The sequence below is a fragment of the Bos grunniens genome, chromosome 29 (genome assembly GCF_055505025.1).
Source record: "Bos grunniens cultivar Pamir isolate PY7600 chromosome 29, Bosgru_T2T1.0, whole genome shotgun sequence".
Classification (NCBI taxonomy): domain Eukaryota; kingdom Metazoa; phylum Chordata; class Mammalia; order Artiodactyla; family Bovidae; genus Bos; species Bos grunniens.
In genome coordinates, this window is record NC_141193.1 from 23,117,513 (window position 1) to 23,189,601 (window position 72,089).

Below are 72,089 nucleotides of genomic sequence, written 5' to 3' on the forward strand. Positions count from 1 at the left end.
CAACAAAGGTTCGTCTAGTCAAGGCTATGGTTTTTCCAGTGGTCATGTATGGATGTGAGAGTTGGACTGTGAAGAAGGCTGAGTGCTGAAGAATTGATGCTTTTGAACTGTGGTGTTGGAGAAGACTCTTGAGAGTCCCTTGGACTGCAAGGAGATCCAACCAGTCCATTCTGAAGGAGATCAGCCCTGGGATTTCTTTGGAAGGAATGATGCTAAAGCTGAAACTCCAGTACTTTGGCCACCTCATGCGAAGAGTTGACTCATTGGAAAAGACTCTGATGCTGGGAGGCATTGGGGGCAGGAGGAGAAGGGGACGGCAGAGGATGAGATGGCTGGATGGCATCACTGACTTGATGGACGTGAGTCTGAGTGAACTCCAGGAGTTGGTGATGGACAGGGAGGCCTGGCGTGCTGTGATTCATGGGGTCACAAAGAGTCAGACACGACTGAGCGACTGAAATGAACTGAACTGAACTGAATTTTTAAATGTATTTTTTGGTGAGATTTGAAAGGTGGGAGTGAGGTGGTTCTCACTCTTTAGTTTATATTGGAATCTATTACAACACAGATTACTGGGCACCACTCAGTAACTTTGTAGATGTGAAACAGGGATCCCAAATTTGCATACTAACAATGTTCCAGGTGATGTTTGATCCCAGGGTTTAGTTGTTTACTGATTTTTGAGTGGCTTTTATGAGAGTCTTTATTTGTAGTGGCAGTGGTCACAATAGCAGTTGGGAGTCACATCAATTTTGAAGTCTCTTTGCGGGCATCCTCACACTTTCTTTAGTCATTAAATCAACTCTAACCAAGTCTTTCACTGTATTTATTCCTTTTTGCTGCAGAAAAGTAGAGTTATATGTTTATCATTATAAATCACTGATTGATAAAACAGAATACCAAAAAATAGCTAGACATGAGAAAATGTTATACATCCACTGCACTGTGTCAGGCTGCTGAGTCTGAAACACGTATCCTTGATATTGTTACAAAGAAAGGGGCATAGGGGGAAAGTTTGTCCTATTGCTACTGGATTTACTGAGCAACGTTGGCAGTAGATCTCGGTGTTAATTAAGCAGAAAGTGATTTGGCAGCAATTTATAATCTGAATGACCAATCATCCTGGTTTGTCTAGGTCTGAGTGGTTTCCCCAGGTGGGGCTTCTAGTGTGAAACATGGTGAAGTGCCAGGAAACCTGGTGAGCTGGTCACTCTGTTTCTTTATTTATTCTGAAAAAGTTGCCTATAAATGTGAGGAGACTAGGGCAGATGATAAACGGTGGAGATCTGAGGAACTGATTTTAGGAGGCATTTGAAATTGGAAGAGCACAATTCGGGCAGGTGTGATTGACTGTTCAAAGGAGGTGCCAGGTTAAAACAAAGGGGACATTTGAGAGACAAGTGTGTGGGCTCCAAAGTCACTTAGATGTGGGCTTGATTCCCAGTGTCTTTGTTCACCAGATGTGTGACCTTCAGCAAGTGACTAAACTGCGTTTCCATAGTGAAATGGGGAAAACAGTAGTACCTAACTGTTGTGAGGTGTAATTGAAATAATGCATATAAAGTATTAGAAGAGTTTAAGGACTCAGGTAAACGTTGAAAAACATGTTAGTGGCTGATATCATTATTATTGTTACTCAGTTACATGAAGGGATCAAGTAGGAGTCCTTATATAGAGACCATTAGAGAGGAGTGAAGGAGAGAAGATGAAGATGTCTAGATGAGGAAGTTTCTGGACATCACTTGCTGGAGACTTTCATTCCACCTGTCTTTGGCTTGTGTATCCCCAAGTGCAAAAAGTAGATTGTAAATTAAGTAATATTTTATACATCAGATCAGATCAGATCAGTCTCTCAGTCGTGTCCGACTCTTTGTGATCCCATGAATCACAGCACGCCAGGCCTCCCTGTCCATCACCAACTCCCGGAGTTCACTCAGACTCACGTCCATTGAGTCAGTGATGCCATCCAGCCATCTCATCCTCTGTCGTCCCCTTCTCCTCATGCCCCCAATGCCTCCCAGCATCAGAGTCTTTTCCAATGAGTCAACTCTTCGCATGAGGTGGCCAAAGTACTGGGGTTTCAGCTTTAGCGTCATTTCTTCCAAAGAACACCCAGGACTGATCTCCTTCAGAATGGACTGGTTGGATCTCCTTGCAGTCCAAGGGACTCTCAAGAGTCTTCTCCAACACCACAGTTCAAAAGCATCAATTCTTCGGTGCTCAGACTTCTTCACAGTCCAACTCTCACATCCATACATGACCACTGGAAAAACCATAGCCTTGACTAGATGAACCTTTGTTGGCAAAGTAATGTCTCTGCTTTTGAATATGCTATCTAGGTTGGTCATAACTTTCCTTCCAAGGAGTAAGCGTCTTTTAATTCCATGGCTTCAGTCACCATCTGCAGTGATTTTGGAGCCCAGAAAAATAAAGTCAGCCACTGTTTCCACTGTTTCCCCATCTATTTCCCATGAAGTGATGGGACCAGATGCCATGATCTTCGTTTTCTGAATGGTGAGCTTTAAGCCAACTTTTTCACTCTCCACTTTCACTTTCATCAAGAGACTCATTCTTCTTCACTTTCTGCCATAAGGGTGGTGTCATCTGTATATCTGAGGTTATTGATATTTCTCCCGGCAGCCTTGATTCCAGTTTGTGTTTCTTCCAGCCCAGCGTTTCTCATGATGTACTCTGCATATAGGTTAAATAAGCAGGGTGACAATATGCAGCCTTGACGTACTCCTTTTCCTATTTGGAACCAGTCTGTTGTTCCATGTCCAGTTCTAACTGTTGCTTCCTGACCTGCATACAAATTTCTCAAGAGGCAGATCAGGTGGTCTGGTATTCCCATCTCTTTCAGAATTTTCCACAGTTTATTGTGATCCACACAGTCAAAGGCTTTGGCATAGTCAATAAAGCAGAAATAGATGTTTTTATACATAGAAATTAATAAAAAGGTGAATTTCAAACTCACTGTTGAAAGTTTAATGTTTTATTGAGGTGTAATTGATATACAATATTATATTAGTTTTGGATATAGAACATACTTATTCGATGTTTTTTGTAGCATACTCCACCTACAGTTAGCGAACTGTAACTCCACTCACAGTAAAAGAAGTGACTCATTGGAAAAGACCCTGATGCTGGGAAAGACTGAAGACAGGAGAAGAAGGGGATGACAGAGGATAAGATGGTTGGATGGCATCACCAACTCAACGGACTTGAGTTTGAGCAAGTTCCAGGAGTTGGTGATGGACAGGGAAGCCTGGAATGCTGTAGTCCTTGGGGTCTCAGAGAGTCGGACATGACTGAGCGACTGAACTAAACTTACAGTTAAGGATACATAAGACTTGTCTATTTGATCCCTGCATCAGGAAGATCCTCTGGAGGAGGAAATCGCAACCACTCTAGTATTCTTTTATATTTATTTATTTTTTTATTGATGGATAATTGCTTTACAGAATTTTGTTGTTTTCTGTCAAATCTCAACATGAATCATCCATAGTTATACATATAACCTCTCCGTTTTGAACCTTCTTCCCATCTCCCTCCCCATCCCACCCCTTTAGAGCCCCTGTTTGAGTTTCCTCAGCCATACAGCAAATTCCCATTGGCTATCTATTTACATATGGTAATATAACTTTCCATGTTACTCTCTCCATGCATCTCACCCCTCTCCTCCCCTCTCCGCATGTCCATGAGTCTATTCTCCATGTCTTTTTCTCCCTGCTTCCCTAGTTCTTCAGTACCATTCTTATAGATTCCATATATATGTGTTAGAATATGATATTTATCTTTCTCTTCCTGACTCACTTCACTCTGTATAATAGGTTCTAGGTTCATCCATCTCATCAAAACTGACTCAAATGCATTCCTTTTCATGGCTGAGTATTATTCCACCGTGCATATGTACAACAACTTCTTTATCCATTCATCTGTCAATGGACATCTAGGTTGCTTCCATTTTCTAGCTATTATAAATTGTGCTGCAATGAACAATGGGATACATGTATCTGTTTCAAGTTTGGTTTCCTCAGAGTAGATGCCTAGGAGTGGGATTGCTGGGTCGTGTAGTGGTTTTATTCCTATTTTTTTAAGGAATCTCCATACCATCTTCCATAGTGGCTGTATCAATTTACATTCCCTCCAACAGTTCAAGAGCATTGCCTTTTCTCCCTGCCCTCTCTGGCATTTATTGTTCGTAGACTTTTTGATGATGGCCATTCTGACTGGTGTGAGGTGATATCTCATTGCAGTTTTAATTTGCATTTCTTTAAATTGCCAACATCCACTGGATCATCGAAAAAGCAGGAGAGTTTCAGAAAAAACATCTATTTCTGCTTTATTGACTATGCTAAAGCCTTTGACTGTGTGGATTACAATAAACTGTGGAAAATTCTGAAAGAGGTGGGAATACCAGACCACCTGACCTGTCTCTTGAGAAACCTGTATGCAGGTCAGGAAGCAACAGTTAGAACTGGACATGGAACAACAGACTGGTTCCAAATAGGAAAAGGAGTACGTCAAGGCTGTATATTGTCACCCTGCTTATTTAACTTATATGCAGAGTACATCATGAGAAATTCTGGTCTGGAAGAAGCACAAGCTGGAATCAAGATTGCTGGGAGAAATATCAATCACCTCAGATATGCAGATGACGCCATCCTTACGGCAGAAAGTGAAGAAGAATGAAAGAATCTCTTGATGAAAGTGAAAGTGGAGAGTGAAAAAGTTGGCTTAAAGCTCAACATTCAGAAAACTAAGATCATGGCATCTGGTCCCATCACTTCATGGGAAATAGATGGGGAAACAGTGGAAACAGTGGCTGACTTTATTTTTCTGGGCTCCAAAATCACTGTAGATGGTGATTGCAGCCATGAAATTAAAAGACGCTTACTCCTTGGAAGGAAAGCTATGACCAACCTAGATAGCATATTAAAAAAGCAGAGACATTACTTTGCCATCAAAGGTTCATCTAGTCAAGGCTATGGTTTTTCCAGTGGTCATGTATGGATGTGAGAGTTGGACTGTGAAGAAAGCTGAGTACAGAAGAATTGATGCTTTTGAACTGTGGTGTTGGAGAAGACTCTTGCGAGCCCCGTGGACTACAAGGAGATCCAACAAGTCCATTCTAAAGGAGATCAGTCCTGGGTGTTCAGTGGAAGGCCTGATGTTGAAGCTGAAACTCCAATACTTTGGCCACCTGATACGAAGAGCTGACTCCTTTGAAAAGACCCTGATTTTGGGAAAGATTGAAGGCAAGGGGAGAAGGGGAGGACAGAGGATGAGATGGTTGGATGGCATCACCGACTCAATGGACATGAGTTTGGGTAAACTCTGGGAGTTAGTGATGGACAGGGAGGCCTGGCGTGCTGTAGTTCTTGGGGTCGCAAAGAACTGACATGACTGAGCGACTGAACTGAACTGAGTGTGTATATGTCAATCCCAATCTCCCAATTTATACCTTCTTCCACCACCCACTGATAACCATTTTGTTTTCTATATCTGTAACTCTATTTCTGTTTTATAGATAAGTTCATTTGTACTCTTTTCTAAGATTCCACATATGAGTGATAACATGTTATTTGTCTTTCTCCGTCTCACCTACTTAACTTAGTATGATAATCTCTAGTCTATCCATGTTGCTGCAAATGGTACTATTTAATTCTTTCTGATGACTGAGTAAGATTCCATTGTATATATGTACCACATCTTCTTTATCCATTCCTCTATTGATGGATATTTGGATTGCTTCCATGTCCTGGCTGTTGTAAATAGTGTTACAATGAACACTGGAGTGCATGTATCTTTTCAAATTATGTTTTTCTCCAGCTATATACTCAAAAATGGGATTGTTGGTTTTGCCATACATTAACATGAATCCGCCACAGGTATACAAAACCAATACAATATTGTAAAGTAATTAATCTCCAATTAAAATGAATAAATTTATATTAAAAAAATGGGATTGTTGGGCAATATGGTAACTCTATTTTTAGTTTTTTAAGGAATCTCCATACTGTTTTCCATAGTGGTTGCACCAATTTACATTCCCATCAACAGTGTAGAAGGGTACCCTTGTCTCCACACCATCTCCAGCATTTATTGTTTGTAGATTGTTTTTGATGATGGCCATTCTCCCTGGATAAGGAAATGGAAGTCCACTCCAATATTCTTGCTTGGAGACTCCCATGGACAGAGGAGCCTGACAGGTTACAGCCCATAGGGGTCGCAGAGTCAGACATGACTGAAGTGACTTAGCACACACACACGCAACAGGAGGTTAGACATTGAAGAAGAAAAGATTATTGAAAGAGCAACTATTAAACTAAACCACACAGAAAAACAGCAAACAACCTCAGTAACATGTAGAACAATTTCAAGTGGTCTAAACAACTGTGTCATTAGAGTCCAGGAAGGAAGAGAATAAACAAAAAATATTTGAAGATGCAATGGTTAAAATATACTATATTTGGTGGGTGGACATAGAGATAATCAAAGAAGAACAAAATGTTGAGCTGGCTGTTGGGTATATGGATGTTTAGACAACTCTTCTCTTTACTCTGTATATATTAAATTTTTTTCATATTAAAAGGTTATAATTAAATAGATAATTGATTTAAGGGTAAAAGCAAACATTTTAAAACTTCTGAAGAAAAATGAAAAACTTCATGATGTTGGTATAGGCTAAGGGATTTTAGAATAAGCACCAAAGTACCCACCATAAAAGACCAGAAATGACAACTGGGCTTAAGAATGAAAGCTTCTATTCTTGGAAATAGACTATTGAAGAAGTGAAAAGACAAGACACAGAGAGGGGAAGATGTTCAATATCAAAGGACTTGTATTCAGGTCGTATAAGAACTTTTATAATTCACTAGGTCTCTTCCCTGGAGAAGGCAATGGCACCCCACTCCAGTACACTTGCCTGGAAAATCCCATGGATGGAGGAGCCTGGTGGGCTGCCAGTCCATGGGGTCGCTAAGAGTTGGACACGACTGAGCGACTTCACTTTCACTTTTCACTTTCATGCACTGGAGAAGGAAATGGCAACCCACTCCAGTGTTCTTGCCTGGAGAATCCCAGGGATGGGGGAGCCTGGTGGGCTGCCATCTCTGGGGTCGCACAGAGTCGGACACGACTGAAGCGACTTAGCAGCAGCAGCAGCAGCAGCAGCAGCAGCAGCAGGTCTCTTCCCAAGTCCCATCCCCTAGAGGCAGACCACACAGCTGGCTGTTCACCCCCAGAGCAAAGGATGGCCAGGGAATGGCTGTGTGTCAAGGTATGGATGGAGTGCTTGTGGAGTGGGACAGAAGAGGTGTGAGGTGGATGGGGCAAGCTGTGACTGTGGACGGGGGCTTCTTTATGTATTGAGTACTGGCAGCAGAAACCTCAAATTTGCATCTTTAACAAGTTTCCAGGTGATTCTGTATCCCAGAGCTCAGTTATTTATTAGCAATTTTGTGAGTATGAGGGCCATTTTACATGATGGCAGTGGTCATAGTGGCAGCTTTGGGTCAGATCTAACATGAAGTCACTTAGGAGGGAGCCTCACCCTTTGTTTAGTCATTAGTTAAGCTGTAAGCAAGTTATTCCTTTATTCACTGCCTTTCTGCTTGAGAATACTGGAGGTCCATTTCTGATAATAAATCACTGATAGATACAAGAGAATACCAGAATTAGCTAGAAATAACAAGAAGTATCTATTAATCTTATGCATCATATCAGGCTGCTAAGTCTAAAACGTATCCTTGATATTGGAATAAAGCAAGAGGAGTGGGGAGAAACTTTGTCTCAAGGCCACTGCATTTACTGGCTGAGGTAGATGGTAGATCTCTGAGTTAATTAAGCAGGGGAAGAGAGTTGTAACAGCATGTAATCTGGTGACCAGTCATCCTGGTTTTTTGGAACAGAAGGGTTTCCCAGTGTGGAGGCTTCCAGAGTTAAAACTGGTAAGGTGACTGGTAAACTGCTGAGCTGGTCACTCTAGTGTAAACTTTCCTTAGTTATAAAAAGAAGTTGCTGATAAATGTGAAGAAATTAGGGAAGATGAAAGGTGAGAATCTGAGGAAGTGATTATAGGAGACATTTGAGATTGGAAGAGCACAATTAGGGCAGGGTTAATTGCTGTTCAGAGGGAACAACAGCATAAAGCAAAGGGCAAGATGACTGAGAGCCAAGAGTGTGGGTTACAGAGTCACTTAGACTTGGATTTGAGTTCTCAAGTCTTTGTTTATCAGCTGTGTGACCTTGAGCAATTTACCACATCAAATTCCACAGTGAAATGGGGAAAACAGTGGTACTTAACTATTGTGAAGTGTAATTGAAATAAGGCATACAAAGCATTTAGAAGAGCTGTGTGGCTCAGAGTAGATGCCCCCAAACATGGTAGTTGGTGGCATTATTATTATCATGACTAAAAAGTCATAAAAGGATGAGGCAGAAGTTCTTGGGCGGAAAAAAAGTAGGGAGAAGTCAAAGAAAACGGACGAGGAAGTCTAGATGAGAAAGCTCTAAATATTACTTCTTGGTGCCTCTCAATTTCATTGCTCTCTGCTTTGTGTACTCCCCAAGTGCAAATATGGCCTCCCAGGTGAAGCCAGTGATAAAGAACCCACCTACCAACGCAGGAGACCTAAAAAGACATGGGTTCTATAGCAGGGCTGGGAAGATTCCCTGGAGGAGGGCATGGCAACCCATTTCAGTATTCTTGCCATGGACAAAGGAGCCCAGTAGGCTATGCTCCATAGGGTCACACCGAGTTGGACACCACTGAATCATCTTAGCACACACCCATGCAAACGCAAATAAGTAGGAACTGGGTTGAGCAATGTTTTCTACACAGAAGGTAATTAAACAGTGAATGACTCTAAAATTCAATGATAAAAGTTTAATTTTTAATTGAAAGGTAGTTGATTTACAATATTCTATTACTTTCAGACATGCAACAAAGTTATTCAGTATTTTTATAGTTAATACACTTTTTTTTTTCTCTTTCTTTGTGGCCACTTTTTTTTGTTTAATTTAAATTTATTTATTTTAACTGGAGGCTAATTTCTTTACAATATTGTATTGGCTCTGCCACACATCAAGATGAATCCGCCATGGGTGTACACGTGTTCCCCATCCTGAACCCTCCTCCCACCTCCCTCCCCGTACCATCCCTCCTGGTCATCCCAGTGCACCAGCCCCAAGGATCCTGTATTGAACCTGGACTGGTGATTCATTTCTTATATGATATTATACATGTTTCCATGACATTCCCCCAAATCATCCCCCCCCCCATCCACAGAGTCCAAAAGACTGTTCTATACATCTGTGTCTCTTTTGCTGTCTCGCATACAGGGTTGTCGTTACCATCTTTCTAAATTCCATATATATGCGTTAATATACTGTATTTGGTGTTTTTATTTCTGGCTTACTTCACTCTGTATAATAGGCTCCAGTTTAATCCACCTCATTAGAACTGATTCAAATGTATTCTTTTTAATGGCTGAGTAATACTCCATTGTGTATATGTACCACAGCTTTCTTATCCATTCATCTGCTGATGGACATCTAGGTTGCTTCCAAGTCACCATAAACTAATTGGTTTATTTCCCTGTGCTGTACCATACATCCTTATTCCTTCTTTATTTTATATATAATAGTTGTGAGCTTAATTCCCTGGCTGTCATGTCCACCCCCCATCCCAGTAGCCACTGTTGGTTCTCTGATTCTGTGAAATTTTAAAACATATATTAAATTACAATTAAGAGAATAGAGTTTGCCAAAGGGTCAGAATAGAGAAAATGCTTCTCAATGAGAGAAAAGATGAACTTAACATCAGTCAGTAGTTCAGTCACTTAATCATGTCCGACTCTTGGTGACCCCACGGACTGCAGCATGCCAGGCTTCCCTGTCCATCACCAACTCCCAAAGCTTGCTCAAACTCATGTCCATCAAGTCAGTGATGACATCCAATCATCTCATCCTCTGTCATCCCCATCTCCTCCTGCCTGCAATCTCTTCCAGCATCAGAATCTGTTCCAAGGAGTCGGTTCTTCACATCAGGTGGCCAAAGTATTGGAGTTTCAGCTTCAGCATCAGTCCTTCCAATGAATATTCAGAACTGTTTTTTTTGAGGATTGACTGGTTTGATCTCCTTGCAGTTCAAGGGAATATCAAGAGTCTTCTCCAACACCCCAGTTCAAAAGCATGAATTCTTTGGCGCTCAGCTTTCTTCATAGTCTAACTCTCACATCCATACATGACCACTGGAAAACCCATAGCTTTGACTGGATGGACCTTTTTTGGCAAAGTAATGTCTCTGCTTTTTAATATGCTGTCTAGGTTGGTTATAGCTTTTCTTCTAAGGAGCAAGCATCTTTTAACTTCATGGCTGCAGTCACCATCTGCAGTGATTTTGGAGCCCCCCACCCCTCAAATAAAATCTGTTACTGTTTCCATTGTTTCCTCATCGATTTGCCATGAAGTGATGGGACTGGTTGCCATGATCTCAGTTTTTTGCATGTAGAGTTTTAAGCCAGCTTTTTCACTCTCCTCTTTCACTTTCATCAAGAGGCTTTTTAGTTTCTCTTCACTTTCTGCCATAAGGGTGGTTTCATCTGCATATCTGAGGTTATTGATATTTCTCCCAGCAATCTTGATTCCAGCTTATGCTTCATCCAACTTAACACCAGCTGGCTTCAAACAGAAGTGGGAGGAAACAGAAGGTGGGAAGGAAGAGGGAAGGAGGCAAGAGCAGTTACCCAGTCATGCAGAGAAGGGACTGTTTCCAAACCCAAGTAGGTGAGCATTTGGAGTGCTCCCCTCTGGGATTCATAACAAGTTATTTTTAAAACTGAGAAAGAATCATAACATTTGTATCAAAAGGATTTTACCCTCAGAGTTTTCTGGATGGCCACCTTTACCTCCTTATTCCTCAAGCTGTAGATCAGGGGGTTCAGCATGGGGATCACTGTGGTGTAGAACACAGAGGCCACATTCTCCTGGGCCAGGGAACTGGCCGTGGAGGGTTTCAAGTACATGAAGGCAGTTGTTCCATAGAAAATCCCCATGGCTGCAAAGTGTGAGCTGCATGTGCTGAAGGCTTTGGACCTTCCCTCTGTGGTACTGATGTGGAGGATACTGGACAGGATGAAGGCATAGGAAATTAGGACTGTTGAACTGGTGACTATGAAGTTGAATACAGCAAAAATGAAGACTGTCATCTCAACATGGTAGGTGCTAGAGCATGTTAGCTTCATGAGGGGGAGGATTTCACAGAAGTAATAACTGATGAGGCGTTCACAGTAGGACTGTTTCAACATGAGGCCAGTCTCTATAGTTGAACCAATGAACCCTATGGCATAGACCCCAGCTACCAGAAGGGAGCAGACTTGATGAGACATGTTGATGTTGTAAAGCAAAGGTCTGCAGATGGCAACATAGCGGTCATAGGCCATCACTGTCAGCATGTAACACTCAGCAATGACAAACACCAGGAAGAAGTAGAGCTGGGCCATGCACCCTGCATAGGAGATGATGTTCTTCCCTGACACAAAGTTCACCAGCATCTTAGGGGTAATGACAGAGGAGTAGCAGAGATCCACAAAGGACAGGTTGCTGAGGAAGTAGTACATGGGGGTGTGAAGGTGGGCATTTAGACAAATCAGTGTTATCACGCCCAGGTTCCCTATCATGGTGACCAAGTAGATCCCAAGGAAGAGGAAGAAAAGTGGGAGCTGAAGCTCTGGCCGATCTGTCAAACCCTGAAGAATGAACTCTGTCACTGTAGAGTGATTTTCTGTAGCCATTCTCCTCTGGGTGGGGGCCCTGCGGGGATGGGAGAGAAGAACTACCTGAAAGGCTGCTTCTTGCACTGCTTGGTGAAGCTAGTTTTGAGCATTTGGGACCAGCAGAGGGATCCTGATATCCTTTCTGATGAATGTTCCCTCATCCTACTCTTTGTTTTGGGAGGAAGACTAGACCTTGGGTATTTCAAAGGTCATAGAGATGAGAAGAAAAATGGAACAAGATCCAGAACTTTTACCGTATTCATGTCTCTGAAATATCCTAGAGCAGTGGGTCTTAAAGTCTAGTCCCTTACCAGCATTGCTTGCATCGCCTGAAGACATTGGAGATGCAGATTCTCTGGCCTCACCCCAGACCTCCCAAGTCAAGAACTCTGGGTTGGGGTCCATTGATCTGTGTACCACACTGTCTCCAGGTGAGGCTGATGCAGGTTCAAGTCTGAGAAGCTCAATCCGGTAGATAACAAGCAGTAGAATTCATATTTTGTAGTTGGAGACGTAGTTTGCTTCTGAAATGAAACTTCCCTGTGGTCTATGGAAGTCCTAAATATTCACCAATTGTGAACAGATGAAAACTTGTCTCAAACAGATTTAGTGTCAGGGTGATATGGTAGTTACAACAGTATCACTGAATTACAAGTCAGTTTCTGCATCTGAAATGTGAAATTAGTGATATCGATTCCTAAGGTGTTTGTAAAAATAATATTGGATAATACATAGTTAGAAAATATTTTTCAAAAAGCCAGCTCCATAAAAATGTGATGTGTCAATAGGTGTCTGGAATTCTTTGTGGTCTACAGAGGTTCTCAATTAATCCATCTGTGCTGAGGCCTCAGTCCTGGCATGTAGCATCGTCTAGAGCAAGGGACCTCAGCCTCTGGGATCTAATGCCTCATGATCTGAGGTGGACCTGATGTAATAATATTAAAGTGCACAATAAAGGTAACGTCCTTGAATTATCCTGAAACCATACCCCTGCTGCTCGGGTCCGTGGAAAAATTGTCTTCCACAGAACTATTCCCTGATATCAGAAAGATTGGGGACCGCAGGTCTAGAGTAGGGCTCAACAGTTACTCTTACTATTGTTGTTGTTTTTATTTTCAGATCATAATAAGCCATTATCTCCTTATTGACAAAGTACACGCATTGTACACATGGCTATAAGAATCATGGATCATCATTGCTATAGATATCCCTTTTCTGAAATAAATATTTCTTAAGCTAAAACCCTAAATTTGCACTATTTTCTTTGCTCACTTTTACAGCTACTAACTTTTATGTAATGCTAGTCAAAAGTCAATCTCATTAACTCCTCCCACAAGTTTTGTGTATAAGGAAAAATATGTCTAGAGTTGAATTTTCATTCCTATGTTCATATGGAGGAAACTGAAATGCCAGACAGAAGTGATTTTCCTGAGGCTTCCTAATTATCAAGGACTTGGAACTGAAACTGCTTTCTTCTGATCATGAGCTCTTCCCTTGGCCCAAGCGTGGAGCCTTATAAACCTGCACACCTAGAGCTCTAAGCAATGATGTGGTTGAACATGCTTGATCCTTGGTGTGTTAGATTGTGCGTAGCTAATAAAAAAGAATATTGCATTATTTTCCTATTTTCTAGGAAACTTAGCCTTTAAAAGTTAAATTTACAAGCATAAAACTGGTTATGAAACTTTGGACTTCTGACTGCTAGTCTATTTTGTTTTCAGTAAACTATGTTGCTTGTGTGCAGCACTTTGTTATTATTTAGTAAACTTAATCTATTGAATTTCTGGACATACATGACAAATTTTATTAATAATTTCAGATTTTTAAATAAATTATCAAGGCATTAAATGTGCATTGTAAGAAATCAGAAACACTAAGAAGCAAAAATACAATGCTATTTTCCTGTTCCTTGGAGACTAACAACAGTCTAGACTGTCTTTTTACATCTTATCAGTGTATATATACTTACATATGTATCGGCATATAGTATTTAAAAAATTTTGTAACCTAGTTTCTAACTGTAGCACTTCAAAATGTGTGGTGTCATTTGATTCCTATAAGAATAATAACATTATTAATAAATGATTTCTATAAGAATAGTAATTCTGGCACTAAATATATTTCTTATCTAAATGTAAGAGTCTTTGAATCTTTAGGATGTGGTGTGAAGACAAGAAAATCTGCATTGCCTTTGTAAACTTTATATGTTAAATTATTGGTGGTTAAATTGTTTGCTTCATAATAATTACTATCAGAAATAGCTAAGATTTTTTGAATATTTTTCAATTTATTAAAAAGGAGAAAAAGTAGGTAGCAACAATAGATTGAAAATATCTTGCATATCCCCTTCTACTCAATTTCTACCTCTTGAAATGTGGAAAAATCCACCTGGAATATACCATTACCATAAATCAAAGGGCTTTACAGAACAGTACAAAGTGAACATAATTTACTTAGTGCAGGGCTGATTGGAAAACCCTAGACAGCACTGAAAATTATTTTCTCCCACAATCATCTAATAACATAAAACAGGAAAACATGACCCCATACTTGATATCAGTCACTACAATTATTACCTCCAGTTCTAGCAGACCATCAGAGGTTCAGGATTACTGCCCATAAGAAAATAACACACAAAGAAAAAACACTTTGAGATGAAGTAAACATATGGTTGAAAATCTTCTGCATTATAAACAAGAGTTCATGGAAGATATATGTTCTTTGTACAATTGCTTTAAATCATGATTAAGTACTTGTACTGAGGAAAAATGGATCAGTTTCCCAGAAATTACAGAGGATGCCTAGATTTCAAATGTCAGGAAATAAATATCAGGGAGTGAGAGGACCTTATAGATTTATATCTAATTCTGTTTACTCAAAGGGACCAGCACTGTCATGAAAAATAGATCTCATAGATTGGGGACTTGGAGGTCAGCCTATTTATATAAGTACGGTCACAGCTTCTCCTGGGATGCAGTCACTTAAGGAGCAATTAGAGTCTTGGTTTACCCCTTTGCTGTGAATCATGTCTTTTGTCTCCCAGGTGTGTTAATTTTCCTTTTATTGGTAGACTCACTTTGCTGTTTGGGAAACTATAGTCTAATGCCCTCCTTTAAAACATTTTACAACCAATAACCGTATCATCATCGTCTTTGTCGTCATCACCACCAACACCACCTTGGTCATTACCATTAACATCGTCATCAGTCACTTCCATTATGGTTGTTACTCATCATTAGCTATCCACTATTAGGCATTATCAACTAGGCTTAAAATGTTTATTCTAAAGTATTCAAACATAAATAAGGGATTCAAAACATACTTGAATTTTTCAATAAAACAAACCGTATACTTTCCATAAGGAATATGGATTTATAAGGAATGCTAAATTTGTCACCTTGTTGCTGCAACTGTAGACCAACAGTGGTAGAATGGCAGGAAATCGAGGGGCATAAGAAGGTAGACATAAGAAGTCTTCACTAATACATTCTCATTCTTAAGGGAAATACATTTATAAGACTATGCAGTTGTCAAGAATATATTCAGCAATATATCATTGATGAAAATGTTGTGAAGATTAGCTAATGAAGATTTTTAAGCTAAATTTTATCTTCTGAGATAATTGTAGATTCATATGTAGGTATAAGAAATAATATAGAGAGATCCTGTGTACCTTATGCAGTTTCCCCTAATGGGAATATTTTGCAAAATTACAATACAGTATCATACGTAGGATTCTGCATGTTACGACAGACAATCTACTGATCTTATTCAGCTTTCCCTATTTTTATTTATACTCATTTCTGTGTGTATACATTTACTTTGATGCAATTTATCACATGCACAGATTTAAGTATCCATCACTACAGTTCATATAAATACACATCACTTTCATTTTCTAATTTTAAAACAGTACCTTGATTTCTTATTATCCTCCAAAGATTATTATTTTTATTTAGTATCTTTATAGTCTCACTAATTTAATCATACTTTTTTTGTGTTTTACTCTATTACAACTACTATCCTTTTGTTGCTCAAAATTTTCTGTCTTTGGCCTGTGGAATTCTCTTTATTTTGTCTCTTGAGTCTTTTGGATATGGTTCTATTAGTCTCTAATATTAAATATTGTCTGATATGACAAGGTCTAATATTAAATATTGTCTGATCTCCTCTCATATATTCCATTCTTCAGACCAGAAACCAACACTTTCTTCAAGCTATTTGTATTCTTTTAGTGGTGAAAAGGTGTTTCAAGGCTACAAACTAAGTTTTACAGGGGCTCTTTGTTTCTGGGTTAGTAATTGTTTCTAGGTCTTTCAAAAAGAACTCAAAAATTTGTACTAAGTGGTTTTCAATAATTTTATAAGGATATGTTTTGATATTCACTCTTCAGCGTTTTTATTAGGTGTGATGTTTCTTTTTAATATGTCACTTCAGATATCTAAATTATTATCTATTTAATACTGGGAAAAGTTCCTTGAATTACATTTTTTACTTTTGCTTTGGTTTTGTCCTTGTGGCTCTTGCTCACTATAGACTAAATCTTCTTGACCTGGTATCTACATTTGTTGCTTCCCATAAATTTCTTCATTTTTTTCTTTTCTTCATTTCCTTCTTTCAGGTTCTGTTTTTCTTGAAGTATTATCTGTTGTATTTATTTGCTCTTCTATTACTTTTAATTTCTTAAATTATTTTTTCTTTCATTTCTAGGAATTTCTTGAATTATTATATCATTACTGAATTTGTCCTAATTCTGAATTTTGTTGCTTTTTCATTCCCCGAATCAGTTTCAAAATGTGTCTTAGCTCATTTTGATAGAGTGTATTGTATTCATCCATTTGAAGGGACTTGCTTTGGATTGTTCTCTCTATTAGTCACACACCATATGCAATTAAAAACTGGACAACATATATAAAATAATTGTTTTTAAACACTGGACACCAAGTAATGCTGACTTATGACCTAAGACAGAAGAGGAACAGATGAGGTGAACCCTATGTCCACCCTGACTCTTGGTCTGGTGATCCTTTTGAGATCATGGCTGAAGGAAGGTATATGGCAACAGAGCACAGCATTTCTGGTAAACTAAGAGAGACCGATGTTGGGAGGCTGAAGTAGCTGGAGTGGCAAGTGAAGCATGAAAAGCCACAGAGAAAGAAATCTAGAAATCTCCATATAGATATCCTTGTGTCTTGTCTGAGCTTTGTCTAGGGTGTGCATTTTTAAGATAAAACTCCACAAAGCTGGACATGGAAGAAATAGCAAGAAAATTTAAGCTAAATAATTGATTATCAGAGCTACACAGGTCTGTGGGATGGTTGTCTACCAATCACTCAGTAAGGAACGCTCCATGAAAACCTACCTGTAGCATTCCCCAGAAAGCCAAGAAGTTTGTGTCTTAGAATCAGTTCTGAATTAGCTCTTGAATAAATGCTGCACTAACAAAACCCATTAGATACAGTCTCAAAAACAGCAAGACAGTCTGCACAAAGTTTAACTGACTGCTGAAAATAAACTTTAAGACACTGTGAAAAACAAAAAACAAGACATTTAACCAGTCTCCAGCATCCTGTCAAAAATTAGATATTCTGATAAGCAGAAAAATGTATAAGAAAAGCAAGAGACCTTTTTGATCACAATGCAGTAAGATTAGTTGTCAACTACAGGAAAAGAACTATTAAAATACAAACATATGGAGGCTAAACAACGTGCTTCTGAATAACCAACAAATCACAGAAGAAATCAAAAAAGAAATCAAAATATGCATAGAAACAAATGAAAACGAAAACACAACCACCCAAAACTTATGGGATTCAGTAAAAGCAGTGCATAGCAATACAAGCTTACCTCAAGAAACAAGAGAAAAATCAAATAAATGACCTAACTTTACACCTAAAGCAACTAGAAAAAGAAGAAATGAAGGACCCCAGGGTTAGTAGAGGAAAAGAAATTATAAAACTTAGGACAGAAATAAGTGAAAAAGAAAGGAGACGATAGCAAAAATCAACAAAACTAAAAGCTGGTTCTTCAAGAAGATAAATAAAATAGACAAACTATTAGCCAGAGTCATCAAGAAAAAAAGGGAGAAGAATCAAATAAACAGAATTAGAAATTAAAATGGAGAAATCACAACAGACAACAGAGAAGTAACTTTTTATTTCATAAGAGACTATTATAAGCAACTATATGCCAATAAAATAAACAACTTGGAAAAAAATGGATGAATTCTTAGAAAAGTATAACCTTCCAAAACGGAACCACGAAGAAACAGAAAATCTTAATAGACCCATCACAAGCACAGAACTTGAAACTGTAATAAAAAATCTTCCAACAAACAAAAGCCCAGGACCAGATAGCTTCACAGGTGTATTCTACCAAAAATTTAGAGAAGAGCTAATGCCTATGCTACTCAAACTCTTCCAGAAAATTGCAGAGGAAGGTAAACTGCCAAACTCATTCTATGAGGCCACCATCACCCTAATACCAAAACCAGACAAAGATGCCACAAAGAAAGAAAGCTACAGGCCAATATCACTGATGAACATAGATGTAAAAATCCTCAACAAAATTCTAGCAAACAGAACCCAACAGCATATTAAAAAGGTCATACATCATGACTTTATCCTAGGGATGCAAGGATTCTTCAATATTTGCAAATGAATCAATATGATACATCACATTAACAAATTGAAAGATAAAAACAGTATAATTATCTCAATAGGTGCAGAGAAAGCCTTTGACAAAATTAAACATCTATTTATGATAAAAACCCTCCAGAGAGCAGCCACAGAAGGAACATACCTCAACATAATAAAAGCCATATATGATAAACCCACAGTAAACATTATTTTCAATGGTGAAAAATTGAAAGCATTTCCCCTAAAGTCAGGAACAAGACAAGAGTGCTCACTCTCACCACTACTATTCAACACAGTTTTGGAAGCTTTAGCTACAGCAATCAGAGAAGTAAAAGAAATACAAAGAATCCAGATTGGAAAAGAAGAAGTAAAACTCTCACTGTTTGCAGATGACATGGTCCTATACATAGAAAACCCTAAAGACTCCACCAGAAAGTTACTAGAGCTAATAAATGAATATAGTAAAGTTGCAGGATATAAAATTAACACACAGAAATCCCTTGGATTCCTATACACTAACAATGAGAAAACAGAAAGAGAAATTAAGGAAAAAATTTGATTCACCATTGCGACAAAAATAATAAAATACTTAGGAATAAATCTACCTAAAGAAACAAAAGACCTATATATAGAAAACTATAAAACACTGAAGAAGGAAATCAAAGATGACACAAATAGATGGAGAAATATAACACATTCATAGATAGGAAGAATCAATATAGTGAAAATGAGTATACTACCCAAAGCAGTTTATAGATTCAATGCAATCCCTATCAAGCAACCAATGGTATTTTTCAGAGAACTAGAACAAATAATTTCACAATTTGTATGGAAACACAAAAAGTCTTGAATAGCCAAAGCAATCTTGAGAAAGAAGAATGGAACTGGAGGAATCAACCTGCCTGACTTCAGGCTATACTACAAAGCTACAGTCATCAAGACAGTATGGTACTGGCACAAAGGCAGAAATATAGATCCATGGAACAAAATAGAAAGCCCAGAGATAAATCCACGCACCTACAGACACCTTATCTTTGACAAAGGAGGCAAGAATATACAATGGATTAAAGACAATCTCTTTAACAAGTGGTGCTGGGAAAACTGGTCAACCACTTGTAAAAGAACAAAACTAGAACACTAACACCATACAAAAAAATAAGCTCTGTCAGTCAGTTTGGCGCTCAGTCATGTCCGATTCTTTGCAACCCCATGAATCGCAGCATGCCAGGCCTCCCTGTCCATCACCAACTCCCAGAGTTCACTCTGACTCACATCCATTGAGTTGGTGATGCCATCCAGCCATCTCATCCTCTGTCGTCCCCTTCTCCTCCTGCCCCCAATCCCTCCCAGCATCGGGGTCTTTTCCAATGAGTCAACTCTTCACATGAGGTGGCCAAAGTACTGGAGTTTCAGCTTTAGCATCATTCCTTCCAAAGAAATCCCAAGGCTGATCTGCTTCAGAATGGACTGGTTGGATCTCCTTGCAGTCCAAGGGACTCGCAAGAGTCTTCTCCAACACCACAGTTCAAAAGCATCAATTCTTCGGTGCTCAGCCTTCTTCACAGTCCAACTCTCACATCCATACATGACCACAGGAAAAACCATAGCCTTAACTAGACGAACCTTTGTTGGCAAAGTAATGTCTCTGCTTTTGAATATGCTATCTAGGTTGGTCATAAATTTCCTTCCAAGGAGTAAGCGTCTTTTAATTTCATGGCTGCAGTCACCATCTGCAGTGATTTTGGAGCCCCCAAAAATAAAGTCTGACACTGTTTCCCCACCTATTTCTCATGAAGTGATGGGACTAGATGCCATGATCTTCGTTTTCTGAATGTTGAGCTTTGAGCCAACTTTTTCACTCTCCTCTTTCACTTTCATAAAGAGGCTTTTGAGTTCCTCTTCACTTTCTGCCATAAGGGTGGTATCATCTGCATATCTGAGGTGACTAATATTTCTCCCGGCAATCTTGATTCCAGCTTATGTTTCTTCCAGTCCAGCGTTTCTCATGATGTACTCTGCATATAAGTAAAATAAGCAGGGTGACAATATACAGCCTTGATGTACTCCTTTTCCTATTTGGAACCAGTCTGTTGTTCCATGTCCAGTTCTAACTGTTGCTTCCTGACCTGCAGACAAATGTCTCAAGAGGCAGATCAGGTGGTCTGGTATTCCCATCTCTTTCAGAATTTTCCACAGTTTATTGTGATCCACACAGTCAAAGGCTTGGCATAGTCAATAAAGCAGAAATAGATGTTTTTCTGGAACTCTCTTGCTTTTTCCATGATCCAGCAGATGTTGGCAATTTGATCTCTGGTTCCTCTGCCTTTTCTAAAACCAGCTTGAACATCAGGAAGTTCACAGTTCACGTATTGCTGAAGCCTGGCTCGGAGAACTTTGAGCATTACTTTACTAGCGTGTGAGATGAGTGCAATTGTGTGGTAGTTTGAGCATTCTCTGGCATTGCCTTTCTTTGGGATTGGAATGAAAACTGACCTTTTCCAGTCCTGTGGCCACTGCTGAGTTTTCCAAATTTGCTGGCATATTGAGTGCAACACTTTCACAGCATCATCTTTCAGGATTTGAAATAACTGAACTGGAATTCCATCACCTCCACTAGCTTTGTTTGTAGTGATGCTTTCTAAGGCCCACTTGACTTCACATTCCAGGATGTCTGGCTCTAGGACAGTGATCACACTATCGTGATTATCTGGGTCATGAAGATCTTTTTTGTACAGTTCGTCTGTGTATTCTTGCCACCTCTTCTTAATATCTTCTGCTTCTGTTAGGTCCATACCATTTCTGTCCTTTATCGAGCCCATCTATGCATGAAATGTTCCCTTGGTATCTCTAATTTTCTTGAAGAGATCTCCAGTCTTTCCCATTCTGTTGTTTTCCTCTATTCCTTTGCATTCGCTGAGGAAGGCTTTCTTATCTCTTCTTGCTATTCTTTGGAACTCTGCATTCAGATGCTTATATCTTTCCTTTTCTCCTTTGTGTTTCACTTCTCTTCTTTTCACAGCTATCTGTAAGGCCTCCCCAGACAGCCATTTTGCTTTTTTGCATTTCTTTTCCATGAGGATGGTCTTGATCCCTGTCTCTTGTACAATGTCACGAACCTCATTCCATAGTTCATCAGGCACTCTATCTATCAGATCTAGGCCCTTAAATCTATTTCTCACAATGGATTAAAGATCTAAATGTAAGACCAGAAACTATAAAACTCCTAGAGGAAAACATAGGCAAAACACTGACATAAATCACAGCAGGATCCTCTATGACCCACCTCCAAGATTAATGTAAATAAAAGAAAAAATAAACAAATAGGACCTGATTAAACTTAAAAGTGTTTGCAAAATGAAGGAAACTATAAGCAAGGTGAAAAGACAGTCTTCAGAATGGGAGAAAATAATAGCAAATGAAGCAACTTACAGAATTAATCTAAAAAATATACAAGCAACTCATGCAGTTCAATACCAGAAAAATAAATGATCCAATCAAAAAAAGGGCCAAAGAACTAAACAGACATTTCTCCAAAGAAGACATACAGATGGCTAACAAACACATGAAAAGATGCTCAACATCACTCATTATCAGAGAAATGCAAATCAAAACCACAATGAGGTACCATCTCACACTGGTCAGAATGGCTGCTATCAAAAAGTCTACAAAGAATAAATGCTGGAGAGGGTGTGGAGAAAAGGGAACCCTCTTACACTGTTGGTGGGAATGCAAACTAGTACAGCCACTATGTTCATCCACTATGGAGAACAGTGTGGAGATTTCTTAAAAAACTGGAAATAGAACAGCCATATGACCCAGAAATCCCACTGCTGGCCTACACACCAAGGAAATCAGAATCAAAAGAGACACATGTACCCCAATGTTCATTGCAAAACTGTTTACAATAGCTAGGACATGGAAGCAGCCTAGATGTCCATCGGCAGATGAATGGGTAAGAAAGTTATGGTTCAGTTCAGTTCAGTTCAGTTCAGTCACTCAGTCTTGTTCAACTCTTTGCAATCCCATGGACTGCAGCACGCCAGGCCTCCCTGTTCATCACCAATTCCTAGAGTTTACCCAAACTCATGTCCTTTGAGTTGATGATGCTATCCAACCATCTCATCCTCTGTCGTCCCCTTCTTCTCCTGCCCTCAATCTTTCCCAGCATCAGGGTCTTTTCAAATTAATCAGCTCTTTACATCAGGTGGCCAAAGTATTGTAGTTTCAGCTGCAACATCAGTCCTTCCAATAAATACTCAGGACTGATCACTTTTAGGATGGACTGGCTGGATCTCCTTGCAGTCCAAGGGACTCTCAAGAGTCTTCTCCAACACCACAGTTCAAAAGTTGTGGTTCAGTTCAGTTCAGTCGCTCAGTTATGTCCTACTCTTTGCGACCCCATGAATCGCAGCATGCCAGGCCTCCCTGTCCATCACCAACTCCCTGAGTTCACCCAGACTCACGTCCATTGAGTCAGTGATGCTATCCAGCCATCTCATCCTCTGTCGTCCCCTTCTCCTCCTACCCCCAATCCCTCCCAGCGTCAGAGTCTTTTCCAATGAGTCAACTCTTCGCATGAGGTACATATACATATATACACAATGAAATATTACTCAGCTATTAAAAAGAACACATTTGAATCAGTTCTAGTGAGGTGGATGAAACTGGAGCCTATTACACAGAGTGAAGTAATTCAGAAAGGAAAATACCAATACAGTTTTTAATGCATATATGTGAAATTAAGCCTCCAACTAAAATAAATAAATTTAAATTAAAAAAAAAAGAAATATGGTAACAATGACCTTATATGTGGGACAGCAAAAGAGACACAGATGTAAAGAACAGACTTTTGGACTCTGGGAGAAGGTGAGGGTGGGATGATTTGAGAGAGTAGCATTTAAACATGTATATTACCATATGTGAAATAGATGACCAGTCAAGTTAGATGCATGAAACAGGGCACTCAAAGCCGGTGCACTGGGACAACCCTGAGGAATGGGGTGGGGAAGGAGGTGGGAGGGGGGTTCAGAATGGGGGAAACATGTATACCCATGGCTGATTCATGTCAATGTATGGCAAAAACCACTACAATATTGTAAAGTAATTAGCCTCCAATTAAAGTAAATAAATTAGTTAAAAAAATAAAATCAGGAGAAGATATGTGCAAATAGAAATATCTGTCTGGTAATACTAGATAAGAATTTATAAACAGCTTTATTTATTTACCCAAGGATTTTAATGAAGATATGAACATAATATAAAGAAACATGGAAGGTATTAAAAAATTTAAAGTGTACTTTAAGAGATGAAAAATATGGAGTAAAATTTTTTGGATGGACTTAATAGCAGATTAGACATTGAAGAAGGGAAGTTCAATGACAGAACAAATTCCATAACATGTAGAACAATCTCAAGTGGTCTCAACACCTGTGTAATTAGAATCCCAGAAGGAAGGGAGGAAACAAAAATACTTGAAGATACAATGGCTAAAACATACTATATTTGTTGGGTGGAGATAGAGATAATCAAAGAAGCATAAAATGTTGATAATTGTTGAGCTGGGTGTTGGGAATATGACTATTTAGTAAACTATTCTGTTTACTTTGTAAATGTTAAATTTCTTTCATGTTAAAAAGTTGTAACTAAACAGATATTAGATTTAAGACTTTAAACCTTCTGGGAAAAAAGGAAAATTATCAAGATGTTGGTACAGGCTACGGGATTTTAGAATAAGCACAAAATTACCCACCATAAAAGGCAAAAGCTGACAACTGGACTTAAGAATAAAACCTTTTATTCTTTGAAATATACTGTTGAATAAGTGAAAAGACAAGACAAGCAGGGGAAGATATGTCAAAGTACTTGTATTCAGATCATATGAGAGCTCTGATAAATTCACTAATCAAGAAGACAAATAACTAATTAAAATTGAACCAAAAGTTTGGATAGACACTATAAAGAAGAATTTAAAATCATCAGGGTACATATGAACATTTGCTGATTATCCTTAGGTATTAGTGGTGATGCATAGGGAGGCCTGGCGTGCTGCGATTCATGGGGTCGCAAAGAGTCGGACACGGCTGAGTGACTGAACTGAACTGAACTGAAATGCAATTGAAAACACATTAACAGAGCACTATGTATTCACTAGAGATGTTAATCTGACAATATCAAGTTTGTTGAGAACGCAGAGCAAGTGAGCCTCTCATACACTGCTGTTGGAAAATGAAATCAGACCGTTTGTTTGAAAATTGTTGGGCAGTTTCTAATAAACTGGTCTCATGCTCATGCTCAGTTGCTTCAGTCATGTCCGACTCTTTGTGACCCCATGGACTGTAGCCCGCCAGGCTCCTCTGTTCATGGGATTCTCCAGGCAAGAATACTGGAGTGGGTTGTCATGCCCTCCTTCAGGGGATCTTCCTGACCCTGGAATCGAATCAGGATCTCCCAGCGTCTCCTGCACTGAAGGCAGATTCTTTACCAGTGAGCCACCTGGGAAGTTTATGATAGACATAAACTGTTCTATCACCAAACAATTCCACTCTTTGATATTTATCCAAGTAATTTATTTCCTGAATATATCAAAAAGAAATGTATAACTAATACACACAACAAAATGAAGGAATTTAAGGGACTGTGTTGAGCAAAACATACCAGACACAAAAGGGTACATATTGTATTTTCTAATCAGTCATAACTAATCAATTGTTATATTGACAGATAGTATATTGATAGAAACTAAGTCAGTGGCTGCTGGAGTTCAGGGATAGAGGGGGAGATTCCACACTTTGGACATGTTGACTTAGCCCGATTTCTTTTATTTGTAAATGGTATATAGATGATCTACAAGATTGTGATTATTAATTGACTTTGAGTATTAATATGCTTTCCTAATTTTTATAAAGAACCATTTTTATTGAGGTATGATTTACATTCACAAAGCTGTACATGATGTATACAACTTGATTTTAGAGAGAAGTATACACCTGTGAAACTCTCCCCATAATCAGTGTTGAAAACATGTGCATCATCTCTAAAACATTTCCTTTTTCTTCCTCCTTCCCTCCTTCCCTCATTCTTTATTGTTATTCTTCTTGTGATAAGATCACTTAAAACAAGATCCACCCTATTAGTAAAATTTTAAGTATATGATACAGCATTGCCAAGTGTTAGTCACTCAGTCATATCTGACTCTTTGAGACCCCAGGGCTTCTCTGTCTATGGAATTTCCAAGGCAAGAATACTGGAGTGGGTTGCCATTCCCTCCTCCAGGGGATCTTCCCAACCCAAGGATCAAACCCAGGTCTCCAGCATTGCAGTTTTCTTCCCTGAGCCACCAGGGAAGCCCTACAACATTGTCAATTATAGGCAAAAAAAAAAAAAAAAAAAAAAAAAAAAAATGCCCTTTGAGGTTTAGGCTGTGTGCACTTATCAGAGGACACATCTCAGAGAGCACTCTCTGTATATATAGTCCTTCTGTCTCTAATGGTATTAAAAATGAATGAAAAGACAAAATACGCCCTCACAGCCTTCTTTTCTTTTGAAGAAAAGACTATGCCACTCTTGTGTGCGAAAGTCACTGTCTTGTCCGACTCTTTGTGACCCCCTGGACTATACAGTCCATGAAATTTTCCAGGCCAGAATACTAGAGTGGGTAGCTGTTTCCTTCTCCAGTGGATCTTCCCAACCCAGGGATTGAACCCATGTCTCCCACATCACAGGCGGATTCTTTACCTGGGAGCCACTAGGGAAGCATAATACCATGCCCTCCTCCAGCGTATCTTCCCAACCCAGGGATCAAACCCAGTTCTCCCGCATCGCAAGTGGATTCTTCACTATCTGAGCCACCAGGGAAGCCCAAGAATACTGGAGTGGGTAGCCTATCCCTTCTGCAGGGGATCTTCCCAACCCAGTAATTGAACTGGGGTTCCTGCACTGCAGGTAGCTTCTTTACCAGCTGAGCTACCAGGGAAGCCCCATGCCACTCATAATAAGGGAAAAAATACTGTACTCCAAGAAAGCTGAAATAAAATGTCTTCAATTTAATATGACTTTCCCACAAAGAATGGTTTTCTGCATATAAATTGAAATTCACTCTAAAAATGAATATGCTTTGTAAACTGTAATATAAGGGACACAAACATAGTAACTGGGACTTGCCAGCTGGGGAGAGAAGCAGCAGCCGTGGACAAACATACAGGCAAGGTCACCTCTCTGCACAGAAGTCATAGTAACCTCCTCATACTGAGTGAGAAGTACCTGTCCTTAGCCCTTCTCTGGCTGTCTCCCTCCCCAGGGTGTGGATGGACCCAAGGGGTGTCCACCAGAGTCTGTGCATCTCCTTCTGGACTTTGTTCCCAGTGTTGGGATACAGAATTCCATGCCTGCATACCCTGTACTTGCTGATGAGACTCTTCCCAAAAGCCATCGTCCAAAGGAAGCCCACACAGCTGGCTGTTCACCCCCAGAGCAAAGGATGGCCAGGGAATGTGTATGTGTCGAGGTATGGATGGATACCTTGAGTGTGGAGTTGGATAGAAGAAGAGCTGAGGGGGCAAGCTGTGACTATGAACAGGGCTTCTTTTAGCATTGTTTTCTGGCAGCAGAAACCCCAAATTTGAGTCTTTGGCAAGTTTCCAGGTAATGCTCTATCCAAGCTCAGCTGTTTATTAATAATTTTGTGAGTACGAGGGCCATTTTACATGTGGCAGTGGTCATGATGGCAGCTGTGGGTGTTATATATTGTGAAGTCACTTTGCAGGCAGCCTCACCCTTTCTTTAGTCATTCAATAAACTGTAAGCAAGTCAGTCCCTGTATTCACTGCCTTTCTGCTTCAGAACACTAGAGTTATACCCGTTTCTGATAGTAAACCACTGATTGATACGAGACAATGCCAAAACTAGCTAGAAATGATAAGAAATCTCTATCAGTCTTGTGCATTATATCAGGCAGCTGAGTCTAAAACATGTATCCTTGCTATTGGATAAAGCAAGAAGAGTGGAGAGAAACTTGGTTCCATTGCCACTGTATTAACTGAATGAGGTCCGCAGTAGATGAATCAGTTAATTAAGCAGGACCAGAGAGTTGCAACAATGTGTAATCTGGGGACCAATCATACTTTTTTTTTCTGGAACTGAGGGGTTTCCAAGGATGGGGGCTTCCAGCACTAAAACTGGTAAAGTTTCTGGTGAACTGGTGAGCTGGTCACTCTGGCATAAACTTTCATTAGATACAAAAAGAAGTTGCCTGTACATGTGAAGAAATTAGGGAAGATGGAAGTTGAGAACCTGAGGAACTGATTTCAAGAGGCCTTTGAAATTGGAAGAGTACAATTAGGGCAGGATTTAAAGACTGTTAAGAGGGAACACCAGCCTAAAGCAAAGGGCATGCTGATGGAGAGCCAAGAGTGTGGGCTCTGGAGTCACTTAGACTTGGATTTGAATCCCCATGTCTTTGTTTACCAGCTATGTGACCTTGAGCAATTTACTACACCAAATTCTACAGTGAAAAGGGGGAAAACAGTGGTACCTAACTGTTGTGAAGTGTAATTTAATAAGGCATACAAAGTGTTTTGAGAAGGCAATGGCACCCCACTCCAGTACTCTTGCCTGGAAAATCCCATGGATGGAGGAGCCTGGTAGGCTGCAGTCCATGGGGTCGCTAAGAGTCAGGCACGACTGAGCGACTTCACTTTCACTTTTCACTTTCATGCATTGAAGAAGGAAATGGCAGCCCACTCCAGTGTTCTTGCCTGGAGAATCCCAGGGACGGCGGAGCCTGGTGGGTTGCCGTCTATGGGGTTGCACAGAGTTGGACACGACTGAAGCAACTTAGCAGCAGCAGCAGCAGCACAAAGTGTTTAGAAGAACTGTGTGGTTCAGAGTAGGTGCCCCAAACATGGTAGTGGCTGGCATTATTATTATGGTGACTAAAAAGTCACACAAAGGGACCAGATGGAAGTTCTTGGGCAGAAATAAGTAGACAAGAGTGGAAGAGAGGAGACGAGGAAGTCTAGATGAGAAAGCTCCAAGTATTACTTCCTGGTGAAAACTCTCAAATTCATCTCTCTCTGCTTTGTGTATTCCCAAATGCATAGAAGGAGGAACTGGGTTGAGAAATATTTTCTGCACAGAAAAACTAAATTATGATCATTTCTAAACTAAAAGATTAGAAAAAAAAATGAAATGACTCTAAAACTCAATGATGAATGTTTAATTTTAATTGAAATGTAGTTGATTTACTATATTATATTACTTTCAGACATACAGCATAGTCATTCAGCATTTTTATAGTTACTGCACTTAAAGTTACTATAAAGTAATGGGTTTATTTCCCTGTGCTGTACCATACATCCGTATTCCTAATTTATTTTATACATTGTAGTTATGAGATTACTCTCCTGGCCTTCATGTCTGTCCCCACCACCCCAACCCGTAGCCACTGTTTGCTCTCTGTATGTGAGTCTGTGAAACTTTAGAGCATATGTTAAACGACAGTAGAGAGTTCAGTTCAGTTCAGCTGCTCAGTCGTGTCCGACTCTTTGCAACCCCATGGACTGCAGCATGCCAGGCCTCGTGTCCATCACCAACTCCTGGAGTTTACCCAAACTCATGTCCATCGAGCGGTGATGCCATCCAGCCATCTCATCCTCTGTTGTCCCCTTCTCCTTCTGCCCCTAGTCCCTCCCAGCATCAGGGTCTTTTCCAATGAGTCAATTCTTAGCATAAGTTGGCCAAAGTACTGGAATTTCAGCTTTAGCATCAGTCCTTCCATTGAACACACAGGATTGATCTCCTTTAGAATGGACTGGTTGGGGATATGATTTAGGTTATACCTGAATGGTCTAGTGGTTTTCCCTACTTTCTTCAACTGAAGTCTGAATTTGGCAATAAGGAGTTCATGATCTGAGCCACAGTCAGCTCCTGGTCTTGTTTTTGTTGACTGTATAGAGCTTCTCCATTTTTGGCTGCAAAGAATATAATCAATCTGATTTTGGTGTTGACCATCTGGTGGTGTCCATGTGTAGAGCTGTCTCTTGTGGTGTTGGAAGACGGTGTTTGCTTTGACCAGGGCGTTCTCTTGGCAGAACTCTATTAGCCTTTGCCCTGCTTCATTCCGTACTCCAAGGCCAATATTGCATCTTACTCCAGGTATCTCTTGACTTCCTACTTTTGCGTTCCAGTCCCCTCTAATGAAAAGGACATCTTTTTTGGATGTTAATTCTAGAAAGTCTTGTAGGTCTTCATAGAACCATTCAACTTCAGCTTCTTCAGCATTACTAGTTGGGGCATAGACTTGGATTACCATGGTATTGAATGGTTTGCCTTGGAAACAAACAGAGATCATCCTGTCGTTTTTGAGATTGCATCCAAGTACTGCATTTCAGACTCTTTTTGTTGACCATGATGGCTACTCCATTTCTTCTAAGGGATTCTTGCCCACAATAGTAGATATAATGGTCATCTGAGTTAAATTCATACCCATTCCAGTCCATTTTAGTTCACTGATTCCTAAAATGTCGACATTCACTCTTGCCGTCTCCTGTTTGATCACTTCCAGTTTGCCTTGATTCGTGGACCTAACAGTCCAGGTTCCTATGCAATATTGCTCTTTATAGCATTGGACCTTGCTTCCATCACCAGTCCCATTCACAACTGGGTGTTGTTTATGCTTTGGCTCTGTCTCTTCATTCTTTCTGGGGTTATTTTTCCACTGATCTCCAGAAGCATATTGGGTACCTACCAACATGGGGAGTTCATCTTTCAGTGTCAGAATAGAGAAAATGTTTCCCAATGAGAGAAAACTTGAACTCAACATCAGCTGTCTTCAAACAGAAATTAGAGGAAAGAGAGGGTGGGAAGAAAGGGGGAAGGAGGCAGGAGCAGTCACCCAGTCACCCAAAGAAGGGGCAATTACCCATCCCATCTGGGTGAACATTCAGAGGGCTTCCCTCTGGGATCCCTAACAACTTATTTCTAAAACTGAGAAAGAATAATAATAACATTTGCCTTAAAACTGTTTTCCTCTCAGAGTTTTCTGCATGGCAGCCTTCACCTCCTTATTCCTCAAGCTGTAGATCAGGGGGTTCAGCATGGGGATCACTGTGGTGTAGAACACGGAGGCCACGTTCTCCTGGGCCAGGGAACTGGCCGTGGAGGGTTTCAAGTACATGAAGGCAGTTGTTCCATAGAAAATCCCCACAGCTGCAAAGTGGGAGCTGCAGGTGCTGAAGGCTTTGGACCTTCCCTCTGTGGTGCTGATGCGGAGGATACTGGACAGGATGAAGGCATAGGAAATTAGGACTGTTAAGCTGGTGACTATGATGTTGAATCCAGCCAAAAGGAAGACTGTCATCTCAACATGGTAGGTGCTAGAGCATGTTAGCTTCATCATGGGGAGGATTTCACAGAAGTAATAACTTATGAGGCGTTCACAGTAGGACTGTTTCAGCATGAGGCCAGTCTCTATAGTTGAGCCAATGAACCCCATGGCATAAACCCCAACCATCAGCAGGGAGCAGACTTGATGAGACATGATGATGTTGTAAAACAGAGGTCTGCAGATGGCAACATAGCGGTCATAGGCCATCACTGTCAGCATGTAACACTCAGCAATGACAAACACCAGGAAGAAGTAGAGCTGGGCCATGCACCCTGCATAGGAGATGGTGTTCTTCCCTGACACAAAGTTCACCAGCATCTTAGGGGTAATGACAGAGGAGTAGCAGAGATCCACAAAGGACAGGTTGCTGAGGAAATAGTACATGGGAGTGTGGAGCTGAGCATTTAAACAAATCAGTGTTATCACGCCCAGGTTCCCTATCATGGTGACCAAGTAGATCCCAAAGAAGAGGAGTAAGAGTGGGAGCTGGAGCTCTGGTCGCTCTGTCAAACCCTGAAGAATGAACTCTGTCACTGTAGAGTGATTTTCTGTAGCCATTCCCTTCTGGTTGCGGGTCCTGTGGGGATGAGAGAGAAGAACTACCTGAAAGGCTGCTTCTTGCACTGCTTGGTGAAGTTAGTTTTGAGCATCAAGGGCCAGCTAAGTGAATCTGGGATCCTTTGGGATGAATGATCCCTTATGCTGCTGTTTAATTTTGGGAGGAAGACCAGACCCTGAGTATTTCAAAGGTCATAGAGATGAGAAGTAAAATGGGGCAAGATCCAGAACTTTTATCACATTCATGTCTCTGAAATATCCTAGAGTAGTGGGTCTTAAAGTCTAGTCCCTGCTCCAGCATTGCTTGCTCACCTGAAGACATTGGAGATGCAGATTTTCAGGCCTCACCCCAGACCTCCCAAGTCAGGAACTCTGGGATGGGGCCCAGTGATCTGTGTATCACACTGTCTCCAGGTGAGGCTGAGGCAGGTTCAAATCTGAGAAGCTCAATCCTGTAGGTAATAAGTGCTAGCATTCATATTTTGTAGTTGGAGATGTACTTTGCTTCAGAAATGAAATTCCCATGTCGTCAGTGCAAAACCCAAATATTGACTGAATGTGAACATATGATAACCTGTCTCAAACTGATGCAGTTTTAGGTGGATATGGTAGATACAACAGTATCACTGAGTTACAAGTCAATTTCTGCATCTAAAAATGAAGAAATTAGTGATGTCAAGAGCTATGGGAGTTGTAAACATAATGTGGGATAATGCATAGTTAGAAAATTATTTTTTCAAGAAGTCAGTTCCCATAAAAAAATGTGAGTTGTCATTAGGTGTCAAAAATTCTTTCTTAGTTTTTTCCTGGATTTTAGGCTCTAAAGCAATCATTTTCAACTCTGTATAATTATAGTCAACTGGAGCATTTAAAATGTATTGATGGCTGTGTTCGGTCCACAGAGGTTCTCATTTAATCTGTCTGTGGTAAAGCCTTGGTGCTGGTGCTTAGTATTGTCTAGAGCAGGGGTCCCCAACCTCCAGGATCTAATGCCTGATGATCTCAGGTGGAGCTGATGTATTAATAATAGAAATAAAGTGCACAATAAATGCAATGCACTTGAATCATCCCCATACCATCCCCTTCTCTGCCCTGACTCTCATCTGTGGAAAAACTGTCTTTCATGAAACAAGTCCCGGGTGCCAAAATTACTGGGGACTGCTGGTCTAGAGGAAGTAATCAATAGCTATTCTCACTATTGTTGTTGTTTTTATTTTCAGATCATAATATGAAGCCATTCTCTCTTTAACGACCAAGTATTGACATTATAGACATGGATGTAAGAAAACATGGATCATCATTGCAGGATATGATACCTATAGATATCCCTTTCCTCATCTATCTATTTATGTTTTAAGATAAAACCCTAAGTTTGCACTATTTTCATTGCTCATTAAACAGCTACTAACTTTTGTGTGCTGCTGTGCTTAGTTGCTCAGTCATGTCCGACTCTTTGCAATCCACTGGACTGTAGCCTGCCAGGCTTCCTCTGTTCATGGGATTTTTCAGGCAAGAATACTGGAGTGGGTTGCCATTTCCTCCTCTAAGGGATCTTCCAAACCGGGGATGGAACCCGCATCTCTTGTGTCTCGGGCATTGCAGGTTGATTCGTTTCCAGCTGATCCATTGGGGGAAGACCTCCACTGGTGGCTGAGATGGTAAAGAACCTAGCAGTGCAGGCAACACAGGAGACATAGGTTCCATCCTTGGTCAGGAAGATCCCCTGGAGGAGGACATGGCAACCTACTCCAGTATTCTTGCCTGAAAAATCAAAAGGATAGAGGAACGTGGTGGGCTACAGTCCATGGGGATGCAAAGAGTTGGATACGACTGAGTGACTTTCACTTTCAGCTTTTGTGTAATGCTCATCAAAGATCAATCTCAATTCCTCTGAAAGGTTTTGAGTAGAAAGACAAACGTGTTTAGCAAAGAATTTTCATTCCACTTTCATATTGAGAAAACGGAAGTGCCAGACAAGAAGTGACTTTTCAGACACCTCCTAATAACCAAGGACTGGGAACTGAAAGTGCTTTCTTTGATCATAAGCTCTTCCCTTGGCCCAAGCATGTAGCCTTACAATCTGCACACCTATAGCTCTAAGTAATGTTGTGGTTGAACATGCTTTATTCTTGATGTCTTAGATTGTGCACAGCATATAAAAAAGAGGAATGTTGTATTATTTTCCTGTTCTCTAGGAAACAGAAGCTCTAAAAGTTAAATAAGCCACAGATGCAGAACTGGGTCTAAAACCCAGGACTTCTGACTATCAGTCTGCTTTTGTTTTCAGTAAACTATGTTGTTTTGCTGTAGGTTGTCTTGTGTGTAGCACTTTGTTATTATTTAGTAATCTTAATTTATTGAATTTTTGGACACAAATGATAGATTTTACTGTCAATTATATCTGATATATTTTTTAAAGTTACCAAGGCAGTACATCTGCATTGTGCAAAATCAGAAGTACAAATAAGCAAAAATACAGTGCCATTTTCCTGTTCCTTGGAGAATAGCAATAGACTGTCTTTTTACATTTTTTCAATACATACATGTACCTATGTGTGTAAGCACATGTGTATTTAAAAAATGTTGTAACCTACTTTTTTCACTGCAGCACTTTAAAATATGTTGTGTCGTTTGATTCCTGTAATAACAATAATAACTCTGGCAGTAACTATATTTCTTATCTAGGGGTTCAGTTCAGTTCAGTCGCTCAGTCGTTTCCGACGTTTTGCGACCCCATGAATCGCAGCACGCCAGGCCTCCCTGTCCATCACCAACTCCCGGAGTTGACTCAGACTCACGTCCATCGAGTCAGTGATGCCATCCAGTCATCTCATCCTCTGTTGTCCCCTTCTCCTCCTGCCCCCAATCCCTCCCAACACGAAGGTCTTTTCCAATGAGTCAACTCTTCGCATGAGGTGGCCAAAGTACTGGAGTTTCAGCTTTAGCATCATTTCTTCCAAAGAACACCCAAGGCTGATCTCCTTTAAAATGGACTGGTTGGATCTCCTTGCAGTCCAAGGGACCCTCAAGAGTCTTCTCCAACACCACAGTTCAAAAGCATCAATTCTTTGGCACTCAGCCTTCTTCACAGTCCAACTCTCACATCCATACATGACCACTGGAAAAACCAGATCCTTGACTAGACGGACCTTTGTTGGCAAAGTAATGTCTCTGCTTTTGAATATGCTATCTAGGTGGGTCATAACTTTTCTTCCAAGGAGTAAGCATCTTTTAATTTCATGGCTGCAGTCATCATCTGCAGTGATTTTGGAGCCCAGAAAAATAAAGTCTGACACTGTTTCCACTGTTTCCCCATCTATTTCCCATGAAGTGATGGGACCGGATGCCATGATCTTCATTTTCTGAATGTTGAGCTTTAAGCCAAATTTTTCACTCTCCTCTTTCACTTTCATCAAGAGGCTTTTGAGTTCCTCTTCACTTTCTGCCATAAGGGTGGTGTTATCTGCGTATCTGAGGTGATTGATATTTCTCCTGGCAATCTTGATTCCAGCTTGTGCTTCTTCCAGCCCAGCGTTTCTCATGATGTACTCTGCATATAAGTTAAATAAACATGGTGACAATATACAGCCTTGACGTACTCCTTTTCCTATTTGGAACCAGTCTGTTGTTCCATGTCTAGTTCTAACTGTTGCTTCCTGACCTGCATATAGATTTCTCAAGAGGCAGGTCAGGTGCTCTGTTATTCCCATCTCTTTCAGAATTTTCCACAGTTTTTTTGTGATCCAAGAATCTTTAAATCCTAAGGATATGGTGTGAAGACAAGAAAACCTGCATTGAATTTATAAGCTTTACATTTTAAGTTATTGTTTAAATTGTTAACTTCATAATAACTAATGAAGAGAGAGAATTAGAGATAGCTAAGACTTTTGAATATCATTTCCACTTATTATGAAGCAGAAAAAGTTCCTTTAGGTAGCCACAATAGATTAAAATATCTTAACATATTCTCTTCTACTCAATTTCCACCTCTGAAAACAATAAGAAGCATGTTAAGAGATGAAGATAAAAAAAAAAAAGAGATGAAGATAAATACAGAGTTGCAAATAGAATGCATTAGAAACAGGAGCTTATGGAAGAAATATATTTCTTATACAATTGCTGTAAGTCATAATTAAGTACCTGTGCTGAGGAAAAATGGATAAGAGTCCCCTGAAAATTATAGAGGATGCCTTGGTTTCAACAGTTGGGAAGTAAATATCAGAAAATGAGAGGACCATTTGGATTTACATCTAGTCCTAAATTTACTCAAAGGGATCAGCACTGTCATGAAAAATGGGTCCCTCAGCTTAGGAGACTCGGGAGTCTTTTTATATATATAGAGAGAGAAGAAACAAGAAGTGCCATATATATATGTGGGCAGGACTTCTCCTGGGAGGCAGTCACTTCAGAGACTGGAGACCTTAGTAAAGGAGCAATTAGTGTCTTGGTTTGCACCTGTGCTGGGAATTATGTTTTTGTCTCCCAGGTGTGTTAATTTTCCTTCTATTGGGAGGGTCATCTTTCTGCTTGAGAAACTATAGTCTAATGCTTCCTTTCAAACATTAAACATCCCACAACTATATCATCAGCAGCAGCAGTACCAGAACCAACACTGCACCACCACCACAACCACCTCTGTCATTACCGTCATTGCCATTATCAATCACTACCATTAAGCTTGTTACTCATCATTAGTTATTCACCATCAAGCATAATCAATAGGCTTAAAATGTTTGTTTTAAAGGGTTTAATACAGACTCAAGGTTTTTAATAAAACACACTGTATAATTTCAGTAAAGGAATATGAATGTATAAGGAATGCTAAATTTGTCACCCCGTTGCTGCACCTGTAGACCAACAGTGTTCGAATGGCAGGAGTTGAGGTGCATAAATAGGTAGACATAAGATCTCTTCACTCATATATTATCATTCATAACAGAAACATGTTTATAGGAATATGCAGTTGTCAAGAATACATTCAGGAATACATCATTTATGAAAATGTTACTAATGATGATTTTCAAATTAAAATTTTCCTCTTGAGATAATTGTAGATTCTCATGTAGGTCTAGCAATAATATAGAGGGATCCTGTGTACCCTTTATGCAGTTTCCTGCCATGGTAACATTTTCCAAATTATCATATGTGGAATACCGCACATTGCCATAGACAATGCACTGATCTTATTCTGATTTCCTCAGTTTTATTTATAATTGTTTCTTGGTGTGTACATTTACTCCACTGCAAATTTTTACCATGCACAAATTTGAGTATCCACCACCACAGTTCATATAAAAACACATCACCTTCATTTTTTAATTTTAAGATAACTTGGTTTCTTATTATCTTCTAAAGATGATTGGTTGTTTTTTTGTAGTATCTTTATAATCTCACTAATTTAATCATATTTTATGTATTTCGGTCCATTGAAATTATTATCCTTTTGTTGCTCAAAATTTTCAGTCTTTGGCCTGTGGAATTCTTTTCAGTTTGTCTCTTAAGTCTTTTGGACATAGTACAGTTAGTCTCTAATATTAATTACTAGCTGATATGACAATGTTCTGAACTTTTCTCATAAATTTCAGACTAGAAATCAACCATTTCTCCAAGAAACTTGGTTACTTTTAGTCCTGATATGGTATTTCAAGGGCTTTCCAGGTGGCAGAGTGGTAAAGAATACACCTGCAATGCAGGAGATACAAGAGACACAGGTTTGACCTCTGGCTTGGGAAAATCCCCTGGAGGAAGAAAAGGCAAGCCACTCCAGTATTCTTGCCTGGGAAATCCCAGAGGAGCCTGGTGGGCTATAGCCAATGGGGCAGCAGAGTCTGGCACTACTGGGCAAGTGAGCATGCAGGTATGCAATGGTGTTTCAAGGCTACAAATTAGGCGCTAAAGGGGTTCATTGCTTTTGGGTTAGTTATTGTTTATAGGTCTTTCAACAAGAACTCAAAAATTTGTACTGTTTGGTTCTCAATAATTTTTTGAGGATACGTTCTGATATTCATTCTTCAGCAGTTTTCTTAGGTGTGATATTTCTTTTCAATATGTCCTTCAAATATCCATCTCCATCTCTTTCTGTATATCTGTATGTATCTTTATTTAAAACTGGGAAAATTCCTTGTATTATAGTTTTCATTGTTTGTTCTGTCCCTTGCTTTACTTTTCTTCTTTGTGGCTCCTACTCACCAAAGATTAGCTCTCCTTTGCCTGGTATTCACATTTGTTTCTCCCCATAAATTTCTTCATTTCTTTTTTCTTTTTTTTTAATCCCCCCTTTCCACCTTCTGGTTCTCCTAAAGCATCACCTGTTGGGTTTATTGGCTCTTCTATTACTTCTAATTCAGTTTAATTTCCTAAATTATTTTTCCTTTTATTTCTAGTAGTTTCTTGAGCTATTGTACAATTATTGCATTTTTCTGAGTTTTGTTTCTCTTTCACACCTTGTATCATTTTTGAAATGTGTCTTAACTCATTTTTGTAGACTGTAATAATATTCTTTCACTTGTGGGTGTGTGCTATGGACTGAATTGTGTTCTTTCCATAAGCCATCCACCATAAGCAATGAAAAACTGGATGATTGATATATATATATATATATATATATAATAAGTGCTTTCAGACATTGGACAACATTGATGCTGAATTATGACCCGAGACAGAAGAGGAACAAATGATAGGAGCTTTATATTTACCCTATTTGTCTGGGGACACTTTCTAGATCATGGCCCAAAGAAGGTATATGAAAAAAAAGGACAACATTTTTGAAGAGTTGAGAAGAGTGGAGCAAAATGTTGGGAGGTTGAAGTAGATGGAATGGCCAGTAAAGCATAGGCAGCCACAGGGAAAGAAGGACAGAAATGAGTTCTTGTGTCTTTGTCCGAGCTTTGTCTAGGCCATGTGTTTCTAAGACATCTCCATGAAGTTGAGCAAAGAATAAATAACTGGAAACTTTAAGTTAATAATTGATTATCAGAGTTACACAGGTCTGGGAACCCTGAATATTCATTGAAAGGACTGATGCTGAAGCTGAAGATCCAGTAGTTTGGCCACATTATGAGAAGACCCAACACATTGTAAAAGATCTTGATGCTGGGAAAGGTTGAGGGCAGTAGGAGAAGGGGACGACAGAGGATGAGATGGCTGGATGGCATCACCGACTCCATGGACATGAGTTTGAGCAAACTGTGGGAGATAGTGATGGACAGGGAAGCCTGGCATGCTGCAGTCCATGGGGTTGCAAAGAGTCAGACAAGACTTACTAACAATAAGCCAGTAAGGAGATCAACTTTAAAACCTGTAGCAGTCCCTGGAGTGCTCAGAAGTTTTACTTAACATTAGTGCTAAATTTGGAGAAGGCAATGGCACCCCACTCCAGTACTCTTGCCTGGAAAACCCCATGGACGGAGGAGCCTGGTGGGCTGCAGTCCATGGGGTTGCTAAGAGTCAGACATGACTGAGCAACTTCACTTTCACTTTTCACTTTCATGCCTTGGAGAAGGAAATGGCAACCCACTCCAGTGTTCTTGCCTGGAGAATCCCAGGGACAGTGGAGCCTGGTGGGCTGCAGTCCATGGGGTTGCTAAGAGTCAGACATGACTGAGCAACTTCACTTTCACTTTTCACTTTCATGCCTTGGAGAAGGAAATGGCAACCCACTCCAGTGTTCTTGCCTGGAGAATCCCAGGGACAGTGGAGCCTGGTGGGCTGCCATCTCTGGGGTCGCACAGAGTCGGACATGACTGAAGCGACTTAGCAGCAGCAGCAGTGCTAAATTTGTTCTAGAATAAAAGCTGTACTTGATATGTACTAACAAAACTTAAATATTAAGCCTCAGAAACATCAAGACACTCAAGTAGCTTAACTGGCTGCCAAAATAAAGATATTTTAAAGAAATAAAAAACAGTTAAGTCAACAAATCTGCAGCATCATATCAAAAATTATTATATATTCAGATAAACAGGAAAATGTGTAAGAAAAGCAGGAAAAAGAAGTGCTGTTTTCATTTCAGCAGGAAGATGGTGCAGGGGCATAAGATTCAAAAGAGGTTATTCTAACACTGCACCCCAGCCTGGGGTGCCCTCCTCCCCATGAAAAATAAGTAGAGTGGACACTTTGGAATGGCTCTCTCAATTACTCACCTTTTAGTCAGGTTAAAAAGCTGAAAATTCCATATTCCAGATTGCATTGTAGCTACAGTCATGGATGTGAATTTTCTTGTTCAGTTGCTAAGTCATGTCTGATTCTTTGTGACCCCATGGACTGCTGCACACCAGGAGCAAATCTCCTGGAATTTGCTCAAACTCATGTCCATTGAGTCAGTGATGCCATCCAATCACCTCATCCTCTGTCGCCTCCTTCTCCTCCTGCCCTCAATCTTTCCTGGCATCAGGGTCTTTTCCAGTGAGTCAGCTCTTTGCATCAGGTGGCCAAAGTAAATTAGTTCTCACTAATTCAATGTTTTTTGTGTGAAATTTTAAGGGTGGGAGTGAGGAAGATCTCACTTTTTAGTGTATAACAGAATCAACAGGAGATCTATTAAAATATAGATTGCTGGGGCCCACCCCATAATTCTGTAGGTGTGGAGCAGGAACCCCTAATTTGTGTCTCTAACAAATTTCCAGGTGATGTTCAATCCCTGGGTTCAGTTACTCTTTACTGATTTTGTGAGTATGAGGGCCACTTGTCAGGGTGGCATTGATCACAGTGGAAGCTGGAGCTTCTTGATGAGTAGATCACATCTGCTGTGAAGTCACTTTGAGAGGCACCCTCACCCTTTCCGTAGTCATTCAAAAAAAAGTACCAAGTCATTTCCTCTGTTAATGCCATTTCTGCTTGAGAAAACTGGAGTATCCCAGTTTCCCATAATAAACCACTGATATAAACAATAGAATACCAAAACTAGCTAGAAATGACAAGAAGATATCTACACTGTATAAGGTGTTTGCATTATGTCAGGCTGCTGAGTCTAAAACATGTATCGTTGATATTGGTATAAAGCAAGGAGAGTGGGGAGAAACTTTGTCTCATTGCCACTGGATTTGCTGGGTGAGGTTGGCAGTAGATCTCTGAGTTAATTAAGCAGGGCAAGAGGGTTTGCAGCAATGGATAATCTGGGTGACCAACCATCTTGGTTTGTGTGGGACCAAGGGATTTTCCAGGGTGTGGGGCTTCCAGTGCTAAAAGTGGTGAAGTACCAGGCGAACTAGTGTGTTACTCTAGTGTAATCTCCCCTTAGTTCTACCGAAGAAGCTGTCTACAAATAGGAAGAGGCTAGGGCACATGACAAAAGGTGGGGTTCTGAGGAACTGGTTTCAGGGGGCATGTGAAATTGAAACGGCAGGCTTAATAGGCTGTTCAGAAGGCGATGTGCCAGGCTAAAGCAAAAGGAACGTTTGAGAGCCAAGAGTATGAGTCCTGAAGTCACTTAGACCTGGGTTTGCATCTCAGTGTCTTTGTTTACCAGCTGTGTGATCTTGAGAAAGTTACTAAACCAAGTTTCCACTTTCCACGTGACATGGGGAAAACAACAGAACTGAACTGTTGTGAGGTGTAATTGAAATCATGCATGTAAAGCATTTAGAAGAGTTGTATAGCTCAGAGTAAGCCTCCCTAAACATGTTGGCATTATTATTATTGTTACTAAGAAAGTCATAAAGGAATCAAGTACAACTCCTTTGGTAGAGATCGGGAGAAAGGAGTGAGAGAGTGGAGAGGAGGAAGTCTAGATGAGAAATGCTCTGGGCGTCACTTGTTGGTGACTTTCAATTCACCTCTCTGCCTTGTATACTCCCAAGTGCAAAAAGGAGAAATGAAATTGAGTAATACTTTCTACATGCTGCTGCGGCTAAGTCGCTTCAGTCGTGTCTGACTCTGTGTGACCCCATAGACGGCAGCCTACCAGGCTCCTCTCTCCCTGGGATTCTCCAGGCAAGAACACTGGAGTGGGTTGCCATTTCCTTCTCCAATGCAGGAAAGTGAAAAGTGAAAGTGAAGTCGCTCAGTTGTGTCTGACTCTTAGCGACCCCATGGACTGTAGCCCACCAGGCTCCTCCGTCCTTGGGATTTTCCAGGCAAGAGTACTGGAGTGGGGTGCCATTGATTCTCCAGATGACAGCATAGAAGATAACAAAAAAGTGGTTGACTTTGAAACTCAATGATGAAAGTTTAATTTTTATTGAAGTGTGGCTGATTTACAATATTATATTAGTTTCAGATGTACAACAAAGTGATTCAATATTTTTATACTTTATTGCATTTAAAGTTACTGTGAACTAATGGCTATCTTTCCCTGTGCTGTACTATACATCCTTGTTACCTGTTCATTTCACATGTAGCAGTCTGTGTCTTTAATCCCCTACTCTTATCTTGCTTTCCCTTCTCTCCTCTCCCTGGTAGTAATCACTAGTTTGTTCTCTATATCTGTGAGCCTGTGAAAATGTAAAATTTGTGTTAAATTACAATTAAGACAATAGAGTTTACCAAAGGGACAGAAGAAAGAAAATAGATCCCAAATAATAAAAAAAGAACTTGATATCAGCTAGCTTCATATAGATGGAGAAGGCAATGGCACCCCAATCCAGTACTCTTGCCTGGAAAATCCCATGGATGGAGGAGCCTGGTAGGCTGCAGTCCATGGGGTCGCTGAGGGTCGGACATGACTGAGTGACTTCACTTTCACTTTTCACTTTCATGCATTGGAGAAGGAAATGGCAACCCGCTCCAGTGTTCTTGCCTGGAGAATCCCAGGGACAGGTGAGCCTGGTGGGTTGCCATCTATGGGGTCGCACAGAGTCGGACACGACTGAAGCAATTTAGCAGCAGCTTCATATAGAAATGAGAGTAGAGAAAGAGGAGGGGCGAAGGAAGAAGGAAAGAGGCAGGTGCAGTCACCCAGCCATGCAGAGAAGGGAGAGTTTCCCATTCTGGGTGGGTGAGCATTCAGGGGCTTCCCTCTGGGATCCCTAGCAACTTATTTTTAAAATTGAAAAAGAATAATAACATTTGTATCAAAACATTTTTCCTCTCAGAGTTTTTTGCATGGCAGCCTTCACCTCCTTATTCCTCAAGCTGTAGATCAGGGGGTTCAGCATGGGGATCACTGTGGTGTAGAACACGGAGGCCACGTTCTCCTGGGCCAGGGAACTAGCCGTGGAGGGTTTCAAGTACATGAAGGCAGTTGTTCCATAAAACATCCCCACAGCAGCAAGATGGGAGCTGCACGTGCTGAAGGCTTTGGCCCTTCCGCCTGTAGTGCTGATGTGAAGGATACTGGACAGGATGAAGGCATAGGAAATTAGGACTGTTAAGCTGGTGACTACAATGTCAAATCCAGCCAAAACAAAGACTGTCATCTCAGTGTCATAGGTGCTAGAGCAAGAGAGCATCATGAGGGGGAGGATGTCACAGAAGTAATGACTGATAAGGAAATCACAATAGGACAGTTTCAACATGAGGCCAGTCTCTATGGTTGAACCAATGAATCCTATGGCATAGACCCCAGCTACCAGCAGGGAGCAGACTCGATGAGACATGATGATGTTGTAAAGCAAAGGTCTGCAGATGGCAACATAGCGGTCATAGGCCATTACTGTCAGCATGTAACACTCAGCAATGACAAACACCAGGAAGAAGTAGAGCTGGGCCATGCACCCTGCATAGGAGATAGTGTTCTTCCCTGACACAAAGTTCACCAGCATCTTAGGGGTAATGACAGAGGAGTAGCAGAGATCCACCAAGGACAGGTTGCTGAGGAAATAGTACATGGGGGTGTGAAGCTGAGCGTTCAGACAAATCAGGGTTATCATGCCCAGGTTCCCTATCACGGTGACCAAGTAGATCCCAAGGAAGAGGAATAAGAGTGGGAGCTGGAGCTCTGGCCGATTTGTTAAACCTCCAAGAATGAACTCTATCACTGTGGATTGATTTTCTGCCATTCTTCTCTGGCTGGGTGTCCTGTGGGGACACAAATGAAGATCTCTGTGAAAGCCCACATCATGTTTTGCTTGGTCAAGCTAGTTTGTGCATCTCAGGCCAGCTGAGCGATCCTGGGATTCTTTCTGATGAGTGCTTCCTCATCCTGCTGTTTTTTGGGAGGAAGACCAGACCCTAGGTATTTCAAAGATCATGGAGATGAGAGGAAAAGGGGGCAAGATCGAGAACTTTTACAATATGCACATTTCTGAAACATCCTAGAGTAGTGAGTTTTAAAGTCCAGTCCCTGGGCCAGCATCATTGGCGTCACTTGAAGACATCAGATATGCAGATTCTCAGGCCTCACCCCAGACCTACGAAGTCAGGAACTCTGGGATGGGATGCAGTGATCTGTGTATCATACTGTCTCCAGGAAAGGCTGATGCAGGCTCAAGTCTGAAAACTTCAATCATGTACGTAATAAGCAGTAGAATTCATATTTTGTAGTTGGAGATGTATTTGCTTCACAAATGAAATTTCCCTGTGGTCTATGCAAGTCTTAAATATTCATTTATTTTGAACATATGAATACTTATCTCAAATTGATGCAGTACTAGGATGAAAGGGTTACCATATCAGTATCTTTTAGTTAAAGGTAAATTTCTGTAACTGAAAGATGAATATATTAATAATAGTAATACTAATTCCAAAGTTGGTTGCAAAAGTAGTATGGGATATTGCATAATTAGAAATACTTTTTTCAAAAAGTCAGTTCCTATAAAAATGTGAGTTGTCATTGGGTGTCTGGAATTTGTTCTTAGATTTTTATCAAATCATGCCCAAGGCAATTCCATTTCTTGTATTTATAACCACCTGGAGCATTTAAAAAGTGTTGATGGCTGCTTTCCACTCACTTTTTAATGAGAGGTTCTCATGAAAATTCATCTATCATGAAGCCTGATGACAAACCTCTATAGTTACCTACTATAGTCTAGAGTAAGATCTCAATATTATTATTATTAGATCTATTTTTAGATCATAATATCAAATCATGGCCCCATTATCTCCTTAATGACAAAGTACTGAAATTATAGACATGCTTCTGTAAGAAGCATGGATTATCATTGCTGAGTATATCTATAGATATCCCTTCTCTGACAGGTCTTTCTTAAGCTAAAACCCTTAAATTTGCACTGTTTTAATTGCTTACTTATACAGTTAGTATCTTTTGTATAATGCTCTTCGAGGTCAGTCTCATTAACTTGTCCCACAAGTCTTGGGTATGTGAATGAATATATCTAAGAGCACAAGTTTTAAACCCATGTTCACATTAAGAAAACCACAGTACCAGACAACAGTGACTTTCCTGAGGCTTCCTAATTATCAAGGACTTGCTTTCCTCTGATCTTGAGCTCTTCCCCTGGCCCAAGTGTGTAGCCTTAGAAATCTGCACACCTACAGCTCGGAGCAATGTTGTGGTGGAATGTGCTTTACACTGGATGCGTTAGCTTGTGCACAGCATATAAAAAATACAAATGCTATAATTTCCCTCCTCTTTAGGAAAACGAAGGCTAAAAATTCAACTACCCTAAGTCATAAAGCCAAGCAAGACACAGAACTGGGTCTAAAACCTCAGACTTCTGACTACCAGTGTGTTTCATTGTCAGTGAACTGTGTCGCTTTGCTGTAGGTTATTTTGTGTGTAGCACTTTATTATTACTTAGTAAACTTCATATATTGAATTTTGGACATAGTGGATAGATTTTATTGTCAGTTTCAGATGCATTTAAAAAAGTTATCAAGGCCGTATATGTGCATTGTAGAAAATCAGAAACACAAATAAGCAAAAATACAATATCACTTTCTTGCTCCTTGGAGGCTAGCAGCAGTCAAGGCTATCATTTTAGATTTTTTGATGCATATATGTACTTACATGTGTATTGTGCTCAGTCACTCAGTTTTGTCCAGCTCTTTGTGACTGCATGGACTGTGGCCTGCCAGGCTTCTCTGTTCCAGAAATTCTTAGGCAAGAATACTGGAGTGGTAGCCATTTCCTACTCCATACATGTATATAAGTGTATATATATATCTATATATATACCTATACACATACATATATATATTATACACGTGTATAAGCATATATATATATATATATATATATATATAAACATTTTTAACCTGCTTCTAATGTAAGTGCTTTAAATACGCTGTCTCATTTGATTCTTATAACAGTAATAAGTCTGGCACTAGCTATATATGTTTCTCTAGGTATATGAGGGCATGTTCACTCACTTCAGTTGTGTCCGACTCTTTGTGACACTATGGACTATAGCCAGCCAGGCTCCTTTGTCCATGGAATTCTCCATGCAAGAATATTGAAGCAGGTAGGCATGCCCTCTTCCAGGCATATTCTTGACCCAGGTATCAAACCCATGTTGCCTGCAGCTCCTGAACTGCAGGTGGGTTTTTTTACCATTGAACCACTGGATGCCCTTTTGTAGGTATCAGTCAGTTCAGTTCAGTTCAGTCACTCAGTAGTGTCCGACTCTTTGTGACCCCATGAATCGCAGCACGCCAGGCCTCCCTGTCCATCACCAACTCCCAGAGTTCACTCAAACTTATGTCCATCGAGTCAGTGATGCCATCCAGCCATCTCATCCTCTGTTGTCCCCTTCTCCTCCTGCCCCCAATCCCTCCCAGAATCAGGGTCTTTTCCAATGAGTCAGCTCTCGCATCAGGTGGCCAAAATATTGGAGTTTCAGCTTTAGCATCAGTCCTTCCAAAGAACACCCAGGGCTGATGTCCTTTAGAATGGACTGGTTGGATCTCCTTGCAGTCCAAGGGACTCTCAAGAGTCTTCTCCAACACCACAGTTCAAAAGCATCAATTCTTCGGAGCTCAGCTTTCTTCACAGTCCAACTCTCACATCCATACATGACCACTGGGAAAATCAGATCCTTGACTAGATGGACCTTTGTTGGCAAAGTAATGTCTCTGATTTTGAATATGCTATGTAGGTTGGTCATAACTTTCCTTCCAAAGAGTAAGCGTCTTTTAATTTCATGGCTGCAATCACCATCTACAGTGATTTTGGAGCCCTAAAAAGTAAAGTCTGACACTGTTTCCCCATCTATTTGCCATGAAGTGATGGGATCAGATACCATGATCTTTGTTTTCTGAATGTTGAGCTTTAAGCCAGCTTTTTCACTCTCTTCTTCCACTTTCATCAAAAGGCTTTTTAGTCCCTCTTCACTTTCTGCCATAAGGGTGGTGTCATCTGCATATCTGAGGTGATTGATATTTCTCCTGGCAATCTTGATTCCAGCTTGGGCTTCTTCCAGCCCAGCGTTTCTCATGATGTACTCTGGATATAAGTTAAGTAAGCAGGGTGACAGTATACAGCCTTTCCTATTTGGAACCAGTCTGTTGTCCCATGTCCAATTCTAATCATTGCTTCCTGACCTGCATATAGGTTTCTCAAGAGGTATGCTGCTGCTGCTGCTGCTAAGTCACTTCAGGCATGTCCGACTCTGTGTGACCCCATAGATGGCAGCCCACCAGGCTCCCCCGTCCCTGGGATTTTCCAGGCAATAACACTGGAGTGGGTTGCCATTTCCTCCTCCACTCAAGAGGTATAAGAGTCTTTAAATTCTTAAGATGTGGGATAAAGACAAGAAAAGCTACATTGCACTGAAAACTTTAAATGTTATTTTATTGGTGGTTCAATTGTTAACTTCATAATAACTATTGTCAGAGGTAGCTAAGATTTTTAGATATTATTTTCATTTGTTACAAAGAAGAAAAATTCCCCTAGGTAGCAACAACAGATAGAAAATATCATATCTATATATGCCCTTCTAATCAGTTTCCACCTCTTAAAATATTAAGAACATAGAAAATCCACCTAGAATATACCATTATCAGAAATCATAGTGCTTCACAGAGCAGTACAGTAAACAGCTTTCATCGAGTGTAGTGCAGATGGGAAAATCCTAGACAGCATTGACTTAGTTATTGATTCCCATATCATCTAATAATATAAAATAGGAAAATATGACCCCATACTTAATATCAGTCACCACAATTATTACCTCCAGTTCTAGCAGACCATCAGAGGCTCAGGATTGCTGCCCATAAGAACACGGCACACAAAGAAAAATTACTTAGAGGTGAAGGTAAACATATGGTTGAAAATAGCCTCAATAGATATAGGAGTTTATGAAAGAAATACTTTTCTGATACAGTTGCTTTAAATCATAATTAAGTACCTGTGCTAAGGAAAAATGAAAGATAATCTCCTGGAAATATTAGTGAATGACTTGGTTTCAACAGTCAGGAAATAAATGTCAGGAAATGAGAGGACCATTTAGATTTATATCTAGTCCTAAATTTACTCAAAGGGGCCAGAGCTATCATGAATAATAGGTGCCTGGGATTGGGAAACTTGGGGGGAGTCTGTTTACATATATAGGTGGACCTTCTCCTGGGATGTAGTCACTTCAGAGACTGGAGTTCTCAGTAAAGAGCAATTAGAGTCTTGGTTTACAGCTGTGCTGGGAACCATGTTTGTTTGTTTGTTTTTTTCCTTTCCCCCAGATGTGTTAATTTTCCTTTTATTGGGGAAGTCAACTTGCTGCTTGAGAAACTTAGTACTTAATGCTTCTATTTAAAGAATTTACCACCAATAACTCCATCATCATCATCGCCACCACTACCACCACAGCCACAACCATCTCGGTCATTGCCTTCATCATCAACAGTCACTATCATTAGGAAAATTACTCATTATTAGTTATTCACCATAAGACATAATCAACTAGACTTGAAATGTTTATTTTAAAACATTTAAAAAACATATTGGAATATTTGTGTTAAAAACAATAATTTCACTAAAGAAATGTTAATTGATAAGGAATGCTAAATTTGTCACTCTGCTTTAGCATCTGTAGCCTGACAGTGTAGAATGGCAGGAGGATGAGGGAAACAAGAATGTAGACTATATTAATAAGACTGTATTCCAATATCAAATAACAAATTTCAACACTGCAGACTGCTATTACTTTTGTGCCCAATTAATGAGAACTCTTTTCCATATATTCTCATTTATAAGGGAAATATGTTTATAAGAATATGCACTTCTCAAAGATGCATTCAGTAATAAATTACCTATGAAAATGACTATAATGAGATTTTTAAAATTAAACTTTTTCTTTCAAGGTAATTTAGGTATTTCAAATCCTAAAAGATGATGCTGTGAAAGTGCTGCACTCAATATGGCAGCAAATTTGGAAAACTCAGCAGTGGCCACAGGACTGGAAAAGGTCAGTTTTCATTCCAATCCCAAAGAAAGGCAATGCCAAAGAATGCTCAAACTACTGCACAATTGCACTCATCTCACACACTAGCAAAGTAATGCTCAAAATTCTCCAAGCCAGGCTTCAACAATATGTGAACCGTGAACTTCCAGATGTTCAAGCTGGTTTTAGAAAAGGCAGAGGAACCAGAGATCAAATTGACAACATCCGCTGAATCATCAAAAAAGCAAGAGAGTTCCAGAAAAACATCTATTTCTGCTTTATTGACTATGCCAAAACCTTTGACTGTCTGGATCACAATAAACTGTGGAAGATTCTGAAAGAGATGGGAATACCAGACCACCTGATCTGCCTCTTGAGAAATTTGTATGCAGGTCAGGAAGCAACAGTTAGAACTGGACACAGAACAACAGACTGGTTCCAAATAGGAAAAGGAGTACATCAAGGCTGTATACTGTCACCCTGCTTATTTAACTTATATGCAGAGTACATCATGAGAAACACTGGGCTGGAGGCAGCACAAGCTGGAATCAAGATTTTTGGGAGAAATATCAATCACCTCAGATATGCAGATGACACCACCCTTATGGCAGAAAGTGAAGAGGAACTGAAAAGCCTCTTGATGACAGTGAAAGAGGAGAGTGGAAAAGTTGGCTTAAAGCTCAACATTCAGAAAACGAAGATCATGGTATCTGGTCCCATCACTTCATGGCAAATAGATGGAGAAACAGTGGAAACAGTGGCATACTATTTTTCTGGGCTCCAAAATCACTGCAGATGGTGTCTGTAGCCATGAAATAAAAAGATGTTTACTCCTTGGAAGAAAAGTTATGACCAACCTAGACAGCATATTAAAAAGCATGTTGATATATGGCAAAACCAATACAATATTGTAAAGTTAAAAAATAAATAAATAAAAATAAATAAAAAGCAGAGACATTACTTTGCCAACAAAGGTCTGTCTAGTCAAGGCTATGGTTTACCCAGTAGTCATGTATGGGTATGAGAACTGAACTATAAAGAAAGCTGAGTGCCAAAGAATTGATGTCTTTGAACTGTGGTGTTGAAGACTCTTGAGAGTCCCTTGGACTGCAAGGAGATCCAATCAGTCCATCCTAAAGGAAATCAGTCCTTAATGTTCATTGGAAGGACTGATGCTGAAGCTGAAACTCCAATATTTGCCACCTGACTCATTTGAAAAGACCCTGACGCTGGGAAAGATTGAAGGCGAGAGGAGAAGGGGACAACAGAGGATGAGATGGTTTGATAGCATCACCGACTCAATGGACATGAGTTTGAGTAAACTCCAGGAGTTGGTGATGGACAGGGAGGCCTGGTGTGCTGTAGTCCATGGGGTTGCAAAGAGTCAGACACTACTGAGCGACTGAACTGAACTGATCCCTCCTGCCCCTCATTTTTTTTTTTTTTTTTTGGTAGTGTAGGCTTTATTGTGGACAAATTCTTTCACCTTTAATTTGTTTGAGATTTTTTCTCTCTTTTTTATTTTTGAAGAATATGCTACCACAAATAGAATATGGAACTGATTTTTCTCTTTCAGTTTTAAAGATGTAATTTCAATGTTCTTTGACTTATGTTTTTAAGTAACAGATCAGTTATATTTTTTGCTCCTCTGAAAGCAATGTCCCCTCTATCATGATTGCTTTTAGACTTTTTCTCTTTTCTTTGGTTTTCATTGGTATAAGTATGATATGCTTAGGTGTGGTGTATTTTATATTCATATTGCTTATGGTTTCCTGGGCTGTTTTTTCCTAGGAAAGAACAGAAACTGCTTCAGTTTTTGTTGTGGTAAAAACATATAGCATACATTTTACCATCTTAAGCACTTAGAAAATTTTATTGAGGTATAGTTACTTTATAATGTTTAGTTTCTACTGTACAGCAAAGTAAATCAGCTCTGTGTATACATTATGTATCCCCTCTTTTTTGTATTTCTTTCCCATTTAGGTCTCCATAGAGCACAGAATAGAGTTCCCTGTGCTACACAGTTAGGTTATCATTAGTTATCTATTTTAGACATACTGTCAATAATGTATATATCCCAAATCCCAATTCATCCCACCACTCCCTCTTGGTATCCATACATTCAGACATATTTCTGTGTCTGTGTCTCTATTTCTGCTTTGTAAATAAGATAATCTAAAACCAATTCTGGGCTTTTAAAAAAAATTCTGTGGGTTCATTATTTCATGAAATCATGGAAATTTTCATCTATAATCTTTAAAAATATTCTATTTACTCCAATTCTCACCTAACCCACCATTTGAAACTCTGATTACACATATGTTGACATTGTTCTAAAGTCTATGGTTGCTGTGGTCTTTATCGTTTTTCTATCTGCATTTTAGTATGATAATTTCCATTGTTCTGTTTTGCTTTTAGCAAAACTTTCTTTGGCTGTGCTGAGCCTGCTATTAAGTCAACCTAATGAATTTTTAATTTCCAATACTGTATTTTTCAGTTTTGAATTTTTTGGAAAAATCTCCTTTATTTTTACTGTTTTAATAGATCTGTTGGAATTTGCCATTTGTTAGTTAATTTTGTATTTCTTTCAACTAAATTTAAATACTAAATAATTAGAGAAGCTACTTTAAAGTCTTTGCTAATAGCAACATTCAGGTCACATGTGGATCTGATTTTACTGAATATTTTTTCTTCTTGATTATGAGTCACATTTTCCTGTTTCTTTTAAAATTTTTATTGGCGTATAGTTGATTTACAATGTTGTGTTAGATTCAGGGGTACGGCAAAGGAAACAGAGTGTATATGTACAGCACTCTTGTTTAGATTCTTTTCCCATATAGGTCATTACAAATTGTTGAGTATTGTTCCCCATGCTATACAGCAGGTCCTTATTAGTTATCTCTTTTATATGTAGTAGTGTGTATATATGTCAATCCCAATCTCCAAGTTTATTCCCCCCATCCTGCTTCCCCCCAGTAACCAGAAGCTTGTTTTCTACATCTGTGACTTTATTTCTGCTTTTACATAAGTTCATTTTACCATTTTTTAAGGTTCCATGCATGAAAAGCATCATATGATACTTATACTTCTCTGATGTATTTTCCTCAGTATGACACTCTCTAAGTCCATCCGTGTTGCTGCAAATGGCATTGTTTTATTCTTTTTATGGCTGAGTAATATTCCATTCTTTGTTTATACCAAATCTTCTTTATCCATTCCTCTTTCGATGGACATTTAGGTTGCTTCTATGTTCTGGCTATTGTAAATAGTGCTGCAATGAACATTAGGGTGCATATATCTTTTTAAATTATGGTTTTCTTTGGATATATGCCCAGGAGTAGGATTTCTGGAATCCTATAACAGCTCTATTTCTTGATAATGGGTCATAATTTCCTGCTTCTTTGCATTTATAGTAATTTTTCATTTTATGATGATGGACGTCAGGAATATACTGTACAGACTGTAGATCATGTTATTCTTCTCTACAGAATGTTCGAGTTTGTCCTTGGCTGCAGGTAATTTACTAGATCACCTCGATCCTGTTGAGATCTGAATTCAGGCTTTGCTAAGATGGATCCAGTTCAGTTTTGCCCTTAGTCTGAAGACTAGCTCTTACTTCGAAGGTATCAGTTTCAGATCTCATCCTAATTCCTGGTATGCAAATGCCTGGAGGTCTTTATCTTTGGGTTCTTCATCTCCATACTTTGCCCCACAAATTTCAGCTATCTTAGCATCCTTGAGCATTGATCTTTATTTATTCTACTCGTACAGACTGTTGTAATTTGCTTGGGTTCCACTTCACTATGCTTTGTTTGGAAATTGTCATTAGGAAGAAAGTTAGGATGAATGTGTCAGTCACCTTACATTCTTGCCTTCTCTCAAGAATTTCATCTCTGTGCTGTCTGCTTCCCAAAGCTTGCAGATAGTTGCTTTATATTATCTCCAGTCTGATAGTTGCTTATGGTCACAGGGTAAGTGTGATAATAGCTGTTCTGCTATACTTGAAATCAGAAGTCTGATTACTATAGCTTGTTCTTTGTGTGCCTGCCAAGCTGAAGGTCATATGGAAACATGGACCAGGAGAGGCTGGAAACCTGGAGATGTGAACTAGATCTGTGACCCTGGGCAACTGGCTTTACTCCCTTGGGTCTTCTCTGTGTCTCTAAGATGTGGATAAGTATCAGTTCTGTGGATATGCAAGTTTCTGGCATTGGAACCACTAGAGAAGGTTTAAAAATATGGCTGCCATTTATACCCACAGACATGCTGATTCAGAGGATGTGGGTGGAGCCCAGAATTTTTCCTTTTTCCTTCTTTTAGTTTGATTGAGCTATAACTAACATACAGCATTGTATATATTTAAGGTGTACAGCATACTTATTTGACTTACATTATGAAATTATTATTATAATACATTTAGTGATAACTTATCATCACTATAGATAATTATCATCTCATATAGATATGACATTAAAGAAATAGGAAAAAAATTTTTTGTGATGAGAACTCAGAATTTACTTTCAACTTTCATATATAACATTCAGCTGTGTTAATTTTATTTATCATACTGTACATTATATTCCTAATACTTACTCATCTTATAATTGGAACTTTGTACCTTTTGACTGTCTTCATCCATCTCTACCCCCACTCCTTGCCCCAGCCCCTGCCTCTGGGGGCCATAAATCTGATCTCTTTTTCTATGAGTTTGTTGATTTTGGAAGAGTAACTGACCTACCACTCTATGTTAGCTCCTGTTACACCACATGGTGATTTGATATTTCTGTATGTTTCAAAGTGATCACTATAGTAAGTCGAGCTACAATATGTCACTATACAAAGACAGTATAGTTATCTTATATATTCCCCAGACTGTACATTTTATACCCACGACTCATTTATTTTGCAACTGGAAGTTTATATCTCTTAATTTCCCTCACTTGTCTCAGAATTTCTTTTTAATAAACACTCTAGGAAATTGTGGTGCTTAGCCATGTTTGTGAAACACTGGATTTGGTAATTTCCTGAGTCTTTTCAGGTCAAAATTCTGAGTATGTAAGCTTGATATTAAAGAAAGTAAGAAAAGATGGAAAGATCAAGACAAAGGATAAACAATTTTTGACAAGGCAGAAGTTTGTGTTGGGGAGGAGAAGATAAAGACAGAAACAAACCAGAGAGGAAGAACAAATTTGGATGTATCACTGCACTGGGAATCTTATCTAACAGGATTCAGTCTGTGAGCCTGAGAAGCTGGGAAGTCAATAGAGAGGAGCATTCGATGAAAAGTGAGTGGTGCACTGGGATGACCCAGAGGGATGGGATGGGGAGGGAGGTGGGAGGGGGGTTCAGGATGGGGAACACACGTACACCCATGGCGGATTCAAGTCAATGTATAGCAAAACCAATACAATATTGTAAAGTAAAATAAATAAACAGAAAAAAAACATATATAAAAAAAAAAGTGGGTGGAAGGCAGGGACAGCCAAAGGGAGTTTTAATTCAGAGAAAGGCTGCTCCTGGCAGAAGTTGAAAGCAGTTACCTGATAGAGATTCTTTGTTACCATTAAATTTACACCCCTTGAGAAGATAAGGGCAGGGAATCACAAAAATTTCCTTGTTAAAACTAGATACAGTGCAGTTCTTCTTGAAATAAATTGGAATATAAATACATTATTGAGTGTCCTACCCTAAATTTTATGAGTATATATAGCCCTTGGTGTTACTATTTCCTTGATACACTTCTTGTTTTTATTAAAGTCATTGCATATTTGTTACTTTCCAACAGACTGCCAGATTTGTGAAGGCAGGGACATTGCTTTATGGATTTCAGCAGCTCTCACCGGAAGGAAGTTTAAACTAGTGATTACAAAATAAGTACCTGGAGTTAGATAGATCCAGGCATGTGGGCTCTGAAACACAATGTCCCTCTGAGCAACTTACCTTTAAAATGAATATTATTATTGTGAGAAATAAATAATATATGTGTATGGTGTTTTCGATCTTGGTAGCCAGAACTCAGTGTAAAGGATTTGTGTTATGCACAGTATTGGATATTCAAGAAATGGTGATGACAGCCATTTTTATCACAGTGATTTTTCTATTAATTGTACCAGATCAGTGTTTGTTGAAAGAAACTGTCTCTAGAAGCCAAATTAAGCACTATCAAGGTTATAAGCAAACATTTCTTCCTCTGGGAAAATAATCTCTCAGAAAATGGTCTTGAGGGAGTTTCTAAATAATCAAGTCATTGAGATCTACAATCCTAATAAAACTGCCTATTCTCCTGTTATCCACGAGTCAGGAAAGGGCACAATATTCTTCCTTGTAGCTGGAGGGTGTTTTGGGAAGTTAGTAATTGGAAATCAAGCTCTTCAAGACAGAAAGAGATACAAGATAAATGAGAAGTTATGATTCTCTGGAGCAGACTGGGAGGAGAGAGTTCTGAACTCAAAGCTGTCCTCTTCTATTGATGTGGTCATTTTCTTCCCAGGACCATTGTGGACAAGAGACACTGAAGTATAGCATTACAGATCTACACCAAAGGAAAGTGAGTGTGTGCCTGGTCAGTCATGTAACGTGGTGGTTACCAGTGCAAACCGTGAGAGGCAGACTGCCCAAGTTCACCTTCTGGCTGCTACTCAGCAGTTTTGGGACTTGGATGAGTTACTTAACTCAGTTGTCTCATCTACAAAATGAGGATAAAAATATAGTCACATAGCTCTTCGTACACGTAAGTAACCACTTAATAAGTGCTAGCTTAAAATATTATCATTAAACCTAAGGCCACTAGAGTTAGGAGATTTTGGAAAAAATATCACCCCACTTTTTTGATGTGATAGCAGTGACCCAGAGGTGGGAGCTCTGAGAAGTCAGAGTGTCTTCTGCCAGTCAAGATTCTTTCCTGGGAAAGTCCCCAAGTGTCAGCAACTGAAACAGAGGCAGGAGAGAGGGGACACAGAAAATGGACTGACTTAAAGATCTAAAAGATATCTATCTTACTTTTGAATGAGTTTTCTGCTTTTTGCTTTCTCAAGTAGTGCCAGTTCTCACTCTGGAGGCCTAGTCTAGCCTCTTTATTGTCCTCTGGAAGTGAAAGACACTAGGGTTATGAGGTAGGTCCATAGCAAACAGTAGAAACCTTCCTTCCACACTAAAGCTCAAATATCTCTGTGGATTCCATTCTCAGGAATGGACAGTGGGTACTGGGAGGTTGGTGGTCTTGTTTCTAAGCGGGTCTCTTTTCTTTCCCCCATGGACCGGATTTTCTCCAGGGGAGAATGGCAGCTGAGAACACTTCAATGACAGAATTCATCCTCGCAGGCTTAACAGACCAGCCAGGACTCCAGATCCCCCTCTTTCTCCTGTTTCTAGGTTTCTACATGGTCACCGTAGTGGGGAACCTGGGCTTGATAACGCTGATTGGGTTGAACTCGCGCCTGCACACCCCCATGTACTTCTTCCTCTTCAACCTCTCCTTAATAGACTTCTGTTACTCCACTACCATCACTCCCAAAATGCTGATGAGTTTTGTCTCAAGGAAGAACAGCATCTTGCATGCAGGGTGTTTGACTCAACTGTTTTTCTTCTGCTTCTTTGTCATCTCTGAGTCCTTCGTCCTGTCAGCGATGGCATATGACCGCTATGTGGCCATCTGTAGGCCACTGGTGTACACAGTCACCATGTCTCCTAAGGTCTGTTTACTGCTTTTGTTGGGTGTGTATGTGATGGGGTTTTCAGGGGCCATGGCCCACACAGGAAGCATAGCAAGCCTGATCTTCTGTGCTGACAACCTCATCAATCATTTCATGTGTGACATCCCACCTCTCCTTGAGCTCTCCTGTACTAGCTCTTATGTGCATGAGCTGGTGGTCTTCATATTTGTGGCCATCGACATTGGAATGCCCATTGTCACCATCTCCGTCTCTTATGCTCTAATCCTTTCCAGCATTCTCCGCATTCAGTCCACTGAGGGCAGGTCCAAAGCTTTCAGTACATGCAGCTCCCACATAACTGTGGTTTTCCTTTTCTTTGGTTCTGGGGCTTTTGTGTATCTCAAACCACCTTCCGTTCTGCCCCTTGACCAAGGGAAAGTGTCGTCCCTGTTCTATACCATTGTGGTGCCCATGTTAAATCCACTGATATATAGTTTGAGGAACAAGGATGTCAAAGCTGCCCTGAGGAAAACCTTGGGGAAAATTAATTTCTTGAGAAAGGAGTAATATTTGGAGAAAAAGATACAATGCTTTGTTTATCAGTGTTTTCAATGAAGAATGCAAATTCCAGTTTTTTTTCCCTTTTATATAGAAAGAGAGCTTTAAGTCTTTTTTTTTAAATTTAATTTTATTTTTAAACTCTACATAATTGTATTAGTTTTGCCAAATATCAAAATGAATCCACCACCGGTATACATGTGTTCCCCATCCTGAACCTTCCTCCCTCCTCCCTCCCCATACCATCCCTCTGGGTCGTCCCAGTGCTCTAGCCCCAAGCATCCAGTATCGTGCCTCGAACCTGGACTGGTTTACGTTTAGATCAATGTTTAGTACAGACCTATTTTACATGTCCCTTGACCCACCTTTAGTGTTCCAAGACTATTTTATGAAAACTTTCTGCAATTATTGATAATTTAATTTTGAATGGGTTAAATTATATGTAACCCATTAAATCTATAATTTATATATAATTTAAACTAATCTCCTCAATAACAGATGTTGGAGAATTAGAAGTATTATATGTTTTCCAGGCCCATACAGCTAACTGGTGCCACAGTTGGGACTGGAATCAAGTCCCTTGAATTCCAATTTACTTTGTTTTCCTTTATGCTATGCTTTCTTGCTTCACTTTGTTGCTGCCTTTGCAGATTTCATTTTTAAGTATGATAACAACAGACTGGTTCAAATAGGAAAAGGAGTACATCAAGGCTGTATATTGTCACCCTGCTTATTTAACTTATAATGCTGAGTACATCATGAGAAACGCTGGGCTGGAAGAAGCACAAGCTAGAATCAAGATTGTTGGGAGAAATATCAATCACCTCAGATATGCAGATGACACCACCTTTATGGCAGAAAGTGGAGAGGAACTAAAGAGCCTCTTAATGAAAGTGAAAGAGGAGAGTGAAAAAGTTGGCTTAAAGCTCAACATTCAGAAAACTAAGATCATGGCATCTTGTCCCATCACTTCATGGGAAATAGTTGGGGAAACAGTGGAAACAGGGTCAGACTTTATTTTTTTGGGCTCCGAAATCACTGCAGATGGTGACTCTAGCCATGAAATTAAACACGCTTACTCCTTGGAAGGAAAATTATGACCAACCTAGATAGCATATTGAAAAGCAGAGACATTACTTTGCCAACAAAGGTCCGTCTAGTCAAGGATCTGGTTTTTCCAGTGGTCATGTATGAATGTGAGAGTTGGACTGTGAAGAAAGCTGAGAGCCAAAACATTGATGGTTTTGAACTGTGGTGTTGGAGAAGACTCTTGAGAGTCCCTTGGACTGCAAGGAGCTCCAACCAGTCCATCCTAAAGGAGATCAGTCCTGGGTGTTCATTGGAAGGCCTGATGTTGAAGCTGAAACTCCAATACTTTGGCCACCTCATGTGAAGAGTTGACTCATTGGAAAATACTCTGATGCTGGGAGGGATTGGGGGCAGGAGGAGAAGGGGACAGCAGAGGATGAGATGGCTGGATGGCATCACCAACTCGATGGACATGAGTTTGAGTGAACTCTGGGAGTTGGTGATGGACAGGGAGGCCTGGTGTGCTGTGATTCATGGGGTTGCAAAGAGTCGGACATGACTGAGTGACTGAACTGAACTGAACTGATCAGCATATTAAAGCCTGATTCTGCTTATAGTAATTTAATTTACTTCACAACAAGTCACTTTTGAATATTGCATTTTGACCAATGACAATAGAGCTTTGTTAAAATTGTGTTGTGGGGGTGGCAAGTATGTACATCTGAGATACTAGGTGAAGCATGGTAATTCCTTGTTATGCATGGCAGCTGCAGGAACTGGCCTAGTGATTATGAACTTCTATAGGTTTAATAGAAAGATGCTGAGTGGAAAGTTTCAGACATTATTTCAAGACTAGGAGAGTCAGATTTCATAATTTTTTCCTAAGGATTATTTTGGGCATTTTAGCTATGATGTAAAACTCTGGCTCAAGATACTCAACTAAGTGTAAGTTCTAATGAAGAAGTAAATAATTTGGGGATCTAGTTAGTTATCAAGGTAGTACTAAAAGCAGCAGACTATTAAAAGAGGCCATTTCCACAGAATTTCAAGGCACTATAGATTACACTGATCTTTTCATGCAGGCATGTGTGGGAAACACAGCCTTCCTCTCTACTGGTTTATCTATCTACAACATTGAGTGAAGTGGTCCAGAATACATCAGAACACTTTGATCTCAATGATGTATTAGAGATAAAGGAAGGTTTTTCGGAAAAGTGCTAGCATGTTAAGAGCTGAGGAGTCACTGTCTTGTGAGTTTTTCTTGGGAAAGATTCTCTTTTGGGGAAAAGGCAACTTTGGATGAGTGACAGGGTTTGCCATTTAGTTGACACAGATCAAAGGTGAAGTTATAAAACTGAGAGTGTTGAAACACTGATTATGGGACCTGAGCACCTGCAGATTTTGTTATCCAAGGTGGGTCCTGTGACCAATCCTTTGCAGATGCTTAGGGATGACTATGCTTCAGTGTGGAAGTTTGCATTATTGGTCAGAATTCTGTCAGTTAGTAGTATTATGGATCTACACCTTGCCATGGTTTCATTTTCAGTTCAGTTCAGTTCAGTCACTCAGTCGTGTCCAACTCTTTGTGACCCCATGAATTGCAGCATGCCAGGCCTCCCTGTCCATCACCAACTCCCAGAGTTCACCCAAACTCATGTCTGTCGAGTCGGTGATGCCATCCAGCCATCTCACCCTCTGTCGTCCCCTTCTCCTCCTGCTCCCAAATCCCTCCCAGCATCAGAGTCTTTTCCAATAAGCCAACTCTTCACATGAGGTGGCCAAAGTATTGGAGTTTCAGCTTTAGCATCAGTCCTTCCAATGAACACCCAGGACTGATCTCCTTTAGAATGGACTGTTTGGATCTCCTTGCAGTCCAAGGAACTCTCAAGAGTCTTCTCCAACACCACAGTTCAAAAGCATCAACTCTTCGGTGCTCAGCCTTCTTCACAGTCCAACTCTCACATCCATACATGACCACAGGAAAAACCAGATCCTTGACTAGACGGACCTTTGTTGGCAAAGTAATGTCTCTGCTTTTGAATATGCTATCTAGGTTGGTCATAACTTTCCTTCCAAGGAGTAAGCGTCTTTAGGTAGCATATATTTCTCTGCCTCACTGATGGTCAGCTAGGACACGTGAGCCATTTTGGTCAATCAGATATTAGCAGATGCGATGTAAGCGGGTGCAAGGGATGCGTTTGCAAGGTAGGACTTGCCCTGTCATGCTTCTGCTTTGAGAAGAGCTTCTCTTGGGTAATTGCTACTGTTTCTAACTGATTCTCACAACAAACACATGTGGAGTAGATTTTTTTTTTCCATTTAGTGGCTTTTAATGTAATCACAGTTGTGTAATTATCATACAAAGATTTTATTTTATTTTACTCTTTGTATTAATAGAAAATCAGTTTATTTTTTAATTTTTATTTTATATTGGAGTAGAGATGATTAACAGTGTTGTGTTAATTTCAGGTGTAGAGCAAAGTGATTCAGTAACATGTACACATCTATCTATTCTTTTTCAAATTCTTTATCTGTTTAGACTATTACAGAGTATTGAGGAGAGTTCCCTGTGCTATATAGTAGTTTCTTGTTGGCTGTCTATTTTATTTAGTTTTATAATTAATTTTTATTGTAGTATACTTGCTTTCCAATGTTATATTAGTTTCTACCATACAGCAAAGTGAATCAGCTATACATATATCCTCCTCCTTTTTGGATTTTCTTCCCATCTAGGTCACCACAGGGCACTGAGTTCCCTGTACTACACAATCAGTTCTCTTTAGTTATGTATTTACACAGAGTTTCGACAGTGTATATGTGTCATTTCCAATCTATTGGAAGCTATTGTATCTTGATCCTCGCTGACGCTGTTCCTGCCTCGAACTCCCTGGATCAGCTGGGGCTGGACCTCGGCAAGTAACCACTATAGAAAACAGTAGGGAAGTTCCTAAAAAAATAAAAAATAGACCCAGAGGGATGGTATGGGGAGGGAGGTGGGAGGGGGCTTCAGGATGGGGAACACATGTACACCCATGGCAGATGCATGTTGATGGATGGCAAAACCAATACAATATTGTAGAGTTAAAAAAAAAATTAAAAAAAAAAAAGAACTACTATAGGATCCAGTATCCTACTTCTGCAATATATCTAAGAGAATTGAAAGTAGGATTTGCATACCAATGTTCATGCAGCAGTGTGCACAATAGCTAAGAGGTGGGAGCAACCCATATGTCCATCAATGATGAATGAATAAACAAAATTTGATACATACATACAATGAAATAAACATTCATCCTGAAAAAGTAAGGAAATCCAGCCATAATGCTACAATGGATGAACCTGAGAATATTATGCTAAGTGAAATAAGCCAGCCACAAAAAGACAAATATTGTATGATTCCACTTAGATAAGCTATTTGAAATAGTCAAATTCATAAGAAGAGAAGTAGAATGGTAGTTACCAGGGGCTGCAGGGAGGAAGAAAAGGAGAGTTGTTGTGTAACGGGAATAGAGTTTCAGACTCACAAGACGAAAAATTTCCAGAGATCTTTTTCACAACAGTGTACACATAGCTAACACTGCTGAACTGAGCTATGCACTTAAAGTGCATATTAAGGTAGTAAATTTTATGTTATGGGTGTGTTTTTTTTAACCACAATAAAAAGTAAATAAAAAATAAACCTAATATGGTGTTAAATGAATTATGTTCTCATTTCCTACCTGGACAAACTACTTTAACAACGTTGGAAGGCCTGATTAGAATCCTGAGATGCTTTGAAGTTCCAAGCCAAAGGCAGTTGCTCAGGGAGAGCCACTCTGTTCTTAGGCACCTGCCCATGGGCCATGGCTTATTCTCACTCCTCCTCATTTCCACTCCTCTTAAAATGTGAGGGCTGACACATACACAGCATAAACACCTCCAGTCCACGTGCTCAGTTCTCATCCTCATCCCCTGCATACAGTTTCTGCCTGATCTCCCCTTGGAGTGAACACATCACTCCAACACATCACATATGAGAATGGACTCATAGTATAGGTCTGAATAGACCCTTGAAGCTGAGGAGTCATGCTCCAAGCAAATATCTATGTGTGATCTTTTGAACTGGAGCATAAATGATTACAAGACTTTTCCTCACAGGCCTGGCAGGCCACAGGGGAAAGCTTCAGCTGGGTTTACCCTTCTATGTAAAGAAAAGGAAATACTCTACTCCAGCCCACTCTGGTGGCTTTCCTGGTGGCTCAGATGGTAAAGAATCTTCCTGCAATGCAGGAGACCTGAGTTCGATCCCTGGGTTGGGAAGATCCCCTAGAGAAGGAAATGGCTACTCACTCCAGTATTCTTGCCTAGAGAATGTCTTGAAGAGAGGAGCCTGGCAGGCTGCAGTCCATGAGGGCACAGAGAGTTGGACATGACTGAGCAACTAAGCACCTTAGCACCAGCCCACTGTTGCCATCCTGTCCAGGCTTACATATGTTCAATGGTGAATTCTAGCAAATATTTTAAAAAGAAATGATATGCATTCTCTAAAATTTCTCTTGGATGATATAAGCAGAGTAATTACTTCTAAGAACATTCTATGAAGTCAACATTACCTTACATCCAAAAGTAGACAAAGACAGTATATAAGAAAAACTAACAAAAACTATAGACTAATCTCTCTCATAAACACAGATGCAAAAATCTTCAACAAAATATCAGCAAATAGAATCCAACAATATAGAAAAAAATTATACACTATGACTAAGTGGTATTTTTTCCAGTTGTGCAAGATTGTTTCAGCATTTAAAAATCAGTTGATGTAATTCAACAGATAAATAGTTTAAGGAAGAAAAATCACATGATCACACCAATGGATGCAGAAAAGGCATTCGACAAAGTCCAAAACTCATGCATGATAAAAACTGTCTGTAAACTAACAGTAAAGAGGAACTTTCTCTACTGGAAAAAGAACACCTACACAAAACCTAAAGTTAACATCATACTTAATGATGAAAAACTTGAAACTTCCTCACTAAGATTAGGAGCAAGGCAAGGATGTCCCTTTCATGACTGCTTTTCAATATAGTATTGGCCCTAGGTAATCAGTAAGACAAGAAAAGGAAAGAAAATGTATACAGATCGGGAAGAGAGACATAAAACTGTCTTTCTTCATAGATGGCATAATTGTCATGCAGAAGATCTAAAAGAATCAATAAGAAAACTCCTGAAACCAAAAGTGATTATAATAAGGATGTAAGTTAACATACAGAAGTCAATTGCTTTCCTGTATCAGCAAAGACCATGTAGAATTTAAAGTTACAAACACAATCCCATTTACATTAGCACCACACAAAATGAAATACTTCAGAATAAATCTAACAAGATATGTGCAAAATCTTTATGAGGAAAACTACCAAATGCTGATGAAATAACTGAAAGAATAACAAAATTAATGGAGTTACTCCATGTGTGTGAACCTGAAGACTTGACATTGTCACGATTTCACTTCTTCCGAACTTGATCTATAGATTCTATACAATTCCAGTCAAAGTCCCAGCAGGGTATTTTGTAGATAATGACAAACTGATTACAAAGTTTATACAGAGATGCAAAAGACTCAGAATTGCCAATGCACACTGAAGAAGTAGAACTGAATTAAAAGTTGGAGGACTGACACTACTCAATATCATGACTTACTATTGATCTAAAGTGATAGTAATCGTGTATTTTAGGCAGGCTAGACAAAGAGATCAATGGAATAGAGATCCTAGAAATAGACCCACATAAATATAGACGACTGATCATTGAAAACTGACTTTTGTAAAGAAAAAAGAAAATGAACAATTGAGCCAAGATAATGTTATTAAAGAATGGTTCCGTACAACATGTAAGAAAATGAATCACACAAGAGTTCACATTGCTCACAAAAACTAACCTAAAATATCTCAAGCTTAAATGTAAACTACAAAACTGTAAAGTTCCTAGAAGGTAACTGGAGAAATCTAGATGACCTTGGGTGTGGCAATGATCTTTTAGGTACAAGATGAAAAGAATGATTTATAAAACAAAGAATTGAGAAGCTGGACTTGAATAGAATTAAAAATTTCTACTCTGTAGAAGGACATTGTCAAGAGGATGAAAAGACAGGCTGTAGTTTACATGAAAATATTTGCAAAAGATATATGTGATAAAGAACTGTTATCTAAAATATTTACTACAAAGTTTGGATGAACCTTGAGTATATTATGCTAAATAATGTAAGTCAGCCAAAGAAAGACAAATACTGCATATCACTTACAGGTGGAATCTAAAAACATCAAACTTGTAGAAGTAAAATGGTGGTTACTTGGGGGGTGGTGGGTAGGGATATAGGACATATGTTTAAGGTACAAACTTGCAGTAAGTGGTAGATAAGTCCTAGAGATCTGATGTACGACACAGTGAAAATAGGCAACAATGTTGTATTACAGTCCTCAAACTTACTAAGAGAATAAAACTCATTTAAACTGCTAAAACGAACTGATAACTATATAATGTGTTGCTGTTGTTGTTCAGTTACTCAGTGGTGTCTGACTGTTTGTGACCCCATGGACTGTAGCACGCCAGGCTTCCTTGAGAGAGGTGCTAATTATTGCTATCATGGCAATCATATAAAAATATATCAGACTAACATGTGTACACTTTAAATTCACACAATGTTATATGTCAAATATATTTCAACAAAAATATGGAAAGTAAAGAAACAACCTGATTAAAAATGGGCCCAAGACCTTAGGAGACACGTAACACAGAAGATATACAGATGGCAAATAAGCCTATGAAAAGATACTGCACGTCATTTGTCATCAGGAAGTGCAAGTTGAAACAAGAGTGAGACACTACTACACACCTATTAGAATGTGCTGGTAAGGATGCAGAGTAACGTGAATTCATGCACTGCTGGTGAGAATGGAAAACGGCACAGTCACGTTGGAAGACAGTTTGGCAGTTTCTTATCAAACGAAACACACTCTTATCACACAATCCAGAAACTGTGCTCTTTGGTATTTAACCAAAGGAGCTGAAACCTATGTCTGCACAATTGTCTCCTCATGCTGTGTTCTTAGTTGTCAAAACTTAGAAACGATCAAGATGTCATTCAGTTGGTAAATGGAAAATAAACTGTGGTATATCCAGGCAATAAAATATTACTCAGTGCTCAAAAGAAATAAGCTATCAAGTTATAAAAAGATACGGAGGAAACTAAAATGCACAGTACAAGGTGATATAAGTCAAATCTACAGGAATCTGGAGGAGGCAAAACCAAGGAACACAGGAAACAGTAAAGAGATCAAAGGTTGTCATGGATTCTGCAGGGGGAGGGATGAACAGGTAGAGCACAGAGTTTTTAGAACAGTGAGACTCTAGTAATGACCAGTATACAGTGTTCATACATATAATGAATATATGTCGTTACATAGTTGTCCAAACTCACAATACACAACACCAACAGTGAACCCTAATGTCAGCTATGGTCTTTGGATGATAATGATGCATCAATGTGTGTTCATCTATCTTAACAAATATACTGCTTTCATGGAGGATGTTGTTAATGGAGGAAGCTGTGCATGCATGGGGTCAGAGAGTACATGGGAAATCTCCATATCATTTGCTCAGTTTTTCTGTACACCTAATATAGACAATTTATTAATCAAAGCAAAAAAAAATTACTATGAGCATTTAAATCTCAGAGTGTTAAATCTCAGAGAAACTCAGAATTATTCATTTTTCCATGTCTGAGTGAGGAATGAGGTATTGTACCTAAAATAAAATGACAAAAAACTAATCATTATTTTACTATTATCTTAAAATAATTATGAGTTACAATTAAAATAATGCCCACAAATCTTTTGCTGTGCAAGAGAATTAATTCTTTAACACGAATCCCTGATATTGTTTTGATCAAATGGTGGAAGACATTTTATCTAATGCTGATTGGATTTACTGAGTCAGGTTGACTGTAGTTACAGACTGTCAGTATTGAGGAAGGAGAAAAGACTACAGGAATGTTGAATATTCCTTGGTTGTCTGGGAGATGTGGGAAAATAGTGGCAAAAAAGGTATTGTCAGGAAAAGTTTGAAACTGAGAGGTTAGAAGGAAATGGCAACCCACTCCAGTACTCTTGCCTGGAAAATCCCATGGATGGAGGAGCCTGGTGGGCTGCTGTCTATGGGATCGCACAGAGTCGGACCCAAGTGAAGCAACTTAGCAGCAGCAGCAGAGAGGTTATGATTATGCCAAGACTGATAAGCTGCCTAGAGAGACCTTTGGCCAAGAGATGGGGCGGGGGGTGGGTAAGATGAGGTGTGGGTTTGAATATCAGTGTTAATTGTTTACCAGCTGTGTCATCTGGAGAAAGTTATTTAACCTCTCTAAATCAAAGTTTCAAATGAGATAATTTAGCAAAACACTCAAACAGTTGACTAGCATCCAAAAGTGTTAGATGTAGTGATGATGATACTATGGTTATGATGGTGATTATGGCATTAGTTGAGTAAAGGAATATTTAAATAACTTTGGAAGCAATAAGTACACAGTGGCAGCATAATAAGAGAGAAAACAGACAAATCTGGTTGAGAAAGAGTATTTGCTACTTCTTGGTGACTTTCAAATTCACCTCCATTTGTCATGTGTACTACAGGCTTAAATTAGTATTAGTTTGGATAATATATTCTTTATAGAAGAGGAGAAATCAATGAACAACCCTCTTAAACTCATTGCTGAAAGTTCTAATTTATCTTATGTTCCAGTCAAGATGGATAGATGTTTATCAGAGGGCCAAAGACAAGCAAAAAACAAACAAACAAACAAAAAAACAAAAAACACAAAACCAAAAACAAACTATCCCTAAAGGAATAAAACATGAACTCAAAACGGGCAGGCAGACACGAGAGGCATGAGAGATGTGAAAGGGAGAAAGGGAAGATGGAAAACATTCAGACATGTTGAGAAGCAGTTTTTCTCCATTCATGTGTCATATGAATTTTAGAGGGTTTCTCCCCTATATTTCTATTCCACTTTCAACCTGAGAAATCATGACATTTACATTCAAAGTGTTTTCACCTCAGAGTTTTCTGGATGGCAGCCCTTACCTCCTTATTTCTCAAGCTGTAGATCAGAGGGTTCAGCATAGGGATCACTGTGGTGTAGAACATGGAGGCCACATTCTCCTGGGCCAGGGAACTGGCTGTGGAGGGTTTTAAGTACATGAAGGAAGAAGACCCATAAAATAATCCCACAGCTGCAAGATGGGAGCTGCAGGTGCTGAAGGCTTTGGATCGTCCCTCTGTGGAGGTGATATGGAGAATGCTGGAGATGATGAAGGCATAGGAAACAAGGACTGTTAAGCTGGTGACTACAATGTTGAATCCAGCCAAAAAGAAAGTTGTCATCTCAATGTCATAGGTGCTAGAGCAAGAGAGTGTCATGAGGGTGAGGATTTCACAGAAGTAATGACTGATGAGAAAATCACAATAGGACAGCTTCAACATGAGACCAGTCTCTATAGTTGAGCCAATGAGCCCCATGGCATAGACCCCAACCACCAGCAGGGAGCAGACTCGATGAGACATGATGATGTTGTAAAGCAAAGGTCTGTAGATGGCAACATAGCGGTCATAGGCCATCACTGTCAGCATGTAACACTCAGCAATGACAAACACCAGGAAGAAGTAGAGCTGGGCCATGCACCCTGCATAGGAGATGGTGTTCTTCCCTGACACAAAGTTCACCAGCATCTTAGGGGTAATGACGGAGGAGTAGCAGAGATCCACCAAGGACAGGTTGCTGAGGAAATAGTACATGGGGGTGTGAAGCTGAGCGTTCAGACAAATCAGGGTTATCATGGCCAGGTTCCCTACCATGGTGACCAAGTAAATCCCAAGGAAGAGGAAGAAGAGGGGGAGCTGGAACTCTGGCCGATTTGTTAAACCTCCAAGAATGAACTCTGTCACTGTGGATTGGTTTTCTGCAGCCATTCTCCTCTGTTTGGGGACCCTGTGGAGATAAGAAAGAAGAGCCTGTGAAAGGTTGTATAGAGTCAGCCCTTTGGTATCAGTTGGAGACACATCTGAGGATTCAGTCAACAGCATCTAGGACATGAAAGGCTGTCTTCATTGTATTATATCATGGGGGGTTCAGGATGGGGAACACGTGTATACCTGTGGCAGATTCATGTTGATGTATGGCAAAACCGATACAATATTGTAAAGTAATTAACCTCCAATTAAAATAAATAAATTTATATTAAAAAAATCAATTGCTTTTCAATTCTGGGGTTTCTTCATTGCCTTGTTCAAGTAGCCTTAATAGTAAAAATAAAATAAAACTAAATAAAGATTCAAGTATACCAACAACAAAAAAAAATTTTTTAAATGTTATATTGAAGTATAGTCAATTAACAATGTGATAGTTTTAGGAGGACAGCAGAGGGATTCAGCCATACATATACATGTATCCACTCTCCCCCAAACTTATAAGAATGTTGAACATGGCACAGCAGCTCCTGCAGATACTGAGAAATGACTGTGTAGGAGACTTTCTGGTAAGGGGAGCTATCAGCTTCTGTTCCTGAGTGAGTGATCTTGAATTCACATTTTCCTAACTGTTTTGTATCTTTACTCCTTCTTCCTTGGTGGCTCAGATAGTAAAGAATCTTCCTGCAGTGCATGAGACCCAAGTTTGATCCTTGGGTCGGCAAGATTCCCTGGTGAAGAGAATGGCAACCCACTCCAGTATTCTTGCCTGGAGAATCCAGAGAAGCCTGGTGGGCTACAGTCCTTGGGGTTGCAAAGCGTTAGACACGACTGAGTGACTAACGCTACTTACTCCTAATATTTTCTAGGATTCAGATAATTTTTTGCAAGGTTTAAAGAATATGAAGGTGGGGATAAAACAGCCACTCCTGGAGATTTTAACACCCTCCTGTTTCTCGTGTTTTATTTCTAGGTTTACAGTTGAATGTTGCTCCAGAAGGAGAAAGTCTCTTGGCATCTATGCAATCTCAAAATATTGCCCATAAAATGAAAACATGTGGTTACCTTATCCTAAGCTGAGATAGTGTGGGCTGGTAGTTAGAGCCCTTTCAATCACTGAGTGACAAATGAGCTTCCACAGTTGAGAATTAAATGGAGTTACAATATCAATTTCCAAAATTAAAAAATGTATTGGAATAATGTGTATGAAATATTTTCCAAATACTCAATTGTTATACAAATATAAAGTTTCATTAGGCATCTGGAGTTTGTCCTAATTTTTAATTGAACCTGAGTTCCTGGGATACTTATTTTTAGTTTTGGTTATGTGTAAAAGTCACCTGGTGAGATTTTAAAAAATAATATGTCAGGTTCTGACTTACAGTCATTCTGACCAACTGGCATTTGCTAGACACTGAGTGCTCTGTTTATAGCAGGTGGCAAAATTCACCTGAAGGTAGTAAAGACTTTTTCTTTAACTTTTTGTTTATTGCAATCAGATGGTTTTGTAGCTTGAAACTGTGGCACTGAAAGCAGTTTATACTGAGTAACATAAAGCTCCCAAGGAAGAGGTTGAGATTGATTGCTCTCCATTGCATTGAAAGACTCAGGAAAAATTCAGGTTGGATCATGCTTAAGAGTAGATGGGAGTAAAAGGAGAACAGTGTGGAGATTCCTTAAAAAACTGGAAATAGAACTGCCTTATGATCCAGCAATCCCACTGCTGAGCATACACACTGAGGAAACCAGAAGAGAAAGAGACATGTGTACCCCAATGTTCATCGCAGCACTTTTTATAATAGCCAGGACATGGAAGCAACCTAGATGCCCATCAGCAGATGAATGGATAAGAAAGCTGTGGTACATATACACAATGGAGTATTACTCAGCCATTAAAAAGAATACATTTGAATCAGTTCTAATGAGGTGGATGAAACTGGAGCCTATTCTACAGAGTGAAGTAAGCCAGAAAGAAAAACACCAATACAGTATACTAACGCACATATATGGAATTTAGAAAGATGGTAACAATAACCCTGTGTACGAGACAGCAAAAGAGACACTGATGTATAGATCAGTCTTATGGACTCTGTGGGAGAGAGAGAGGGTGGGGAGATTTGGGAGAATGGCATTGAAACATGTATAATATCATGTATGAAATGAATCGCCAGTCCAGGTTCGATGCACGATACTGGATGCTTGGGGCTGGTGCACTGGGACGACCCAGAGGGATGGTATGGGGAGGGAGGAGGGAAGAGGGTTCAGGATGGGGAACACAGGTATACCTGTGGTGGATTCATTTTGATATTTGGCAAAACTAATACAATATTGTAAAGCTTAAAAAAAAAAAAAAAGAATACAGTGCACCTCCCAGATCAAGAGCAAAGTTATTCGAGTGGTACATGGACATTTTCCCTTGTCCCCTTTTTTTGCTAAACCCTGCTGTGTTTAGTGGCCAGCTGATCCATGGCCACTTTCTTTCCTCACACCAAATGTATCCTCTAGAATAACTAGTCTCTCTTGTTGCTTCATCGTTTTTCTATTCCTTGTGTTAATTTCAAAATGACTTCTCATGGTATTTCTGTTTTTAGAGTCAACCTAAGATCAATGCAGAAAAGATTTTTAGCCATGGCCATTATATGCAGATGACCAAGAGGCTCCCTGGAAGGAATCTGGGTACATCTAAGTCAAAATAGCAGTTTACAATTGGTCCTGAGAAGCCGTTCCTGTCACTGGGTATCATATCTCCTTGTGATGGCTTTTCTTCAATTTTCCTTTTCACCCAATGAGAAAAAACTGAAGGAAACATAATTTATAAGAGCATAGAGTAGTTTTCTTCTGGTAAACTGACTTCTGGAAGTAATTTTGTAGATTCTATTGAGAAATTGTCAGTGGTAAATGTAAGCCCCTGGAAGATCACCTCTCTGACTCCAGTTAAAGTTTCCCAAGTTCTAAACATGATTGGTCATTGGATGAAATAACCATTTAAAACTACTCCATATCTTAGTTTTTGTTATTTCAATTTATGGATGAGCGTGTGAGTGAAAAAGATATATATTTTTTTAATCTTAAAATTTCACAACATATTTAAAATACTTAAAAATTAGTGAGCGGGCTTCTTACTTCCACCCATGAAGGGTGAACTCATACTGGAATTGTATTTATACCATAAACAACCAGAAAACCAGACAAGGCACAATGAACAGTCATTTCCTGACATCTGACAACAGGCAGTACCAAACTGATTCCTGAGAGGAGGGAGAAATATATCATAAGCCCAATGATTGCACCAGTGATTCCACGCCACATTCCAGGTGAATAGATCTAGAAAGAATGAATATTATAAAATGTAGGACAACAAGTAAATAATAAAAAGCCTATAGCTAATAAGATAATAGTGGAGATAAAATATAGTCATCAAAACTGTCAGTCTAAAAGAAGGGAAGGAAAAAGAAAAAGTGGAATAAAGGACAGTTGCAAGATGGCAGATTTAAGCTCAAACATTTTGATGACTGATTTAGATACAAATAGTTTAAATAGTCTAATGAAAATGCAGAGATTGTCACAGTGGATAAATGCCATTACCCAATTGTATGGTTTTCCAAGAAATCCGCTTTGAATATAAAGACATTAATAGCTAAAATTATAAGTACAGAAAAAAAGATACCGTGTAAATATCAAGGCAAAGAAAGCTAGAGTGACTATATCAGCAGTGAGCAAAGTAGATCTCAAAGCAGGAAATATTACTAGAAATAAGGGGGAACATTTCAGAATGATAAAGAAGGCAGTTGATTAAGGGACATGAGACTCCTAAATGAGTTCACTTATCAACAGTGTTTCAAAACACATGAACCAAACTAACAGAAAGAATGAATATACAGGTCCACCATTAGAGACTGCAATACTCCTCTAATTAATTGACAGAACTAGTAGAAAGATTAGCAATGACAGAGAAAATACCCACAAACTGACATTTTTGGAACTCTCCACACAGGAGCAGCAAAATATGCAAACCTTTAGTTACATGTGGAAAAGCCTATTCATGATAAAACCTATTCTGGGCACTAAAGCTGAAATCACATACACCATTTACCCATACCAAAACAAACTATAAATAATTTATAGAGTGATATCTAGAAAATCATCAGCTATTTGAAAATTAAGTGCTGAGATTTTCTTTTACTCATTTGATAAACTATAAATTTTAAGAATTGAGGTATTAGATAGCAAAGAGACAAGATTAGAATCAAATTGTCTTTCTCTGACTTATTTATTTATTTATTTTT

At 39.5% G+C, this 72,089-nt stretch overlaps 5 protein-coding genes across 5 annotated transcripts; 1 reads left to right on the forward strand and 4 right to left on the reverse strand.

Moving 5' to 3' along the window:
* Positions 1-10,868: 10,868 nt before the first annotated feature.
* LOC147342284 (olfactory receptor 8A1-like) lies at positions 10,869-11,921 on the reverse strand. Its single transcript, XM_086385491.1, has one exon. It carries the CDS (start codon positions 11,796-11,798, stop codon positions 10,869-10,871), a length of 930 nt encoding a protein of 309 aa, XP_086241617.1. The 5' UTR covers positions 11,799-11,921.
* An 18,507-nt stretch (positions 11,922-30,428) lies between these two features.
* On the reverse strand, positions 30,429-31,373 carry LOC147342285 (olfactory receptor 8A1-like). Its single transcript, XM_086385462.1, has one exon. It carries the CDS (start codon positions 31,356-31,358, stop codon positions 30,429-30,431), a length of 930 nt encoding a protein of 309 aa, XP_086241588.1. The 5' UTR covers positions 31,359-31,373.
* A 10,994-nt stretch (positions 31,374-42,367) lies between these two features.
* On the reverse strand, positions 42,368-43,312 carry LOC147342286 (olfactory receptor 8A1-like). The gene has a single exon (XM_086385493.1). It carries the CDS (start codon positions 43,292-43,294, stop codon positions 42,368-42,370), a length of 927 nt encoding a protein of 308 aa, XP_086241619.1. The 5' UTR covers positions 43,295-43,312.
* Positions 43,313-55,848: 12,536 nt separating this feature from the next.
* LOC147342287 (olfactory receptor 8B12-like) lies at positions 55,849-56,790 on the forward strand. The gene has a single exon (XM_086385090.1). It carries the CDS (start codon positions 55,849-55,851, stop codon positions 56,788-56,790), a length of 942 nt encoding a protein of 313 aa, XP_086241216.1.
* A 10,098-nt stretch (positions 56,791-66,888) lies between these two features.
* LOC147342288 (olfactory receptor 8A1-like) lies at positions 66,889-67,920 on the reverse strand. The gene has a single exon (XM_086384097.1). It carries the CDS (start codon positions 67,918-67,920, stop codon positions 66,889-66,891), a length of 1,032 nt encoding a protein of 343 aa, XP_086240223.1.
* Positions 67,921-72,089: the final 4,169 nt, after the last annotated feature.

Bases quoted from the DNA above. Each gene is read 5' to 3' on its own strand.
- LOC147342288 (XM_086384097.1), bottom strand. From the start codon at position 67,920: ATGCTGTTGACTGAATCCTCAGATGTGTCTCCAACTGATACCAAAGGG.
- LOC147342286 (XM_086385493.1), bottom strand. From the start codon at position 43,294: ATGGCAGAAAATCAATCCACAGTGATAGAGTTCATTCTTGGAGGTTTA.
- LOC147342285 (XM_086385462.1), bottom strand. From the start codon at position 31,358: ATGGCTACAGAAAATCACTCTACAGTGACAGAGTTCATTCTTCAGGGT.
- LOC147342284 (XM_086385491.1), bottom strand. From the start codon at position 11,798: ATGGCTACAGAAAATCACTCTACAGTGACAGAGTTCATTCTTCAGGGT.
- LOC147342287 (XM_086385090.1), top strand. From the start codon at position 55,849: ATGGCAGCTGAGAACACTTCAATGACAGAATTCATCCTCGCAGGCTTA.